Source organism: Sus scrofa, chromosome 5 (assembly GCF_000003025.6).
Source record: "Sus scrofa isolate TJ Tabasco breed Duroc chromosome 5, Sscrofa11.1, whole genome shotgun sequence".
Lineage (NCBI taxonomy): Eukaryota > Metazoa > Chordata > Mammalia > Artiodactyla > Suidae > Sus > Sus scrofa.
The window spans coordinates 81,247,115-81,319,203 of NC_010447.5; the positions used below are offsets into that span (position 1 = coordinate 81,247,115).

Here is a 72,089-nt window from a genome sequence, read left to right on the forward strand (position 1 = left end):
TGTATTTCTCACAAATTCCCAGTGTTGCCGATGCTGCTTCTGCTCCATGGGCCCCACTTGGAAAGCCACCAGATTAAAAGACAAGCCTTCTGATTCCTACACCTTCCTCCTTGCTCACCCAAGCTTGCCTACAAATAAACAGCAGCAGCTCTAACTGGCTTTCTCCTCCAGCTGTTTAAAATTTGTCTTTCTTTAAAATGTAAAATGTAAAGTTTTATTTGAACAGTCAAACCTTCACAATAGAATATCTCCACCTTATTAGAACATTTTTAACAAAAATGGAAAACATTCATTTTTCCTGCTGAGAGAACAATTACTAATCATGGTTTTAAAGATTGTTTAAAGAAAACCTATGGTTTGACAAGTGTACATGGTTTGGTGTTTTTTTGGGGGGAGGGGGGATATTTATTTATTTGTTTGTTTTTTGCCTCTGGATTAAATACAAACCCAGTGACGTATGGAAGTTCCCAGGCCAGGGATAGAATCCAAGGTGTCCTGCAACCTGCCAGAACACTGGATCCTTTAACCCACTGTACTGGGCTTGGGATCCAAACCATGCCTCTTTGGCCACCCAAGCTGCTGCGGAGACACCACCAGGTGCTGCATCGGTAACTCATAAACTGCTGAATATATTGCAGCATTCATATAAATGGCCTCATTTGTTGAAACGAGACATGTAATAAAGGTGTAGTCTAGTTGGAATTGGTATTTTCATGCTTCAAACCCTTCTGTTTACAAAGTGAGGAATCTGGGACATATTTGAAGGATTCTATAGCATCTAGAATGTTTCATTGGAAAAGCAATAGCCTCTTCCAAATCTTCAGTGTGACATTTCAACTCACTTTAAAGCAGGGTCTCTTGACCTCACACTACTGGCACTTGGGCCAGATATTTCTTTGTTGATGAGTTGGCGTTAGGGAATGAGGGGCTGTTGGAGCAGCTGGACGGTGTGGTAACATGCGTTGACCTGATGCTTCCTATATATGCTCCCAAACTCCAATCCAAGGAACTGGGACGAAGTAATACAAATAATGCATTGCTTCTGAATCTGTTTTCTGTTTCTCAAGGCTGGTCTTTACATCACATCTTCACTTTTGTTAAGAGAACACATTTTTGGTGGGTCTTCCAAGTTCTTCACTTTCTTTTTGGTTTGTTTCCCCTGCACCGACAAATACAATATTTATTCAGGTTTACAATTAGAGCTATTACTTTTTTTCTTGAGGTATAATTGATTTAGAGTGTTGTGTTCTTTCCGGTGTACAGCAAAGTGAATCATGTATTACTTTCCTATTCTCTTCCATTATAGGTTATTGTAAAATATCGAGTATGGTTCTCTGTGCTCTACACTAGGACCTTGTTAAATTTATCTATTTTATATAGAGTAGTATGACTATATGGTTAATCCCAAACTCTTAATTTATTCCTCCCCCTTTTTCCCCTTTGGTAATCATGTTTTTCTATGTCTGTGGGTCTATTTCTGTCTTGTACATAAGTTCATTTGTATCATTTTTTAGATATAAGTGATATCACATGGTATTTGTCTTTCTCTGGCTTACTTCATTTAGCATGATAATCTGTAGGTCCAGAGCTGTTACTTTTCCAAACTATGGAAATATGATAGACTATGTAGCAAAACGAAGGTCCTTGAGATTGCACAAGTTCTTCTGAAATTTTTTTCCATTTTATTTTCTAACAAGAATGTTTGCAGAAATTATAATTGCTTATTTACTATCTTTTATCTTGCCAAGCTACTCACGTTTTGGTTTTTTTTTAATTTCTGGTGAATGTTTCAATTTCCTGGTGTGTGCCTTGGACATTGGTAGTAGGAATGTAGGGGAATCTCGAGGCATATCTGTGGAATCAGTGAATGATTTCATTTATGGTCATGTGACATGAGCATCCATAGAACAGCAAAGTAGAAGACATAAAACATGTTGTTGGGACAAACCAGTTTGTGGGATTTCCAATGACATTTTTTGCAAAAAAAAAAAAAAAAAAAAGTAAGATTTATAGTCATTGGCTCCATAAAATCACCCCAAACAAGAGAAAATAGTCACAAAACCAGTTTTACAACACATAAATAATATACACATAAAACCAAAGGGAACAGTGACTTTCTAATGTCTTATTTTCATTTTCTATTGCTTTTGAAGTTGGTTAAAATAAAGGACTGTAAGGTTAGAGAAAGGAAAAGCAAAGATGAAGATACAGGCAAAAAATGGAATAAATAAGATCCCAAACTAGGTTAAATGGGCTTATGCCTAACAATTCAGTGAGCTCTGAGTTTCCTGGCAACCAAAGCGAATAGGATTTTGACAAAAAGCAAGAGCTCCCTGTTGCTGTCTGGTCCTCTCAGCCATCATTGGTGCTGAGAATGTGGGGAACATGAAATTTAAAAATGACCTAGCAGGAGTTCCTGTTGTGGCTCAGGGGTTCGCAAACCCAACTAGCATCCATGAGGATGTGGGTTCAATGCCTAGCCTCGTTCAGTGCGTTAAGGATCTGGTGTTGCCATGAGCTGTGGTGTAGGTTGCAGACGCAGCTAAGATCCTGCGTTGCTGTGGCTGTGGTGTAGGCCAATGGCCTCAGCTCCTATTGGACCCCTAGCCTAGGAACCTCCATATGCCGTGGGTACAGCCCTAAAAAGACCAAAAAAAAAAAAAGAAAAAGAAAAAAATGCCCTAGCAGCCCAGTTGATTTTATCAACTTAAAATCTATTTGCATATTTGCTATAAATTAGTAAAAATTAGTGCTTCCAGTATTCCAGCATTATTTTTTTATAATTTTGTAATTTTATACAGTGTTTGCATTAGTCAGAAACTTTGTATGACTTTTTAAATTTTTGTTTTAATTTTGATGTATTTCAAGTCTCATAGAATAATAACAAAGCTCTTTTTATCCACTACTTAGACTCCGCAAAATATTTTGGCACTTCAGAACTTTTGTTTTAGATAAAATAGATACGAAAGAAATAAATTCCCACACTCAGATATACTTCTTATGCTGAGTTTGCTATATATCCTTCCTGTATTCTTACTACACACATTTTCCATAAACAAAAAGCAATCTTGTTTTGTATAGTCTGAGAATTTACCTAACGGTTACCATACTCCAGGCCCACTTTGGTTAATTGCTTTGTTCATGCAACAGATTTTTTTTTTTAAGTTTTAACCCTGCTGGTACTTAATAAGTCTTTTTCATCGATTTCTCTGCTCTGTGAAATTTCGTGGTGTAGTATATTCATGTATCCTCTATTGAGGGGTATGTATGTTACTCTCATGTGTGTGTGGGAGGCGTCCTTGGGGGAGGGCTTATTTCTGAGTTGTCTGTTCTGTGTCACTGGTCTGTTTCTCCACACCTACAACAATATTATCCAGTTTTATCAATCTGATAAAACTATAAGATAATAACTCTTAATATCTGACTAGACAAATTTCCCCTCTTTTTTTTTTTTTTTTTTTTGTCTTTTTGCCATTTCTTGGGCCGCTCCCGCGGCATATGTAGGTTCCCAGGCTAGGGGTCGAATCGGAGCTGTAGCTGCCAGCCTACGCCAGAGCCACAGCAACGCTAGAGCCTCGTCTGCCACCTACACCACAGCTCAATACCAGATCTTTAATCCACTAAGCAAGGGCAGGGATCGAACCCACAACCTCATGGTTCCCATTCAGATTCGTTAACCACTGCACCACAACGGGAAGTCCAAATTTCCCCTCTTAATTCTTCTTAAACCTGTCTTAATTCTTAATTCTTGACCTTATATACATCCATATAATTTTAGGATAAGTTTTCAGTCAAGTTCATGAAAAACTCTCCCAGTGTTGTACTGTATTTAGAGATTTACTAGATAAACTGACATTTCTATGATATTAAATTTCCCCTAATGACATATATATCTCTCCAAATATTATCTTCCCTTGTAGACTTCAAAAAGTTTTTTAAACTTTTTCCATAGGGTCTTTCACATTTTAAATAACTTATAGTTTCTTAAATAGTTATTCAGATTCATAGATAACTTGTTACATATTATAGAAAAAGTTATTTTTATATTCTGAATATAAATCATTTATCAAATATATATTTGAGAATGTTTTATCTAGGTCTGTATAGCTTATCCACATTTTTAGAACTGGAACTGGTTGCAATCTATGGAATGCTAAGTAAAAGTTAATAACTGATATCCTTGGTTTATTTCTAATTTTGAAGGGAATGCGCCTATCAGTAATTATGATGTTTGCTTTCAGTTTGAGATAGATTCTCTTTATCAGATTAAGAAAGATTATTTAAATTCTTATTTGGAATTTAAAATAATGATCACATTGTATTAACTGTGTTTTTTCAAGTAACCATTTGATTTTTTCTCTTTTAATTTGTTCTTGGGACAAACTACATTAACAATTATTTCTAATATTAAATCATCTTTATCTTCCTATGATAAAGCCTACATCTAAACACATACACACGTACACACACAGTTGTGTTCTGATTTACTAGTATTTCATTTATGATTTTTGCGTATATGTTCACGAAGGAGACATGCCTTTTAAGTTTTCTTTCTAATACTGTTTTATGTGCTTTTGCAGATGCTTTTGCTTTTTAAGACGTTCTTAGCCTCTTGAGATAATTTAGGGAGCTTTCTTTCCTTTGTTTTCTGAAACTGTATATAGCACAATTGGCTGTTCCTATAAGATTTGATAGGTGTCTCCTGTAAAATTATCTTGGCTAGTTCTTTTTTATAACAAGGAAAATTTGAACCTAGATGAAATTTACATAATGATTGTAAATAAATCTCATATCTTCTAGTTTTTCTTTAGTTAATTGTGGCAATTTTTATTTGCCTAGACTACTGTTCATTTTAATACTTTAAAAATTTATTCACATGAAGTTGGTTATTCCTTTACATTTTTAACTATCTTCTCTGCCAGTACTTATTTGTGCCTTTAAGCCTCCTAATTTTGTTTGCTTAGTTCTTTTCCTTTTTAAAATCAGTCATGCTAGAGACTTATTAGTCCTTATAATTTGGTTTAGTTGTTCCTTCTCTTTTCATTAATGTATTTTCACTATTATTTCTTTCCTTCTACTTATTTTAGGTTTACAGTGCTGTTCTTTTCCTAACTTTTTGATTTAAATGTTTAGCTCATTAATTATTCATCTTTTTCCCTTTCTAATTAATGTGTTAAATATTATAAATTTTCCCATGTACTAATTCCATCCCACAATCTTTAAAATGTAGTGCCTTAATTTTCATTTAATTTTAAATGTTTGTAATTTCAATAACACCTTTTTAACCAGTAGATCATTATAAAATACACCTTCTTAATTTCCAAACATATGAGAAGTTTCTAACTAGAATTTTATTGTTATTTTTTATACCCATGTCACAAAGAAAAAATCAGATATGTACTTTGATTCGTTAGTACTTTTTGATAATGACTTTATGACATTGAATGTTGTTAATTTTATCTGTTCATTCTGTGCTAAAAAAGAATACTATTCTCTGATTTTAGAGTGCAAGGTTCCAGATATATATTTAAGATATATATTTAAGAGCTTTTATTTTGTTTTTCAAAATGTTTTGTGACCTTTTATTAGTTACTGTCTTTTTTTTTTTTTTTTTTTTTTTTTTTGTCTTTTGCCTTTTCTAGGGCTGCTCCCGAAGCATATGGAGGTTCCCAGGCTAGGGGTCCAGTCGGAGCCACAGCCACCAGCCTACGCCAGAGCCACAGCAACGCGGAATCCGAGCCGCATCTGCGACCTACACCACAGCTCACAGCAACGCTGGATCCTTAACCCACTGAGCAAGGCCAGCAATCGAACCCGCAACCTCATGGTTCCCAGTTGCTCTCGTTAACCACTGTGCCGTGGCGGGAACTCCTAATTATTTTGTCTTTAACTTATAATTTTCTCAACTGTTAACTTACTTGTGAGTCTGTCATTATCTAATTGCTACTTTATACAGTGTACTCTAGATGGTGTGGTTCTTAGAGGTCAGGATTTCTAATAATGCTTTTTTCCTTTCAATCATGCGGAATCTTTCTTTTTGTAAATATTTTCCTTGTGGATATTTTTTCTTCTGATTGCTTTCAACCTTCATTACCATTTTATTTTAGTAATATCTCTTGGAAACAACTTTGCAGAATATTATAGTTGTATTTAAGCTGAGGACATCTGTCTTTTGACTCTGAAGTTTAACAAGCTCTTATTTATTGTGATTACTAATATATGTAGTGGTTTCTTTTTGTTGTTTAATTTTTAGTTTTATTTATCCCATGCCTTCTTTTTTTGGTGCTTCTTGTTCTCCCATTTTTCCTGCCTCCTTGGGATTTTTCAGCATTTCTTTATTCCCTCTTTCCCCACCATCCATCTTTAGAAATCACATACAGTTGGCCATTGAACAATGCAGGGGTTAGGGACACTCATTCCTGTGTGCTCAAAATTCATCATAAAACTTTCAACTCCCCCCAAACTTTACTGATAGCCTGCTACTGACCAGAAACCTCATTTATAACATAAACAGTCGATTAACACATATTTTATATGTTACACATTTATATACTGTGTTATAGCAATAAAGTAAGCTTGAGAGAAGACAATATTGTTAAGAAAACCATAAGGATGGGAAAATGTATTTACAGTACTGCACTGTATTTAATCAACAATATAAGTTTACATTGTCTGTTTCAAGATGAATCTTCTGCCCATTGGTATTTACACCAGTTGTCCTATACAATATTATACGTATTACTGATTGTAGATAATTATACATATTACTAATGTTAGACATCAAAAATAAAAGATGATATGAAAAGAATTTATATTTATTTGCAGGTACAATGAATCATGCATTCATAACAAAGAAGCAGTGGTTCCATTGCCTTATGGTAGTCTACTAATCCATATGATTGCTTCATGGTAGCCTAGCCTACATGATGAATGCATTTTTTTATGAATGAATTGTTATAAAAAAGTTATGATATGTAGTATTAAGTCATAATCTAGTGTTGGAAATGGTACTTTTTTTTTAAAGCACTTTATTGTGATGATAGGCCAATACACAGTTTTTCCAGTTACCAGAGAGAGAGGGAGGACGCAGGCATATAATACAGAATGTAATTCTTTGAAAGGAAGGTTATAAAACAGTAATAAAACTAACCTTATATTAAAACTAATTTATGTTAACTATCACTCACCTTCTGCCTATAAGGATAGACTTGTGTCTACATATATTTGATGCATTCATAACATACCTAGCTTTTTCTTAATATTTTCAATATTTCTAGGATTCATGGTTCATCTGTAGGTTTTTTCAAATTGTCACAAATCTCCAAAACATTTTCCAACATATTTATTGAAAATAATCCACCCATAAACCCATGATTGAATCCACACTTCAGACCCATGTTGTTCATGGGTCAGCTGTATATTATTTGCATACTTGCAGTGGGAATTCATAATTTTAACTCTGTATTCACAAAGTGTAAGGGGTAACAATATTTCTACATTTCTTCTGAACAAAACAAAAAACTTAAATCACCCATCCTATATAACATTTTTATGTTATTGTTTCAAAAATTTAATTCCATATTGATTTTTATTACTCTTTTTTTTTTTTTAGAAAACAGTCCATGTTTCTTTATATTTTTTCTCATGGTTAGCATTTTATTTTTTCACAGTTTCTTCTTACATCCCACTACTTTTCATTTCTGTTTCCTTCTTATTCAAGTACATCCTTTAGTCATTTTGGTGAGGATGATAAGCTGTCTCAGTCACTACATGTCTGAAATAACCTTATTTCACTCTCACTCTTTTTTTTTTTTTGCAGTTTTTAAAATTTTTTTTTTACTTTTCATTTTGTTTTATTTTTTTAATTGTTATTTCCCCAATACAATTTTTTTTTCTATTGTACAGCATGGTGACCCAGTTACACATACATGTGTACATTCTTTTTTCTCCCATTATCATGCTCCATCATAAGTGACTAGACCTAGTTCCCACTGCTACACAGCAGGATCTCATTGCTAATCCATTCCAAAAGCAATAGTCTGTATCTGTTAACCCCAAGCTCCCCAATCCACCCCACTCCCTCCCCCACCCCCTTGGCAACCACAAGTCTGGTCTCCAAATCCATGATTTTCTTTTCTGTGGGAAGGTTCCTTTGTGCCATATATTAGATTCCAGATATAAGTGATATCATATGGTATTTGTCTTTCTCTTTCTGACTTATTTCACTCAGTATGAGAGACTCACTCTTGAATTTTAGTTAAGCTAGGCATAATTTCATCCTTTTCTCACTTCTATTTTGTTGCTGCGAAGTCTTTTGTCAATCTAGTTATCCTTCCTCAGGAGGGAATACATTTTTGCCCTATGGCTACATTAAAAGACGCTTTCTCAATCCATTATTATTTGTCAGATGTGAATTTATTCCTTTTACCTTTCTTGGTACTAAAATGCTTCTTCAATCTATTAATTCATGTTTTTAATAAATTTTGAAAAAAATCCCGTATCTTTGAATATTTTCTCTCATCCCTCATCACCCTCTATGGTCTGTCCTTCTTGTCACTAACATACCTTTAAAATTTCAAATGTTCTATCTTTACGTGCCTCTATGCAACATTCTATGTAGTTCCCTCATATTTCACACCAGGTCACTACTTTTTTTTTCATATGTCTTATCTGCTGTTAATTTGTCTGTCAATTTTTTAATCTAACTAAGATTACATTTAAAGCAATTCCATTTAGTTTTCCTTCAGATCTAATTGTGTTTCAGTTTTCAGTCTATTTTTTAAATTAAGGTTTTTAATTTCCTATTTTATAATCTCCTTCAGATATAACAGTATCTGAAATTATGGAGATACTTATCCTTTCTTATGTTTGCTGATTCTCTCTTATGGTGCATCATTCCCTCATGTGATTTGTGATTGTTGACTGTGAGTTCATCTTTATCTGTATTTTCTTTTTGAGGGTCTCATGTGCCAGGGTAGAAATGTTTTGGTTTTTTTTTTTTTTTTTTTTTTTTTTTTTGTCTTTTTGTCTGTTGTTGTTGTTGCTATTTCTTGGGCCGCTCCCGCGGCATATGGAGGTTCCCAGGCTAGGGGTCCAATCGGAGCTGTAGCCACCGGCCTACGCCAGAGCCACAGCAACGCGGGATCCAAGCCGCGTCTGCAACCTACACCACAGCTCACGGCAATGCCGGATCGTTAACCCACTGAGCGAGGGCAGGGACCGAACCCGCAACCTCATGGTTCCTAGTCGGATTCGTTAACCACTGCGCCACGACGGGAACTCCTAGAAATGTTTTTACATTCCTTGCAGTAGGTTCATTTGCCCCTGGTTTCTATCTAAGACAAATCCTCACAGTGTTTCTTTGCTTAGGTTACCATCACAGTCAGGAAGGTACATTGCAAGGCCATATCTGCAGATATTTCAAGTTTGGGTTTTGATATTTCATGTGGAAAAAGGGGGCTTTTTGTCTTGCCTAAAGTCCCAAGGAAAGACCAACATTCTTGCTGCTTTCATGACCTTGTAGGTGGGGGTTTCTTCCCTGACTCACTCTCTCTCTCTCTTTTTTTTTTTTTGGTCTTTTTAGGGCCACACCCACAGCATATGGAGGTTCCCAGGCTAGGGGTTGAATCAAAGCTGCAGCTGCTGGCCTACACCACAGCCACAGCAACGCCAGATCCAAGTTGTATCTGCGACCTATGCCGCAGCCCCGGCAATGCCAGGTGCTTAATCCACTGAGCAAAGCCAGGGATTGAACCTACGTTCTCATGGATACTAATCCAGTTCTTAACCTGCTGAGCCACAACGGGAACTCTTTCTCCCTGATTCTTGCATGGTGAGCATCCACAGGGTTAGAACCTTTTGCATGTGCCTCAGCTCCAGCTGCACGTTTAGTCAGGCCCAAGGCCACATCCTCTCTGTGTTCTTTCCGTGTGAACATGAAAACCCCAACTCCTCGCTATTGAGAAATGCATCTGAATCTGACATCCCTTGGACTGGTCTCATGTTCATTTGTTCACTCCTTATTCTGGCTGTTCATTCTGTATCTGGGAGTTTCTTTATTTTGAGCTGATGTGTGATTAATTAAATGATGCTATATTTTATCTGTATATGTGTTTCTTCCAGGAAGGCGCTCTGCACTAGATCTATCTATAATGTTGCCAGAACTGAAAGTGTTCCCATATAACCTCATTTACAGAGATATATTTAAGTATAATTTTTTGCCGCATTTTAGCTGTAACTAATGTAACTTCCTTCTACCTAAGTTTTTTTTTTCATCCAAAAAAAGGGGGTAATTAGTCATACCTACTGCATTTGACCGTCAGACGATTAAATGAAATGATGCATACAAGCTAGAGAGGTCAGTTGGGTTATCAGCATAGTCCAGGTCAAAATGGGAAAGGTCTATATGATCTCTGAGCCTATTGAAATGGAGTTGGTGAGAGCATTGAATAAAGATCGATTAACAGCATAGATCTAATAATAATCAATCGCCCACTAAATGTCAGCCTGGAATGTCCCAGAATGACTTGAAGGATTCAGGGTAGATCTGGATGGCTTTATCCAAACTGGGGGAAACAGAGGGGAGAAAAATCTCATTGGAAACATAATGATGAGTTCAGCTTGAGACAGTTTGGGGATTATTAGCAAAAATGGTCCTAATTATTTCCCTATCCATACTTCTTTGCAGTGAGATGTTTGCAGTTCTTACTACTAAGAAGTGGAATCCACTCCATCCCTCTTCTCACACCCCTTGAATCTGGGTTGGCCCTGAGACCTAGATGGGCCAATACAATGCTGAGGAAGCAATGGTGTGCCAGTGCTAAACCTAGGCATCAAGTGGCTCTGAATACTTCAGTTCTTTCTCTCGGTGCCGTGCAGCCCCTATGCGAGCAAGCAAGCCTAGGCTGGCCTACCGCAGAGTGGAAGATCACATGCAAGGGAGACAAACCATCCTGACTGAGGCCATCCTGGACCAGCCAGCTCCTGCCTTACTAGCCAGCTGACCACAGACATGTGAGTGAGTCCATCCAGTGCTAGAAGAGCCCCGCAGCTGAGTCCAGCCCAGGTTGCCAACCCACAGAATCATGAGCTACATTAGTAGCTAGTGTTTTGAATCACTAAGTTTTGAGGTAATTTATTCTATAGCCAAAGCTAACTTTTGTAGACGTATGAAGTTTGAGATACCTGTGAAATAACCATTTAGGTATGTTCAGTAGGAAGGCTGCATCCTCAACCTGGATCTCAGTAATGTAAATGACGTTCTAGGTAGAGATTTAGGGGTGATCAGCATTGGGACGGTCACTGAGGTCGAAGATGCACACGGGTATATTTCTTTTTCTTTTTTTTTTTTTTTTTTTTTTTTTTTGCTATTTCTTTGGGCCGCTTTACTGTTCACAGGATATTTTTATTTATTTTGTCTTTTTGCTATTTCTTTGGGCCGCTTCCGCAGCATATGGAGGTTCCCAGGCTAGGGGTCTAATCAGAGCCGTAGCCACCGGCCTACACCAGAGCCACAGCAACGCAGGATCCGAGCCATGTCTGCAACCTACACCACAGCTCACGGCAACGCCAGATCGTTAACCCACTGAGCAAGGGCAGGGACCGAACCCGCAACCTCATGGTTCCTAGTCGGATTCGTTAACCACTGCGCCACGACGGGAACTCCGGGTATATTTCTTATTTTCCGAACAAGATGTTCATTTTCTGGTGGTCACGACTACTGTGAAATATGGCTCTTCATTAAGCTCTACTGCTGTCCTTTCTGAGAAGAAGCTATGATGCAGTGAGTAAGTAGGAAAAAAGTGCCTCTGAGAAAGTAATGGATTTTTCTCGAGCTGGTCCGAGGTGTTCTACCACTTAAATCATTCCTCTCAGAATGAAACGTTTGGAAGACGCCGTTTAAATCGGCCCTTTCAGTAGAACAGTTTCTACCTCTCCTTTTCCTAGAAGGCCACTCTCCCCAATGTCTGGTCACATCCACGCAGAGAGATGCAGCTCAGAAATGAGAGGGGACCAGCAGCTGTGTGAGTCAACCCAACTGCAGAGTCTTCCGCCTGTGAGTCATCCTGTGTTGACCCCGTGAGAAGTTGGGCATATGGCTGTTCTCCTTTTACAAATAAAGAAATGGAGATTCCTGAGTTTGAAAAGCTGCTCCGGGTCATTCAGCGAATCAGTTGAAGAGCCAGGGTTCAAACCTGCTTTTCTCACTCCAAGTCTTTTGCACTTCCCACCCCATTAGCACAGCCCGGATGAGGTTCTTTTCACAGTGCAATTGGATTCAGGTCTCACCACACTCGGTGAGGTATTACTAATCATTTTAAAACTTCCTGTGTCCTATAAAGCTTTATTTTTATCCTCCCCTACCCACTGTTATACAGATTATCTTCTCCTGTCTAAAATCCCGTGGCCACCTCTCCACGGGGCCCGAGAAATAGGGCAGGACCAGACTGGGTTATGCTCCCCAGTGAGTCACGCTAACCTATCTTGTCATTAGAAATGGCTCTGCGTCTTTATCTGCCCACAAACTCTAATTAATGATCATTTAACTGTACTGTCAACTCTGCTTAAATTTGAGTGATACCAGTTGTTTCTTCCCTGGGCCAACCAATAGCAAGCGGGGAGGGCACTCATGCATGCCGTTGTCCGGGTGGCTCTGGGCCTATAGCAGCCCAGTTTAATGGGCATTCAGAGCTCATTAGTGAGGAAACACATCGGGAGTGACCGCTCCGGTGCCACACGTTGCAACTAATAGCCCTGCCGAACAGACTCGTTTCTGTTTCTGCTCACTTGTTGTGAAATCCTTTCAATGTCAACAAGTGGTCGTGTCGGCAGGAGCCCGCCATCCTGCCCAGCAGTTTTAGCCGTTGCTCTCCTGAGCCAGACTTGTGTCCTCCTCCATTGTCAGGCCCCACAAAGGAGCCTGAGCAATCACAAAGCCTTCACAGCCATTCATCATCAGCTCACCGATTCCGCAGGCAAGATTGCCCACCAGAGTGTGGGCCAGCCCGTGGGCCTGGCATGTGTGGGTCCGGAGGCGGGACCCTGGGCCTTTGGCCCTCTCTGATGGGGATCTGAACAGCCCGGACATAGGAGGCCGCAAGAGCTCCCTGTAATGTATAGAATTAGACTGAGAAGGTGTGATGAGCATAATGGACAAAATAGCAGGTGTGGTGAGGTTGGGTCATTCTCTAGTCTGGAAAAGCAAATGAATCCTCTGATCAAAGGGGAGATTGCACCAAATAGGTTTATCTACTCAAGGGGTGTAGATCCTTTTATTCCGGAATAACGTGGTCCATCTGCCCAGTACATAGAAGTGGAAGTTGTCTATAAAATGTCATGTAGGGGACATGGCCCAGTGGGTTAAGAATCTGACTGCAGCGACTTGGGTTGCTGCAGAGGCACAGGTTTGATCCCTGGCCCAACACAGTGGGTTAAAAGGATCCAGTGTTGCCCAAACTGTGATATAGGTTGCAGATGTGGCTCGGATTCAGTCCTTGGCCTGGGAACTTCTATATGCCATGAAATTAAAAAAAAAAAAAAAATGCCATGCAAACTTTCTAAGCTTTCATTATTAGGTCTTTAGAAAGATAGGTGATACTCCTATTTGTGCAGTGTTTTGATAACCAAGTGGTTGAGAATTGGCCATATTTGCCTGAAATACACAAGTACTAAAAATGATTCTTCAAATATAGACTCTCATACATTGGGAAAATGCTTTTTTAATTTTTTTAAAAAAAATTTAATTGCAACATTGTTGATTTATAATGTGTTAGTTTCAGGAATACAGTAAAGATTCAGTTTTATATATGGATATAAAACAGAATATATATGTATATCTATTCTTTTTCAGTGGGTGTGTTTGTGTGTGTGTGTATATATATTCATTCTTTTTTTAGATTCTTTTCCATTATAGATTTACATGATAGTAAATGTGGTTCCCTGTTCTATATAGTAGATGTTGTTTATTTTACATATATTAGTGTGTATCTGTTAATCCTACACTCCTAATTTGCTCCTCAACAAATACTTTCTATTTTAACCAAAAGAATAAAATTTCCTCTCCTTGGATATAATTCTTTATTGTTTCAGAGCCCTCCCAATAAAGTGTCTGTTGTGATTCATTTTGTATTTGACAAAGCAGGAAACAAAAAAAGTGATAAAGATCCTGAACTCCCTGGCTCACCCTCCAAGCCCCAGACCTGCCCTTTGTATGCTTTCCGTGTCACCTTCTGTATGTGGTTCTATATATACTACTCTTCTAGTTCAGGTCCTACTGGATTTTTAAAATTATTGGTGTCTGAGTCCCTTGCTAGACTGATATCTAGAAAGCTGTTTCTGCTTCTTGCCCATCTTACTGGATTCAGCCCATATCAACGAATGGGTGCTCAATAATTATTTGTTGAATTAAGTAATTGATGTCACAATGTTGTGAACAAGCAAATGTTTACCTTTGCATTTTCACCCTACAGGTGCCACCAAAAGCAATCAGGCTGTGAAACTTTCCAGAGCGTTCCATCTACCTCACACACTGTGCAAATCGAGGGCTTCAGGATACATAGGTGAAAATCACTTCCTCATCAAAATATTTGCGGTAAGAGAAGCTAGTTTTTTCACATCCATGTTCTAACACATAGGTTGTCACCAAATTTTTCATGTGTTCTCCTAAGACGTCGTTTCACTTTACAGTTATCTGCTTTCACTGTTACCTGTTATCTAGCTGCCAATAACTGAGCCCCTGCTATATGCCAAGACACAGAGTCATGACTTTATAGGCTTTTATTAATGCCATGACTCAGCAGGGAAGCCTGAAGGCTGGGCAGCCCTTCTATATGTTGCTATATCTGCAGCTCTTTGCAAAGGCTGTGTATTCATAAAATATTCTGAAATTTCTTTATGGATGTTCTGATTCAGATGCAAAGACATGCTAAAAAGGAAAGGAATTCTGTTTCCTAATGCGTCACTCGGGTTTTCTTTGTGGTGCTTCTCTCACAGGGCACTTTGAAAAGATCACCGCCTCACATGTGGAGTTTACTTCTGTGGGTGAAGGTGCACAGAGTCAACGTTAAGCACATGACCTTGCTCCTTTTTAAGGTGAGTGATGACATATCAATTTCCAGAGGCAGTGCAAGTGATGAATAAAAACTCAGACTTTGAAGCATTTTCACAATTATTAAAATAAGAAAATAAAGAAACTTACTTCCTTACAGTTTCCTTTTTTAAAAAGGTGGGGTTTCCATATTTGCTTAGTTCTGACCTTTACAAGTGCAGTTTGGTCATACATGTTTTATATAAACTATCCCATTTAATCTTTCTAAGGATGCTATGTAATAAGTTTTACTATCATCCCCATTTTACACAAGAAAAAAAATTGAGGCTTAGAGGAGTTAACCAGTCTACTAAGGTTAGAGAGCTAAAAGGCCACGGAACCTGGATTCAGGCTTCTTTCTAGGGCTTATGTCCTTTTTTAAAAAATAAATTATAATTGAAGGATAGTTTCTCTACAATGCTATATGTTATAGGTGCACAATTTTTAAAGGTTATACTCCATTCATAGTTATTGTAAAATACTGGCTGTATGTCCTGGGTAGTACAGTTCATTTTACACCTAGTAGTTTGTACCTCTTAATCCCTACCCCTGTCTTGCCCCTAACCCTCTCTCTCCCCACGGGTAACCACTAGTTTACTCTCTATATCTGTGTCTGCTTCTTTTTTGTCATACCCACTAGTCTGAAGTGACATCACACAGTATTTGTCTTTCTCTGACTTTCCTTCCCTAACATAAAACATAGGGCTGTGTCCTTGACAAGAGTATATGCCGCCCTCGGTTCCCCTTGAGAAGCAGTGGCTGAAGTTTCAGTTTGTCTTGCATCTTTCGGCTGTCGCACATGGCACAGTCTCTTGCAGTGCCAGAGCTGCTTTGGCAATATTGGTCCCGTGCTCCTAGCAGGAAGTCCCTAGGAAGGCCTTCCAGCATGTAACCTGCCATCTCCTGTCCTTCAAGCCCTGTAAGAACAGCTCTCTGCTGCCCGAGCACCTCTAACATTTTGCAGTAGGACACACGGGTGCTCGTTTTGTTTTTATCGTGCATCCGCTACAGCGTGTCCCAGAGGAAGTGTTAGAGAACTGGGGTTAAGAGCGGATTTTGTGTCCCATCTGCGTGGGTGGGGAATGCAGGGCTTTGCAGGCACATTACTTTGGGGGACTTTAAAAAGGGTAATTGAATTGTTGAAATCAAATTTGGGGGCCCCTGTCACAAATCATTACCTTGTCTTCCCTCCATCTATCTCCTTGTTCTTCAAATTAATGGCACATACCACACACTGACCTCCATTAGCTTAATTTGGTCGAGACATTTTCCAGCCCATATCATCAAAATGAGAGAGGAAATTATGTCGAGACCAGGGGACCATCTGTGGAGAGCAAAATGTTAAAGCAGCAGGAATTTTTCTGCATTTTCTCATTTTTTGGTTTTTGAAACTACGCTGTACAACTCTAGATACTTATAATTACTAACTCAACACATTTCTCAGACTCCTGGCTTTTGCCTTTGGTAAATAAGATTGGCATTTCTATTGTCTAGAATGGCATTCAAAATATTCTTATCCTCAAATCTTAACACATGAGGTACATAAAAAATTAAGAAGGCTTTGACTTCTTAATCAAATGTTTCTCTTAACTGAGAGTACTGAACATAGCTCTCTAGGGCTTGTCTCTCTAGCATCTCACAAAAATTGTTGTGAAATACAGGCATCTCCAAGCACACCCGCTCCAGACAAAATTTTTAATGCACCGATGCATTAATCAGCTCTGTACTCCTTCCTTCTGTAAACTAAGGGGTCTTTCTAAATTCCCTGTTGGGTTAATTATCATCAACATAGCTTTGAGGTTAAGAAATACGATCTATAGGTGAACAGTTACTATATAATTCAGTTTAGCGTGTGCTTTTTGAGTGTGTTCTAGGAATTATTCAGGGCCAAAAGGTCACCTTTGGAGAGGACATTTCTCTCTCTTTTTTTTTTTTTTTTTTTTTTTTTTCTGCTTTTTTAAGGCTGCACCTGCAGCATATGGAGGTTCCCAGGCTAGGGGTCGAATCGGAGCTGTAGCTGCTGCTGGCCTGTGCAATGCAGGATCTGAACCACGTCTGCACCCTAGGTCAGGTCACAGCAATGCTGGATCCTTAACCCACTGGGCAAGGCCAGGGATCGAACCTGCATCCTCACGGATGCTAGTCAGATTCATTTCCACTGTGCCACAAAGGGAACTCCCGAGAGGAAAGTACTCTTGAATAGGGTACAGGTAGAATGATCATTTACCTACCAAAATTGCTATTGCAAGCATTCAAAAGTCCCTCCATAAATTCCAGATAGGCCTAGGGAGGAAGTCCGATGAAGCACATTGGAAAAGGGAGCAGAGACCTGATGGTGACCCTGGTTCTTCCTTCACCAGCAGTGTGACTGTGGCCATGTCCCTCAATTTTGACACATCTTAGCTTCCTCGTGTGTTAAACCAGGCCTTGGACAAGATCTAGGTTTTCTATCCATTTCCCATCAAGGACCTTTTAAATACCTTTCCCTCCAGTTCCTTATGTTTTGAAAGACAGTCTACAAAAGAACATTTATTAATGATTATTTTTTTTCGTTAATGATTTATTTTCTACCAGAAACATCCGTAGTATTGCCAGTTGGACCTGTTCATACCAGGTCATCAAACATGACACCCCAAGTTTATACTAATTCAATGATTGTAGCTGAAATCAATAAAATAATTTTTGTGTGTGTGCATAAACCAAACAGTCTCAAACTTTCTCAGTTCATGGCACCCTCTTAGGGCCTCAATTTTGTTAATGGTTCTTCTAGACCCCAAAAAAATTTTAAAAAAGGAAGAAAGTAGCGGTTCTGTTTATTAAATATTTAGATCCAGACAGCTTAGTAGGTATTTATGCCCTACTAACTTAGTAGCCATTTGGAAAAAAAATACACCTAAACTTTAAAAGGATTTTAAGGAGTTCCCTAGTGACTCAGCAGGTTAAGTATCAGTCATTATCACTTCTGTGGTGTGGGTCATGGCTGTGGCATGGGTTCAGTCCCTGGCCCAGGAACTTCACGTGCCAGAGGTGTGGCCAAAAAAAATTAATTAAAAAATAGGAAGATTTTATTTCATTCTTATAAAACCACAATTATAGGTGTATATGCCTCTTGGGCATCACTACCTTATCAAATCTTGCAATCAGATTTGTAAACAGGTTATTACCAGATAATGATAATTTTTTTTCCGGTTACACATTGATTTTTCACATGGCACTCATTTGCTTTTTACTGTACTACTTACAGAAAACTAACTTTCATGAATAGGACCTTATCGAAAGAAATGTAGCACAATTTCATGTTGAAATTGTGGACTAGCCAGAGCTAAATATTTCCCTTAGGGCTGACAGATTCTGAGTACTGCTGTTTCTCCAGATATAAAAAATGTCCTGCAGTATCCCTCTGCGTTCGCTGAGGGCCTGCCTGCCCCCTCACTCCTGTATTCCTTAACACATTGTTTGGGAATCACAAAACTATGCAATTTTATCGTGGCCAAATACTTCATTTTCAGCAGGCTTTCTTAAAACTAGGAAGAGAGCTAAGTGATGCCATTATGACTTGGAGAGACCACCCCAGGTCGGGAACCACTAAACCGGAGTCTAGAACTGCAGAGTCCTCTTTTTATTAAATTGTTTGGCTGACAACGTCACTGCTTGATTCATATGAGTTCCTATTACGGCTCAGTGGTGACAGACCCTACTAGTGTCCATGAGGATGTGAGTACCAGACGCCATCACGAAGGGCTGTTATTAGGACGGACCATTAGAACCGCCAGCATAGCCATGTATGCTGCTCGCTGGCATGAAGGCTCCACAGCAAGCATGGGCTCAGTTCCCCATGCTTCCTGGGCGTGGCTAAGGATGACATCCCCCGGGTGGAGGCTGTGCAAGCCCTAAAAGGGGTCGATCCTGGTTTCCTTGTCCTGGTGTCCACAAACTCCTCTCCTAGTTCACACTCCCTCTGGTCCTCTCATTTTCCCTTTGACCCAAGATATTCTTACCTACTGGATGTAGACAGAAGGGCTGGAAGTGGTCACAAGTTTCACCAGCTACACTGTTCACACACTGAGTTCTCTTGGAGTCTTGGTGTTTGAACTGAAAGACCCAAGACTGTTTTCTTCAGGGACATCCCTTTACCCTTATATGAATAGTGGTCATCGTAAGACAAAATGCATGTGTAAAAGCAAAATGTGGGAGGAGGCAGCCAAGGGTAGGGTCACACAGTGTCTAGTTTATACAAATAAATTCTGCTGTAAGATGCTGTAGAATTTGAATCTGTAGGCTTTGGTGAGTTCCTAGATGGAGAGGATGTTACAGAAATGGAGGCAGGTTTAACAACTAACGCAGATATGGTCAAGCTGAGATGGATATTTAAAAAAATTTTTTTAATTTATTAAAATTTTAACTTATTAAAAAAAATTTGGGGAGGGGGAGTTTCCGTCGTGGCGCAGTGGTTAACAAATCTGACTAGGAACCATGAGGTTGTGGGTTCGATCCCTGCCCTCACTCAGTGGGTTGACGATCTGGCGTTGCCGCGAGCTGTGGTGTAGGTCGCAGACGCGGCTCGGATCCCGAGTTGCTGTGGCTCTGGTGCAGGCTGGCAGCTACAGCTCCGATTAGACCCCTAGCCTGGAAACATCCATATGCCGTGGGAGCAGCCCAAGAAATGGCAAAAAGACCAAAAAAAAAAAAAATTTTTTTTTGAAGTATAGTTGATTTACAGGTTGAGCCAATTTCTGCTGTACAACAGAGTGACCCAATCATACACATATGTACATTCTTTTTCTCATATTATCTCCCATCGCATTCTATCCTAAGAGACTAGATAGAGTTCCCTGTGCTACACAGTAGGGTCTAATTGCTTGTCCATTCTAAATGCAGTAGTTTGCACATCTGCTCACCCCAAACTCCCAGTCCCTCCCACCCCTGGCATCTGCAAGTCTGTTTTCTTCTTCCCTTTTTTTTTTTTTTTTTTTTTTTTTTGGTCTTTTCTAGGACCGCATCTACGGAATACGGAGGTTCCCAGGCTAGGGGTCAAATTGATTGGAGCTACAGCTGCCGGCCTGCATCACAGCCACAGCAACGCTGGATCTGAGCCGCATCTGCGACCTACACCACAGCTCACGGCAATGCTGGATCATTAACCCACTGAGCGAGGCCAGGGAATCGAACCTGCCACCTCATGGTTCCTAGTCAGATTTGTTAACCACTGAGCCACGACGGGAACTCCTACAAGTCTGTTTTCTATGTCTGTGACTCTGTTTCTGCTTTGTGGGTAGGTTGATTTGTGCTGTATTTTAGATTCCACATGTAAGTGATATCTTTGGGGAAACAGGAAATCAGGTGTTGGGAAGGAATGGCTGCAGAAGTCTCTATTTGAGATTGAAAGTTGGGATTGTCTTTTTAGAAGAGATGACTTAGGAATCGTAGCAAAAATAAAATCACTAAGATGAGGAGAAAGCAAAACTCTAAGAAGGAAAGTAGGAGGAGACCCAGGATATTGATGCGTCACAGTGTCAGGCTGAGTGGTACTGGACAGAGGGGAGAAGGGTTATTCATGCTATAGCAAGGTCAAGTGGTTTAAGGACCGTGGAAAGGATCTGAGTCTCAAACAACCTGGTAATAAGCTTGGCTGCACAGTAATCAAATGTTTCAATATTCAATTATCCCATGATACAACCTTTTTAAAAATTGGCAGCAAAAGCTTGGGAATTGTTCCGTTGGTACTACATGATATTCAATCAGTACCGGCTGGATGGGGGCAGGGGAGGTTGGGTGGAGGGGAGGTAAGAGAATGCATTGCACTGAAGTCACTCAATAAACAGAAAGCATTCTGAGAAAGACTGTCTCAGATGAGTTGTGAATCGTTGTAAAAGATGTATTCTTTTGTTGTTACAGTAATAGAAACAGCAGCTCCGTGTAATTAAGATTTCAGTTAATTTAGATTAGACCCGGTTGTGAATTTCTTCATGGCATACTATCAAAAGGACTGGCAGTCTATGGTGCTTTCAGCTAGGATAGAGTCCCAGAGTCCCAAATTTGAATCCTGTTTTTCTTCCTGCAGATTAACAAAAGAGTGTGCAAAAGGAACTTAAGATTCTTTCCATCTAGTATTAGCTGCCTGGATCTTCAAAGTACCTCCAAGGGCACGTTCCGCCAAAAAGCAGATGGTGGAAAAGCCCTCGTGTTCTTCCTGCTCTGTTGTCCAGTGACTGAGCCGTGTGCCTGACAGGTAACAGAAATCATTTCAGTCCCGTAGCAATCGTCGCAAACAAAAATCCTTTGTGGTTCCCCTTAAGAAATGCGAGGAATCAGAGAAAGGTATTCTCCAACAAAAACAAACCAAACAGAAAAAAAAAAAAAAAATTGCTGTCTTTACACCTTGACCCTTCTCCCCAAGTGTTCTGATCAGTTGCCATCAGAGCAGCTGCCACAAGTACTGTTGATGACATCCGTCCTCTCCGTGCCCTCTTATACCGATGTTCTCTTATATTACGGAATTTGACACACCGCTAGATGAAATACAGAACCCTTCCATAGCCACAGGTTCTGCATCTTCACATGCAACCAGCTGCAGATAGAAAATATTTGTTTAAATTCTAAAAAGTTCCAGAAAGGGAAACTTGAATTTCCAGTGAACTATTTACGTAGCATTTACATTGCCTTAGGCATTATTAATAATCTAGAGACAATTTAACGTATATGAGAAGATGTACATGGGTTATATGCAAATACTATGCCATTTTATGTAAGCAGCTTTAGCATCTGCAGATTTTGGTATCCTCAGGGGTCCTGGAACCAGTCCCCTTCAGACACAGAGGGGTGACTGTACTTTATAAGACACTTTTCCCCCCAGGGAGGGCAGAATTTAGTGTTGTAAGAAAACAACAATTGTGCATTCGATGGTAGGGTTCCTCTAGAGGAAAAAAGTGATTTCAAATGAAAAACATTTTGTTTTCTATATTTTTAAATGAAGGACCACAGATCTCCAGGTTTGGCAAGTGATGCCTGAGTAAAAAGGGTCTGTGCCTTGATCACAGTACTTGTCATTGACAATTGAATGCTCCCAGTTTTTAGATTCAGTATGGACTTGCATTATCTTTCGCTAACATGAGGATTTTTTATTTAGATGGGATTTTACATGTCTTCTGTTTCTTTCTCCTGTTTCTATACGACACCAAAGAGACGATAACTCCCTTATCGCATTGCCATACCAGATACAAAAACAGAAAACGAGGAAAAGAGAGAATGAAATACGCTAGTGTTCTGTTACCCCAAGGAAATGTTTGTTCTTGTATCTTTTTTAAATTTAAGACCAGAGGGGGAGGGAAGAAAAAAAAAAACTTCACAGAGAAGTAAACCTGAGACACTGATTCAAGAGCCAGACAGTTCAATGAACAGGATAATCGGGGTAGTTTTTGACAGGTGCGGCTGCCTGCCTATAGCTGGCATATAATCATTACCATTTTAATAAGGCTCTAATAGGGGGGCTGATCATTCAATGGGGTGTGAGGATCCTAATTCAGCTCCCAATCCCACATGAATGTGCTAGAATTTGCAAGCTTTGTTTTCCTCTTTTGTACCTCTGAATGCCAATAATTACTGGCTATAGATTCAAAAATTCTTAGAACTGGAAGCTAAATTAGCTCTCCTAATACTGCACAAGAATGTCAATACTCATAAAAAAGGAAGCAAGTGGTTTTTTTGTATTCTTTTTTTTTTTTTTTATTACACTTGTAGGCATTGTGGAGACAGCAGTTGAAGTGGGCTGGCTTACAGCATGAATAATGACATTACTGTCCGTCTCACAACGAGCCCTCCCCCTCCCAGGAACAAAAAGTTATCCATGGGTCCCAGGGAAATAAGTCTTCTAAAATCATATATTGCTTTTTAGCTTCCGGCTTTTCCCGTAGTCAAAGAATCCATGCCTTCTCTCTAGCCTGGTTTAGAGACCAGATTTGTAAATATTCTGTAACTCCCAGTTCAACTGTAAGTGTCTCCCAGGAAATAAAAAAAAAAGAAAATCTTAAACCACCCCAAAGCCTATCTCCAAGAGATGCTTCATAGTCCAAGTACTTGGATTACAGGTAGAACTGTAATGATAAGTACTATCAGATTGGATTACAAGGTGCTCGGTGCTTTATTTGATCCTTCAACACCTCTGTGAGGTAGATACTATTTGGGTAGGCACATTTTCAGAGGATGACACTTAGAGTGATGAAATAATCTACCTGGCCATACCTCCAGGAAGTGGTAAAGAAAGGATTCAATTGCCCATATGCCACAATTTCAGTTTGTTTCTTATGGGTGACACTTGTCTGAAACTTCCAGGGCTTGTGCACCGAATTCAGTGGTGAAGGTCCCTCACCCCACATCTCACCCAGTGTGACAAGTGCCACAACCATTCATTTCCCCAGCAGTCAGCAGAAATGTTCCTTCGTGGAGGTGGGAACGTGGGTGAGGTCATACTCTGGCTGACGCCAGGAACTGACTTGCAGGAATTCTTGAATTCCCCTCCTTCATGCATCAGACCACTCTCTCTCCAAACAAGCTGGGGAAGGTGAAATCTTTGGTGGCCGATGAGTCATCTCCAAAGTGTCGTTTGTCTACACTGGTGACTTGCTACATCTCCTTTCTTTGGGAGTCATGCCAGATGCGCTGCCAGCTTCTAACACAGTGTGAGGGGGTGGCTGCGTACCAAAGGCCTTTTAGATAAGGCCGCACACATGCTCCCCTTAAAACAGGCTCTCTTCAGTGTCCGTCACTGACCTGTACCCGTTGTTAAAGTCCAGGAATGCTGACTACCATTGTCAGGTCTTCAGTTGTTAGTTATTTAGCTGATATACTTTATTCATACAAGTTTTAACTAAAAGAGACTTTCTTTTTAAATGATTTTTATTTTTTCCATCATAGCTGGTTTACCGTGTTCTAAGAGACTTTCACCTTTACAATTCGGAGAGCTGAAGCATCCTGACCATTGTCACATAGTGAACGAGTGAACTTGACACCAGAATCCAATTTTCATAATGCTTCAGATTATTTTCATTGTCATTCAAAGGCACTGGGGACCTTTAAAACACACACCCACACACACCTCCACAGATTTCACCCTAACCCGTGTGAATATCACTAGGAAAAGATATTATTAGGCCTAATTCTCCTATGAAAGATTGGTGTCTCACAACTGCATTCCGACGGACCCATATGTATAAGATAAGCCAATCGACATTATGTGTTTCTTTCCTTAGGTGTCCGAATCTGATTTTGTGTCACTCAGTGCAACCCTGCATTAGCTGTGGCTGTCAAAGAAATGACCTCAACATTTAGCACCCGAAGGCAGCAGTGAACATTTTCGGTCTCGGGGTCTGTAGGCCAGGAGCTCAGGAGCAGCTGAGGTGAGTGGTTTTGGCTCAGGGTCTCTCAGGAGATGGTGCTCGAGATGTCAGCCAAGATTGCAGTCACCTGAAGGCTTGCCAGGCGCTAGATTTGTTTGGAGGACTATTTATTTACCCAGCCATCAAGTCCATCCTTCATGGGCTCACCACGTGCATCTCTGCACTGAGCTGCTTGAATGTCCTTATACGTGACGACTGATCCCACAATGCAAGTGATCTAAGAGAGAACAAGGGGGAAGCCATCATATGACCTGGTCTCGTTGTCAGTCAGGCTCCGTCACTTCGGTAATGTCTTGTTGGTTGCATAGGTCAACCCTATTCAACGTAGGAGAGGACTACTCAGGGTAGGAATACAGGAGGAGCGAATCAGCAGGGGCCATCTGGGAGTGGCTGCCACAGACTCCACAGCAGAGCTCCGGACTCAGGTACTGCTCTGGGTGGAAAAAGGCGTCGTTCCCACTCAACTCATGGGGTAGATGTAAGTCTATGCTGAATCAGAGACCTCAGGAGCAAAATCACAGGCTGTCTCACCATTTTTCTGTTAATGTGTGTCTGTCTCATCCAGGGAATATAAAGACCTCTGTTTCTCATTTAGTCATTTATTAATCCTTTCATGTAACAAAAATTTACCGAGGATCTACTACCTGTCGGGCACTGTGATAAGTATTCGGTAACAGCAATAAAAAGCACATCTAGAATGTACCCTCCAGGATTCCACTGCCACCTTTCACAGAAGGGTACCAGTGAAGTACCGTTTCCTCTTGGAAAGTTCTCCTAACATTCTAGGTTTGTGGCTCTTTATTTTGTCCTTAGGGAAAACCTGACTTGTTCGAGGGTCTTACCCCAATTGCCATGCTCTCTAAGGATCAAAGAACGACCAGACCCAGGAAAATGTTAGGCAGATAAGATACATTTCCCAACCAGTGCAGGGAAGAACATTTTGGAAAAGGTCACCTGAACAAGCACAGATCTACAAAAGGTGCAGTATTTACAACTGTTACCGTAGAGATGATACCTGGTCTCCAGTTTTCAGGATCCAGCTCATAACAGTACCTTGGGTATTGAAGTGCATGTTTTACGCTATCGTAAAACTGGACGTGTTAATCATGTCCTTTGAGTAAAAATATTGCACTAATATAAGAAGTGACTGAAATAGGAGTTCCCTGGTGGCCTACCAGGTTGAGGATCTGGCTTTGTCCCTGCCACGGTGTGTGTTCAATCCCTAGCCCGGGACTTTCCCCATGCCTTGGACACAACCAAAAAAAGAAGAAGAAAGAAGTGATGAAAGTACCCATCCCTGACCTGACAGATAATCTTTCTCCCTCTAAATCGCCGAATCTCATTTCACTCCTAAGAAAAAATGGACATGGAAATACTAGTACCTATTTCATAGGATTATATGAGACGCGAATGAAATCATTTGCATATAGCACTTAGCACAGTGCCTGAACCTTGCTGGGTAAGTGCTCAGTTAATAGTAAAATACCCCAGTGTATTATTCTAAACCACTCCCAGATAACTAGCTTTACTTGGGTGGTATTCACTTATTATTATTCTTTTTGACAATTTCGGTAATTAATCAAGAACTCAAATTTCAAACTGTGAACTTTTCCCCAAAAACATTAAAATGCCCCATAGTTAATGGGCTTTAGATATCGTTTCTTCTACATATTTTTCAGTGGTGTTATATGGCTTAGGAACTGGTTATGTGACCCAGTGTAGCTGGTGTTTTTAACAAATTATAGTGTCATTTTGGACTAAAATAAGCATCCTTTTCATCAAAGACATACGTTTCCATCAGTAAAACGGAATAAACATGTTTACTAGTCTTCTGTCATTTAATCCATGACAACATCTTGGAAAGCAGAAATGAACATGCTGATGAAATTACTAGATGCAATAGTCAGTGAAATTAATCTGTGCCGTCCTACTTTTGATAATATCCTTGAGTTTTTCACCTGTCAGAGTTGTCGGTTGTCTGGTGATGGAGCCGAGGGCAGCAACATTTTCTGCCCATGTCCAAGCTTCTGATGGTTTTGTGAGTGTGACCTTTAGAACCAAATGGAGGCCTCCCGTGCTGCCAATTCTGCTGAACCTGACAAAAATGTGATTTCCTGGAGCAAAAGAAAAGGCTTAGAAAGAAGTCTGAGAAGGCTTCTTAGATATCAAATAGCTCTTACGAAACACCGTTTTGATGAAGCAGTGTAAGCGAATCAGAAACATATGTATTAAATTTCCCTCGAGTTATTTGGGGTTTCAAAATCAAGGGATTAAGCCAGTGGCAGGGCGCGCCCTTCAGTTGCGCAGTGCCCTCAGACACCCCCAAAACATGCTGTAGAGGAGAGATTTAGTGGATCCCTCAAAACTGCAGGATATTCTCCACGATCAGCAAGCTCCCAGAACTCACGAAATTGTCTCTTGTCGCCAGCTCTCCAGCCCCATTTCTAGATCAAAGCAGCAGGGTTGGGTACGCAGATACTGGGAGGCTTATCTGTACCGAAGGAATGATCCTTTCCTTGGGTTTGCCATGAATTAGAAATAATCCTCTTTCTTCCATCTTAAACCAGAAAAGAAATATCAGACACATTTTTTTTTTCTTTACTGAGCTCCATTTCTGAAGCTATTGCCCTCAGGAAAATGTGTTAAATGGAGAAGCATTACTAGCTCATCTTTCACTTAGATTGATTGCATAAAGTACCTCTTCAGACTCCCCAGCCCCAAGTCTCTATTTGGCTTGTTATTGGAGGATGTCAGCCGTGGTCTCCAAAGGATGTTAGGGGCATCCTCAAACCATGCTCTTAAACTGTATTCTAACAAACAAACAGATTCCTCGTGTCATAGTTTAAAAGGAGGGAAGGTGGGAGAAGGAATGAGGCGTCCAGAAATCTAACAACAAAAGGCCTGCTTGGAGGTATTGGTGTTCCGTGTGGTGAACAAATTCAGATTAAGTTTAAATCCAGCCAGGTTTGGAGACCATTCTCTTTGGAGCTTGGCGAAATTGGCAAATCAACTATTAAGAAATAGGACTGAAGTGTTTTATCTGTGTTGTCCTTTGTAATTAGGCTGCTGAATAACAGAAGTATTATCACACCAGGGTTAGTGCCAGAGGATTATCCAAAGTTTTACAAATGGGATGCTAAAGTGGCCCGAACAGGTGCACACACAAAGACTAAGGGAGGGGGAAAGTAAGAGAATGAAAGCTGAGGCCTACTACTTTCAGCCACATCATAAAATTAATGGTTTCTGTAAATGAATGGCACGGTTAGATTACCATTGAACTTGTAAAATTAGAGGAAGGAGTCAGATTCTTCATTACACTCCTTTTTCTCTCTCTTTTTTTAATTTGAACGGAGGAGGTCGACCTTAATTGTCGTTTTACCTCAAAAAAAAAAAATCTTTTCATTCGAATAATTTTGCAGCAGGCACAGTGACTCCTCAAAAGAATTGTGCTTTCTGAAATCTTTTTTTTTTTTTTTTTCCCCTCCTGGTCTGCTCATGTGACCTGTGTGCTGGAGAGAAAAGTGAGTTTGATTTCAAGGAGCTCATATTTGAGAAACTGGTGACTTTGAAAAGAAGAAGTAAAAGCAGAACAGCTACTACCTTCAAAACAAGAGTGAAAATGGAAAGCCAAATGGGCTTCATATAGGCAAATTAAGGGTTACTATTTTTTATTACAAGCCTTGCTTAGAATTAGAAGTGAATGTGTAGGAGCTCCTGAATTCTAGACATCCTCACTTAGACTTTATATTAACTTCCCCCAAATGTATCTATTTTCCAATATAATGGTAGTTCCATTCATTTAACATGGAGTTACCTTTTTATCTTTTTTTTTATTATTATTTACTTGCACAAAAGTTCTAAATTATTTAACTTTGGAAATTTGGATGTTCTGAGGCTTCTGTAGAAAAGACGATTCATTTCCATTTCAACCAACTCTTCAGTACTCTCTTACCCAGTTTTCCTGGAGAAATACAGCACACATTTAATATTTGTCAGTCCAGGTAAGCCTGCAGCCCTGACTCTGCTTGCCTAAGAACCTGACAGTACTACCAAATTTCCAGGCCTCCCCAGGGTACCACAAGTATGTCTTTATTTTAGCCAATATAATGTGTATAAAGTATGAAACTCAGCTCCTGACAACTGACAGCGTCTCAATACATACTTTGCTGTTGTCGTTATTGCTGTTGCCATATTGTCAACAAATCCTCAAATACATCTCACCAGATACAGCAGCTGCCAAGAGAAACAGCCTGGTGCTTCCTGTACAACCACAGAATCCAGTGTGTCAGCGTAACCCATGGCCGTGAAACTGTGTCATTGACACCTCCTTCCATAGGTGAAATATACCATCTGAATTTCATCATGCACTAATCAAATGACCTGTCAATCATGTGGAAATTATTGTTTATGTAGCTTTTGGAGAAAAAAATCAAAACTTTTACATACATCTACAACTGAATCTCAAGAGTTTGCTTACTAGTGAAAAATTGGAGACAATTTTTTCCAAGTAAAAACGACCAACTCCACTTGGCATTTACTAAATACTCACTAGATCAGGCCCTCTGCTCGGCACAAATGTCCAACATTACACTGAATTTTCCAACAAAACTTCAATGAAAGTCTTGTTTTTTTCTTTTCCATAGTTGAGGAGGCTGGAAGTTAGAAATGTTAGCTTTGTCAAAAGACAGAACAAGCAGCAAGGTCAGATGAACCAGGACCATTCTTGTAACGAAACAGCTAGTGCAGTTTGTGGTTGTATCACCTATTTCAGTAGATATTTATTAATCAAAATCAAAAGATTCTGCTCATATGTTCCAAAATCTGTAGAAAACCCAACATTGATATATAGAAGTTTTCCCCTCGGTTTTGTATATGAAACTACCAGCTGTAGTTTTACCCATCTCAAGAATGATAGACTTCAAAATCCATACCTGAGATGAAAAAAAATTTAAGTTAAGCAACTGACAGCAACAATTTGAGAATATAGCTAGAATTTTGACTGGATTTCCAGTAAAGAGATGAGCTAGTTTGCCCTTGAATCTCACATTTCTCATAAAAGGGAGTTCTAATTCGTATGGTTACTGATCAAAATAGAAATTTTACTTTGAAATATCACCCTGGGACAACACTGAGCGTGAACCCCAAGAAAGCATATGGACATTGGGGGATTATGATGTGTCAGTATAAGTCTGTCAGTTGTAAGAAACATACCCACTGGGAGGGATGTTGTAGCGGGGAAGGCTGGGCATGTGAGGGGAAAGGCACATGTGGGAAATCTTTTTTTCTTTTTATGATGGCACGTGTGGGATATGGAAGTTCCTGGACCAGGGGTGGAATTGGAGCTGCAGCTGAGGCCTACACCATAGCCACAGCAACACCAGATCCAAGCTGCATCTGTAACCTATGCCACAGCTTGCAGAAACATCAGATCCTTAACCCACTGATGGAACCTGCATCCTCACAGAGACAGTGTCAGGTCCTTAACCCACTGAGCCACAAAGGGAACTCCATGTGTGTAGGAAATTTCTGTACCTTCCTCTCAATTTTTCCGTGAACCTAAAATTGCTCTGAAAAGTGTTAAAAAAAAAAAAAAGGAGTTCCCATCATGGCGCAGTGCTTGACAAATCCAACTGGGAACCATGGGGTTGCGGGTTCGATCCCTGGCCTTGCTCAGGGGGTTAAGGATCTGGCATTGCCGTGGGCTGTGGTGTGGGTTGCGAATGCGGCTCGGATCCTGCGTTGCTGTGGCTCTGGTGTAGGCCGGTGGCTACAGCTCCGATTAGACCCCTAGCCTGGGAACCTCCATGTGCCATAGGAGTGGCCCTAGAAAAGGCAAAAAGACAAAAAAAAAAAAAAAAAAAAAGTTAAAAAAGACAACCCTAATGATGAAACTGGATGCTGGGACTTTGAAGTTGTTTTCACTTCTGTGTCTGCAATTGCTTGTTTGCTTCTCTGGGCTTCACTTCATGTCTCTATCCTCAGTTGGCATGCCCTTTGACCTTGCTGTAAAGCTGTTCCTGAAATGCCCAGTGAATAAGTGTGCCAATCCCATCACAGAAATCTGCTGAGTTCCCCATACTCCCAGCTCGCTGTGTGTCTGCTTCACTGTAGTGCCACTGAATTCACTCAGTTGTAGTATGTTACCAAAAAAGGTCACAATTTACCCCGATCTTTACCTCTTGAATAAAATATGGTGGTGTCGGCTTCATGGCAGTAGTTTTCTAATATTTGTTCTGACTTTAAGCACATGAGATATTTTAAATTGGAAGTAATAACTAATCCTTTAAAAGGATAGGAATGACTTTAAAGATCAGAGGTCAAAGTAGGTGGTCAATAACTATTTGCAGGATGAATGAAGAAATATGTGAATGAAATAAAATGATGTGAGAGAAGAAACTATTAAACAGATTGAAGGTATGTGAGGTTTATACAAGTTGGAGGACTAGGAGAGATAAGATGCTGGAGACAAGAATTCTAGGGTTGGTTAAACCGTGATTTCTGTAAGATAATCATTCATCCTCATTTCCCCAGAGCAGACCTTGTTTACCTGGTTTACATCTACCCTTCTGGTATAATTTTTTTGGGGGGAGGTCTGCACCCATGGCATGAGGAAGTTCCTGGGCCAGGAATTGAACCCTCACCAGAGCAGCAGCCTGAGCCACTACAGTGATAACACTGGACCCTTAACCCACTGTGCCATGAGAGAACTCCCTGGTATAATTGTTCATACCATTCCCTTTCACTCTCTGATGTGCCCTAATTTGAGTGATAAATTCAGTGGTTACTCAATGTATTACCATGTGACATCAGAAAAAATCATTTAAACTTTTCTGGCTTTTTTTTCTCCATGTAAAATAAAATAGTTAAACTAGATAAACTCTGTCTTACCTTCAATTTTGGTACTATCTGTCCCCATTTCTAGAGTATCCACATTCATTCTCCCCTAAATTCCTGCAAATCTGTTCCCACTTCCCACTGGGAACACTAAAAAAAAAAAAAAAAAAAAAAAAACAGTGACAACATTAAAAGAGTTTTCTGTAGACATTCCCTTGTGGTGCAGTGGGTTATGGATACAGTATCATTACTGCTGTGGTTTGGGTCACAATTGTGACATGAGTTTGATCCCTGATCCAGAAACTTCCACATGCCATAGGTGAAGCAAAAAAAAAAAAGAGTTTCTGTAGAAACAAAATTAGATTAGGGAGGGGAAGAAATATCTGTTTGTCTATTTGTGTTAACAATAAGATTGAGGAAGATTTATATTTGAACATAATGCAGAACATACCCAAGTTAGGAAACTATAAGCCAAAAATAAAAATCTTAAAATTATGCAGCAGTGTATGCTATAATTGAACAAAATAGCCTTATGAAACTAAAAAATTAAGAAAATTATTTTTTATTAATGTCAGATTCACTTATTAATGTGATTAAGAATCAGAATGGAACTGGAATTCTCAAAGACAACGTCAGGGAGTTCCCATTGTGGCTCAGTGGTTAATGAATCTGACTAGGAACCATGAGGTTGCAGGTTCGATCCTTGGCCTTGCTCAGTGGATTAAGGATCTGGCATTGCCATGAGCTATGGTATAGGTTGCAGACGTGGCTCGGATGCCGCATTGCTATGGCTCTGGCGTAGGCCAGTGGCTACAGCTCCGGTCAGACCCCTAGCCTGGGAACCTCCATGTGCCACAGAATCGGCCCAAGAAATTAAAAAAAAAAAGATATTAAAAAAAGCAACATCGGGAACTAAAAGGTGATGGAGTAATGCTTACAGAATTTAGGAGAGAAAATTTATTTTCAACCTAAAATTCTATACCCAGACAAACTATCATTTAGTTGTGCATGTAGAATAAAAAGGCTTTCAGAAATGTAGAGTTTTAGCAAATTGTCTCTCATGTATTCTTTCTTAGGAAACTATTGGAGGATATGTCATTAGAAAAAAATACAAATGGTAACCTAAGAAAATAGAAGCTGTGGAAATCCCAGAATAGAAGATCCAATATGAGGAGAGGAAAGAAAACTATGACAGTCATTCCAGGAGGTAGGACCAATAAAAAACAGTTCTGTATCAGGCCTAGAGAAAACATGTTCAGATTAGACTACCTCTGAAGACCCCAGGAGCAATCCATGAGAAGGTAAAACGTATACATTACCTAATGTTTGAATGTATTCAGAAGAAGTTTACAGAACTTGAGGAGATTTTGAAGTTAAATTAGTGGCTCATATATAAATATCATTTGCATAGACATAGTAATTACTCAGTATTTCTATAGCTCATGGAAAATGGGGTATGGGAAGTGTACGTGTGTGTGTGATGGGAAGAGAGATATTCACCGAGTGGGACGTTAATCAATAAATACACCAAACTGAAAAATCAAAATCTAAATATATGATACAGAGAGAGGTGCACCATAGCATAGTGGTTATCCAGGCAGACTCTCGAGTCAGACTTTCTGGGTTTCAATTCCACCACTGCCAAGTAATAACTGTCTAACCATGGGCAATTTGCTTTGCTTATTGCATCTAAGTTTTATCATCTGAAAACTGGGATCATAATTATCTACCTTGTAAGACTGATATGTGACTACACTTCTAACTTGCTGAGAACAATACTTGGCACAAAGCAAGCAGTACAGAAATGTTGGCTGTTGAGATAAAGATGTTAGAGATGTGGAGGTAAATATCAAAAGAGGAAGTTCCTGTTGTGGCTTAGCTACTAGTATCCATGAGGATGTGGGTTCGATCCCTGGCCTTGCTCAGTGGGTCGGGGATCCAGTGAGCAGTGGTGTAGATTTCAGGTCCCACCTTGCTGTGGCTGTGGTGTGGGCCAGCAGCTGTACCTCTGATTCAACCCCTAGCCAGGGAACTTCCATATGCCGCAGGTGTGGCCCTAAAAAGCAATATATATGTGTATATGTGTATATACATGTGTGTGTGTGTATGTATATATATATTCAACTAAAAAAGTAGAAATTGGTTGTGGGAGGAAGAGGTTGATGCAGTAGAAGGAAAAGTGTTGCTTTTCATATCTTCAAGAAATTTAATTGTTTTTTAGTTTATATTCATGGATAATTTTACCAAAAAAAAAAACCACTAAATTTAAAGTGATAGGAATGATATTCTTCCATTTAGCCAAGTTCTGGATAAAGCAGCTTTTGTTCAAATGGCTGCAAATATGATAATAAATAGGATAAGAAGGGTGCACACTTTTTCAGACCACTTGTATTAATTGTGATGCAAGCAATAGAGATGTATTGAGCTAGTTTAAATACAAAGTATTAATTGAAAAGATATTAGGGCGCTTATTGAAGTGATTGGAATGCTGGAGAACTAGGGTTTGAATTGTATCAGTGTGACAGGAAGCTACATAGCCATGACTGTGTTCTGAATCACGTCACATACTGTTAGGTGAGGATTCCATGCTGGTCAGCACTGGACTCTGAATACCTCCCCCAGCTTACACTTAATGCCGGAAGTCATTACTGGCCATGGTTACCACAACTGTCCCTGGAAACAGATGTTCCTGCCATCAGAGTCTTGCCAGAAAGATTTCTCCCCTCCCATGTTGCTTTGTATCATCAACCCCAGTTCAAATCATACTCCCATGCATATGATTAGAGTCAGGAAGAGTTGGGAGACAAATTATCAGGTACTTATGATTTCTGTGGTAGGAGAAGGTATGAAGGTTCTCCTTCCCTGCAGGGGCCATAAGGGAAGTTCCCAATTACAGATCTGGATGAAGAAGACTGTTAATCATCACTTACCTTCACAACCCCTGTCATAGGAGAAGTGCATTATTTACCCCCATTAACTCAGGTTTAACAATGTGACTAACTTTGGCTAGTTAAATATGAGTAACAGTGACATACATCTTCAGGATATGTCAATGACAGTAACTTCAGGACAGCACTAAGAGCCAGCGTATGGTTCTCCCAATTTACTTTTCCAAATATGGAAGCATGCTAAGATGATGTTTCTGCAGCCTACATCCCTGATTGTCTACAGCGAGCAAAGCCTCCTTACCAACCTGTGATCGACATATACATGGGCAAGAAATCAATGTCCTTATTTAAAGCCACCACAATATGGGGAGGAAGTGTTTGTTACTGCAGCTTAACGGATGGTGGTGATTCAGCTGCCTGGCAGTTAAAATCATGGCAAACGCTCACCATAGCCCTTGACTTTGTTGCCAAACATCTTGAAACTTGTTCAGCCATACAAACGTCCTCCTCATCAGTGAGTAACTGTAAGTGTAGCTGCCCTTATGTTATTCCAGAAGACTGTTCTTGGCTGCCCTTCTTTTGTCTTTGGCCTGTACTCTTTCAGAGCTTATCAAGTTTCTGTCTAGTTACTGTCCCTTTTCTCTGTTTCCAGTTCCTGGAACTCAGTCCTAATACTTGATTTTCCCAAACCTTGATGGTGAGTTCTTACAGTGATGGAGCAGTGAACAACACAAACCAAAATTCTAGCCCTTGGGAGCTGACATCCTAGTAGAGAGAAAATGGTAGAGGAGGGATACATGGTAAATACCGTGGAACTAAGGTAACCAAGTTATGGACAAAAGAGAATTCTCTGGGTCGGTGGGAATGGGTAGTTTCAACTTTAGGCAGGGCTGATCAGGGTAGGTCTCATTTGAGCATAGACTTAAAGGATTAATAGAGTGAGCCACATGGCTGCCTAGCAGAAAAATATTCTAGAAAGAAGGAATAGGCTGTGCAAACCCTCTCAAACAAAAGTATATGTAGAATTTTTTAAGCTCACCAAAGTGGTCTTTATGGGAACTCCTGTCTACTAGTATGCATGGGTACCCACTTTCTTTGATATAGTATATTTTTCTTTCTAATTTATGATTGCACAATTTGGGCTTCTGTTTATGCCTTTGGTGATGGCATCCATAGGTTGTTTCTATCCTTGTATAAGAGGAAAGTCTTGATTCTCTTTATGTGACTTTTACATCAGTAAGTTACTTGACCGTAATAATCCCAGAGATTGGTGTGGGACAACTTTTTCTCAGTCAATTACAAATTATTTCATGATCCATTGTACTCCCTTCCTTGGAAGTCATCAGAAATCTAAATTTGGCTTTGTTGCTAATACCCAAAACAACTGCCACATAGATAGTAATCTCTGCTTATAAAGGAAGATGTTTAAGTGCTTGGGTGTGTGATGGTCATTTTATAAAAATTAAAGAAGAGACAACAGTGAGAAGATGTGTTCGCAGATGTCTTTGTGCAACAGGAGGAAGCACACTGGAGCTGACCTCAGTTTTCAAACCAGATATACATTCCTATAGCTGAGTCGTTTGAAGTTCACCCCATGTGGTTTAGTGCGCAGGATAAGATGTCAAATAAAGCATAGTGTAGGATGTCAGTGTCTTTTGGACAAAGCAACTTCTGAATTTCAGTGGGGACAAATTACATTTGTAAGAATAGAAAACACCCACTGCCAGAAACAGGTCCCTTCTTGTCTTTAGATCAAATCTTTTCAAATATGTCGAGATTAAAACAGACCATGCAAACAATACCTATAATCAAATTCTCTTCTCCAATACCTGTCACTCCTAAGGGAATACTTTTAAGTTTTTCACTTCAATGGGCCACCACAGACCCACTGCATGCAGCCATCATACAGTTGATTAAATCTAAATTTTTGTAGTGAGAATAAAAATACTTTTCCATTATATTCGGCTATTAAATCAGACTCCCAGGAGAACTCCCAAGAGATGGAGATAAAAATGAGTTAACATCATGGTCGCCTAGGTAGTAACACCAGACTTGAAGATTAGCAGAAATACCATGTTCCTTTATGGCTTCTAAAATCGTAAGCTTACAGATTTGCAGTGGGGAACAGGAGGTGAAAAGCAATGCAATGCAATGCCAAAAAAAAAAAACAAACAAACAAACAAAAAAAAAAAAGCAAAACCCACGTGAACTTCAGTGATTTGATTCCTGTTAGCTGAACAGCTTCAGGCAGATTCTTAACTTCTCTATGCCACTGTTTTCTCAAACTTGAAAATGGCCATTAATCTATCAATTAAGTCAACATATGTTGAGTACCTAGAAAAAAGCCTCGAACATTGGAAGCAACCGATAACTCTTAGGTTTCTTCCCCCTTTATTTTACAGATGATTAAACAAACGCCCATGTAGCTTGTCAGAGAATTGTCCAAAGCCAGTCATCTAGTTTAAACTCTTTATATATTTTTAACTCAATGAATTTTATACATTTATAGTTGTACAATAATCATCACAACCCAATTTTATAGCATTTCCATCCCTAACCCCCAGCCCATCCCCCTGACCCCCCAACCTGCCTCCTTTGGGAACCATAAGTTTTTCAAAGTCTGTGAGTCAGTATCTGTTCCACAAAGAAGTTCATTGTGTCCTTTTTTAAGATTCTCAAAAAAAAAAAAAAAAAGATTCTAAACTCTTAATTAATTATCCCTTTAATATTATGTAACTTGTATCATCAACTTTTTCTTGATCTTTTATTGTCATCAAATTAAATTTTGGAGTTCCTGTCATGGTGCAGCTGAAACGAATCTGACTAGGAACCACGAGGTTGCAGGTTTGATCCCTGGCCTCGCTCAGTGGGTTAAGGATCCAGCATTGCCGTGACCTATGGTGTAGGTCACAGACACGGCTCAGATATGGCATTGCTGTGGCTGTGGTGTAGGCCGACAGCTACAGCTCTGATTTGACCCCTAACCTGGGAATCTCCATATGCCCCTGGTGCGGCCCTAAAAAGCCAAAAAAAAAAAAAAAAAAAAAAAAAGAAAAGAATTTAGATCCCTAACACTACTTCAGGGATTAAGATGCACATGGTCCAGTTGCATCCCATCCATGATGCCAGTGATGCACCCCCCCCACCCCCTGCCCCAGGGAGCCTCATTTCATCCTCACCATATTTTAGTGGCTCCCAAGTAAGGAGAGTTGTTCTTTTATGTCCTAAATGGATCCCATGGCAGGAGGAATCTCTCCAGGGATTCTCTTGACTTCCTGTGGGCCTTAGCCCAGAAAGCCTCTAGTCTAGGATGCCAGTCAGTCTCCCCCTTTGTCACTACCTGCTATGCGGCTAGCCAGGATTAATGCAGCAGAGTGGGGAAGAGCCCAGGATCTAGCTTAGCTGCCTGGGTTCTAATCCAGTTCCAACGTGTTCTTAATGGGTGACCTTGGGCAAGTTACTTAACTTTCCTGTGCTTTGGTTTCTCCATTGTAAACTGAGTCCTTCTGTGCACATTTTCTAGAAGAGTAACACAGTAAGTAGAGTGTTTTTGCTGTTCCTAATATTATCAGGCTTCCTCCCAAATGTGAATCTATCCTGACTTTATAATCTCCAGTCCCAAAATATTTGTACCTTTTTTTCCTCTGTGGGCTGGCATGTTACAATGCTTAGTGGATGTTTGCCACACCAAGGACTCCAACTAGCAATTTAAATTCAATGCCTCCAGATTTGTAGAGCATGTTAATTACATCTTCAATTATTTTTGAAAGAAGGAGGGCATAAGTAAACAGGCAAATAAATTTCTTCATATCAATCCTAATAATTTGATATCAAATTGAACATACTTAGAGCAAATGGAACTAGAACAAAGTGCCAAGATCTTCATGAACACATGTTATATGCAGGTGTAATTTTAAGTTTCTCAATCAAGAAACTCGATTTCAAGTTAATTGGCTGATATGAATAATGGTCCATCATAGGCTCTGGGGTCAGACGGCTTGGATTTGAATCCCAGTTCCACCACTTACTGTCTGTATGACTTTGGGAGATGTTATTCATCTTTTAACCTTAGTTTCCTTATCTATAAAATGTGGATAATAATCATACCTAATGATCAAGTTGGTGTACAATTAAATGGACTAGGAGTTCCCTTGTAGCTCAGTGGAAGAGAATCTCACTAGTATCCATGAGGATGTGGGTTCAATACCTGGCCTTGCTCAGTGGGTTAAGGATCCAGTGTTGCTGTGAGCTGTGGTATAGGTCACAGATGACACTTGGATCTGGCTTTGCTGTGGCTGTGGTGTAGGCCAGCAGCTGTAGCTCTGATTAGACCCCTAGTCTGGGAATGTCTACATGCCACAAGTGTGGCCCTAAAAAGCAAAAAAAAAAAAAAAATTAAATAGATTAGCATTTATAAAGCACCTAGCACAGACACTGATGTATTGGAGCGCTATATACACATTTCTCTAATCACATAAATGTTACACATCATTAGAATGGCACAGAGTGCTGAGCATAGGCTAGAATGATTCCAGTGAATGATTTTACTATGTAATTCTCACTGAGCTATCTTTTACATCATCCATCAAGACCAAAAGAGATTTCACCCATTTGCTGGAGTCGCTGAATAAGCCCCTTTTGTGACTTCGTAGAAAAGGCCCTAAACTCAGTTGTAGTATAGATATGAGAAAGCATTCTCTGCCCTTAGAATAAGCACTTCACTGGGCTTCATAAGCTTAAAGGTACACAGTGGGCTTGAGTGGTCACTGTAGCAGTGACGGTCCTTGTTCCCCTGCCTCTTGCTTTCATTTGATAACACAGAACATTAACTCCCTATAAATCACCCCACAAGTATTCTAGAGAATTCCAGTGCAAACTCTTACTTGTGTTTGAGAAGTTCACTTGATATTGATATGTGTTTTAATTACATTGACTTCTTGAAGATAACTTTGTAAATTACATAGATGTCTCAAAGCATTTCAAACCCCACCTGTCCCAGACCAAACTCAATTCCGTCCCTCCCCTTTGCACCGCACTCGCTCCCCTTGTGTTCTCTTTGCTCCCGCACCCAAAATGTGGGATCCTGTTCAACATCTTACACCTTCTCATTATCCCCTACCCACATCGTGCTTGAAATCCTGTGAATTATCCTTCTAAAATGTCCTGTAACGTTCTTCCTCTCTCACAAGCACTGCTCTGATCAGCCCTTCCACTGTTCATCAATAAGATGACACTGGGACCATTCTTACGTGCCTTGTTGGGTACTAAAAAATGCATTCGTTGGAATAGTTAGAGGGCCTGTGAGATTAGTAAAAGGTAACAATTGGTGCAGAACATGATACAGATCAAATTTTGATTAAATTGGAATATAACCTCTTGTTTTATTGGGCTTTGGCTTTGATAGATAATTGGGTCAGTAGCATCACTACACTGACCCTGACAACCATGATCATTTTCTTGGAAAGTATCATCTGTCAGGCAGTGCTGCTGTTTGTAGGTACTTACCTTGTTTTAGAACAAACTCTTGATCCACACAAAATTCTAACCCGCTCAATTAATAAGCTCCCAAGCTTAGAACAGGTTAAGATGATTGCATTAGGAGATAAGAGTAGGGAAAAAAGAAGAGGAAAAAAGAAGAGCAAAAGTGGCAGTTGACAGCAAGGAAGAGAGAGAATTGTTGCAAAAAGTAAACACAGAAACGAAAAACAGTGCAATGCTGTGGCTCTTTACCTTGGGGGAAATTTTGCTATAGAAAAAATAATGTTTCAACTCTTTGAATATCATAGTTCTCCATAATAGCTTGGTTCTCAAGCATTCCAGCTAAATTTACTCTGTATTTTCGATCTTTGTCTGTTCATTGTATAAAGTACTACGTCCTACTTGCCATAAAGCTACCTGCGTCCAAGTTTGGGGATGTCTTTACATTAGTTTTAGATTTCTAAGTGTACATGTTTTCTAAGTTTATGGATATCAGTGTGTTTTCTTTTAGCTCTTCTCATCCCAGAAAAGAATCTAAATCATATTAATTATAGCTAATCCAGAAACCATTCTATGACTTACGCATTTTGGTTTTCCTTAACTGGACTTATTCCATCTGTCAGATGTCTATCTAGCACACAATCCAGAAGTGTGCCCTGTCTCTGCCCAAGGACAGAGTGAAGTTCTCTGTCTTGTATTTAATGCTCTCTGTGGGAAGCCTTACCTGTTCCCATCTGACAACACTCCCCTTGCACCACCTGATTCAGGAAGCTGTTTGTTTGCGTGTACTCTCTACTCCATGGTAAGCTTTTCTGGGGAAAAAAGTTCTGTATTTAACCCAAGTATTTTTACAGGCACTTAAACGACAAATATTTGTAAAGCAATAGATGTTGTAACTGTTGGAGCTGCTGTCTTCAAGAACTAGTAAATTTCTTCCTGACCTAGGGTTCTATGCTTCTCAGCGCTTTGGAAACTTTCTATGGGACTATTACTTTTAGCTCCCAGCTCCTCATCCTTTCGTTTCACTCAGATTATCGCTCTCTAAGTGCATTTCTTACCTTGTGTTTACCTACAGAGAAGCTCCTTTATCTCAATTCTTTGTCATGAGGCTCTAGGCAGGTTTCAGACTGGCAGGGGATGTGCTATAGAGGGAAGGCATAGACTACCGTGCTGGCTCTCTGGGTTCAAATCCTGCTTGAGCAGAACTGGCTATGTAACCTTAGGCAAATATCCTGACCTCTGGTTCCCCTACTTTTCTCATCTCCAAAACATGGCCATGATGGAGAACCATCCATGAAAGAAATGCACTGTGACATAGAGTAAAGAGAAGAAAAATACAACTGGATGTCCATACAACGCTGCCCAAAGGGGCTCAAGCAGGAATAGAAGGTGAGGAAGTGGAGAAAGCAGGTGCACCTTCACTTATGAAAAGCTTGGAAGAAAAAGAGAAGCTAGAAAGAAGGTGGTTTCTTAGGACACTTGAGCATGCCTCTAGGCTGAGAATGAGAAGGGGAAGGATTCTGATGGAGCCAGGTCTCAGAAGGGCAGGAAGAAATGGGGTCAAGGGGTCACGTTCTCTGAAGTGCCCATCACTGATGAGTGGGCCTCCTTGTGCAACACCCACAGTCGGAAGCTAGCCCACTCACACTAAAATGCTGACGGCGTTTTATGATTGGTTTTGGCTCTTCTCCTTTGTAGTCGAACATAAGTATCTCTAAAAGAAGAGTATTTATATGTTATATGGCAAGACCTTGGTCCTGAAAGCGAGCAAAGGGGGTTGGGAAAAATAAAGGGAGCAGGAAAAATGACCAGATCTCTGGGGACAGCGTGCTGGGATGTTTGCCACTTTCCCTCCTGAGGTCATGTCTCTAGAGCCCAAGCCTGTCCTGGCCTGAACAGGGAAGAGGAGGGATTTGGATCCTCATCTCCATAAAGCTCATAGTCTCTCTCTCCTTCCAAGCTTGAACTCTGATGTAACCAAGGTGGGGGCGCGGTAAAGGGGATGCAGGCGTCTTTGGGAAAAGCATCATCCGACCACCACCTCCTCAGAGCCTTTTCCAACTAGAAATATGATTAGGGTCAAACTTACGTGCTGATAATTCACTAGAACTAAGCTATCATTAATTGTTTATCTGGCCCCTTTTAGCATAAACCTGCTGGATTGTTTTGTTTTGTTTTGTTTTCCTCAAATTTGGTGACCTCATCCTATCCGTGGTCATTACGGGACACTTTGTTTTATCTCCTTTCCAGAAAAATCATCCTTCTCAAACCTCAAACCTGGGCTATTTGTCATATGTAAATAGTAATGCCATTTATCGTATTTTTGAAAGCTGCAAGAATTCACATAAATTGATTTTCTGGAGGCTTGAAGCGCACTCGTAAGAGATTCAAAAGTTACGTTTTTGTAAAATTTGACCGTTGTGATGAAAACCTTCGTAAGATATATTTTCTTTCCTTGATGTCTAACATAACCGGACCTCTGATCTTTCCTTAGTGGCAAGGTTTGTCTTCTCTGGGTCTCTACAAGGATACCCAGGAGCTGGTGAGGTATCTAGGCCTGCTTGCCCTGGCACTAAATGGCCTCAGGTGGCCATGCTTTTTGAACCCTCGTGGCGATTCTGTATAGGATTTATCTCTTATATACAGCCATGAGAACACAATAAAAATGTTTATTCTCATTTTAAACATAATTAAAATTACTCGGTCATCTGGGTTTCTAGCCTGCAGCAGATAAGAGGCTATAGCTGTCCCAGGGCCTGTTTCTGGCAACGATCCCATCTAAATCTCAGTTCAAAATCCATATGGACTAAATACAAGGCACCGTGATAAACACAGCAGTAAAGGTCGCAGTGTCTGAGAATTGTGTAGCATTTTATAGAAATACAGCCTATTTCTTCATTCATAATACTCTTTGGTCCACACAAAAACCCAGTGAGAAATAAAAAAATAACATTTATTGAACATCTGCTGTGCACTAGGCAAAGCGTTAAGCTTGTTATCTTCATCATTTCATTTATTCATTCAGCAAATTTTCACCGATTAGCTCCTCTGTGCCAGGCCCTCGTCTAAGTACAGAGAAAACAACAGGGAATAAAATGTCCTCCCCTCGTGTAGCTCATATTTTAGTGGAGTGACAAACAGCAACCAACCAGCCAAAGAGATAGATACACAGAGCATCTGAGGGAAGAAGGGCTTTGGAGAAAAATAAAGCCGGGAAGGAGGAAGTGCCAGGAGAGGAGGGAAGGAAGCATTTTAAGCAGAGTAGTTGGGAGGGACTCACTGAGAAGGTGACATGTGAGAAAAGAACCGAAGGAGACCAGAGAATTTTCCAAAGAGATTACCTAGGGAAAAAGCATTCTGGACAGAGGAAATAGTAAGTGCAAAGGCCCTGAGGTGGGAGTGAGATTTTCATATCCCAGGAGCAGCAAAGACCAATGTGACTAAAGCAGAGTGAGCAAGGAAAGAATAGTAGGAAGTGAGGTCCTAGATGGTAAAGGGCCATTGCAAGGAAGTTGGCTTTTATTATGAAAAATAAGGGAAAAACATTGGAACGTTTTTGAGCAGAGAGTGATGAGAACTGGCTATAGTTAAATAGGATCATACCAACTGCTGTGATGAGAGCAGCAGTAGGGAGATGAGAATGAGTAGGATTCATATTACTTTGAAGATACAGAATCACAGAATCAAGAGGATTTATTGATGGATGGGACAGGAACGTTGAGAGAAAAAAATAGTCAAGGACCACTCCAAGTTTTCTGGCCTGATCAGTTAAAAAAATGGCATTGCTATTCGTGAAAACAGCAAAGATAATGAGAGGAACAGATTTGAGGGGAGGTGATTTTTGTTTTGGCGGTGTTCACTTTGAGTCAGTGGGTGTGTGCATGTGAAGTTTTTATTTTATCAGATCTGGAGCAGGTAAGGATTGGCTCAAGGGTGGGAAGGGAAAAGTTACCTTTCTTTTTCCTTTAAGATAGTTGCTTACTAGGAGAGGTTATGTGAAAATACAAGAACATAATGAGGTAGAGAAGAGAGAACGTGACAGTTCATTTCAAGTTGCCCCACACTTCCAGATAAAATATTTGGCATGCCTTAGGAGCATATTATAACTCCTGCAAATATGTCACAAAAGGGCAACTGCTCTGCTTACTAGCACCCATTGCAGACATCATTAATCAACCACAGCACTCTTTTCTACTGATCCCAGATACAGTCTCAGTCTAGCAGTCCTAGGTTTAATTCTTCTCAGGTCGATCAGTTAGTTCTTGAAATGAAAGCCGTTGTGGAATCTGCCCCTTCACTCACCCCACCTTGAAAACTAAGCAGCTGTGATAAGAGTCAGCTACAAAATGGAGTTGTCATGGACACAGAGCCAGGCTTCTCCATAAAGGTGGCATTGGCAGTGAGAAGGTGGACATGGCTATAAACAGAACTGGGTGACAGCTTTTTTCCTCCATAGCTTCACATTCTGCTCAATCCAGGGGAGAGGGGCAGAGAGACTGGAAAGCTCTTAAAACGCCAATTGGAACACTCTCTTTCATTATTTTCTTGAAGTTTTATCCCTGCTTTAGGAAGACCTGAAACCACATCTCAGATGGGACTTGAGCCCACAGTCTTCCAACTAAAACCATACAACTTGTCTGAGGACTTAGTGAAGCTCAGGTTCTTTATGTCTTGGCACAGAAGGAGTTCAGTGAGAGTCAAAGTAGTAGGAAAAAGTAGATTTACTAAGACAGAAGGATACAAGCAGGCAGGCAAAGGGCTCTGCCCTGCGAACTATGTGGGCTACATTTTTATAATCCAAGGAAAATTGGCGAGAGGAAAAGACCACCGTCTTCCTCTTGCTTTACAAGATGTTGCAGGAAAACGAGGCACGAGTGGACGATCGTGTCCCAGGTCTCAGGCGAGTTCTTGAGAGGGGCAGCTTAGTGAGGGTCCTTGGCTTCGTGCAGGAAAGAATTCAAGAGCGAGCCCCAGGACCGTGAAAGCAGGTTTACTGAGAGAGACACACCTTCCATAGGCAGACTGTGGTCGTCGGGCAGGGGAGAAGGGCCCCAGGGCGTAGGTAATCTTGGAATGTGAGAGCAGATCTGAAGTATGGGGTGGTTCATTTTTCATGGGCTGGGTGATTTCATAGGCGAATAAGCGAGAAGATCATTCCAAATATTGAGGGAAGGAGTAGGGACTTCCAGGAATTAAGCCTCTGCCCACTTTTTGCCCTTTTATGGTCAGAACTGTCGTGGCACCTGTGGGCGTGTCATCTAGCATGCTCATGTATGACAATGAACGTATTAGGAAGCTCAAGGTCTATGGAAGTCGAATCTTCCACCATCTTGGGTTTAATAGGTTCTAAACAGTTTTTGTCTTATCCTCAATGGCTATGTCATGCTTTTAGTGGTTGTGCCCTGCCTCCTTCCCTCCTGTCTCAGATCCACTTTAAGAGGCTTTGGGTCTGTGCCATTAATCCTTGGACATGTAGCAAACTGCAGTTAGAGGAGGCGAGAAATTCTTCCGAACAGCTCCAGGAGGGCTTCCCAGAAGAAGGACATTCTGAGAATTTTCCCTGGGTAGACAAATGCGAGAGGAAAAGGCTAGGCGAGGAGGAGGCACGTGAGAATATGTGCAAGGATGAGGTGACAGCAAGAAAGCCTCAAGGAAAGGTGGACCCATCACCGAAAGAGAACTGTGAGATGTGTTGTATGGGGAGTGCTATGGACTGAAATCGCTAGAGCGAAACTAGAAGCTAAATTGTCGTCAGATTATTTTAAAAATAATGATCCAGCTGGATCTAGCTTGCAACAGGATACTGTAACCTGTTGAGAGCTGAAGGATGGCAAGAGCCTGTTTTATTTTCTTGTAATACAAATATCCACTCACTTGAAGTCTTACTATGACTTCAAAGTGCTTCATTGATATGACTCATTCCACAATGACCCTGCGAGGTAGGTAGTTATTATCCCTATTCCATAGATGAGGAAACCGAAGCATCAAAAGGTGATCTGATCCATGTAACCCAGTCGGTGATTGAAATCAAGATTTATGGTTGGGGAGTTCCCGTCGTGGCTCAGTGGTTAACGAATCCGACTAGGAACCATGAGGTGGCAGGTTTGATCCCTGGCCTCACTCAGTGAGTTAAGGATCTGACGTTGCTGTGAGCTGTGGTGTAGGTGTGATGAGGCTTGGATCCTGCCTTGCTGTGGCTATGGTGTAGGCCGGCAGCTGTACCTCCAATTTGACCCGTAGTCTGGGTACCTCCATATACCTCAAGTGCAGCCCTAAAAAAAAAAAAAAAAAAAAAAAAGATTTATGTTTGGGTCATCCAGCTTTATAAGTTCCTTGGGATAAGACCCATATGGGATTTATTATTTTAAGCACCGTCCCCCAAAAAGTTTATAATGAGACCTGGCATACCTCAAACAAGCAAATACAATCTTTGCTGATATCAGCCGGCGACCTCTCTGTTTTATCTTCACACATATAGTCATCCTCCTAAGGCGATCTCACAATAGCTTTGGAGTACTGTTTTACCTTAGGGATCAGTTATGCCAATCTTAGCAAATTTTGACCAAGTGGTGAGGGCATGCCAGGCACAGCATTAATCTCTTAAGCTGCATGAACTCAGTCATCAAAACAGGCTTTTGCAGGAACTACCTGCCTACAGCTGAAGCCCAGAAAGGTTCCATAACATACCAGGGTCACACAGTAAGTTGCAGGTCCGGGATCTCCTCCAAAGCCTGGCTGCCTCAAGCACCGACTCCCACCAGTTCCCCCCACTGCCTCCTCGCAGAGATGCTTCTGCCTCTGTAGGCACCGATGACAGCTTGCTTCTCAGTGGGTCCCCACAGCAGAGGATAGATTTGCTAGGCTTTGGCTGGGCTATTTTGTGCCGTGACCAAGGGCACACGTTTTGTTAGACATTCAGCCTGAATAAGGGGCTCAGGCCTTTAGTCTGTGGCTGTGGAACAGAGAAAAGCTAACTGACCCAGAAGGGGATTGAACTTGTGACCTAGATTTCAGAGCACCAGGCTCTAACCACTGGGCTGCAGACCAGCACCTCCAGAGGGCTGTTTATGCGAGTCCTGCCTTGCATCTTAAAATTGGGCCACTTCTCCTCCAGGCCCCCTCCTCGTTGCTGAAGATTAAGAAACTGAGGTTCATGCAAGAGCAGGGTGAGAAGAAAATAAATCGCGATTTAAATTCATGCCTCTGGATGCGTAGCTTAGCCCACTGAACCCCTCTCTCTTCATCTCTGCCACCTCCACTCTGTGATTTATTTCAGGCGATGGCCCTCTGTGTATGTGTAAAAATCCCCTGAATGCTTTCCCCTGAGGGCAGTCAATGCCTCTCTCTGAAGTTTAGCGCCAATGCTGATGTGTGCAAAGGGATGAAAAACGTACATTTTCAAGTCTCCCCAAAGCTTCAAGCCCAAAGGGAAAAAAAAAAAAAAGAAAAAGAAAAAAAGTTGTCCATTCCCCTTTTTCAGCCCTCGCACTTCAAATGCTAATGAAAAGTGTGTTGTCTTGGGCCTTGAATAGGTCTAAAATGCTCCGGTTTGGAACTATTTGCATACCCTCCTGAATAGGGAGGCAGCCAGCAGACAGGATTAGCGCTACACATCAACTCCTCCGAAAAGGAGCTGACAGCATTGCAGAAAATTGAGTGTCTGCAAAAGCCTGACTGTAAGGTGAAGGGGAGAAGTATCTTCTCCAGATACTCATCCTTTCCTTCTTTCTCCCTCCAAAAGAAAATAAATAAATAAAAAATAAGGGAAAAAATACATGGAATATACCCCCCCAAAAGTCTCTTAAAGGAATTTGCAAAAAAGAGGGAAAAAAATCTTAACCTGTCACTCAAAAGCCACTTGCATGTTTTAATTGTGCAATTCACCACATGCACAGTTTTTAAATGGCTGGAATTGTTTTGCATTTTTGATGCTTGTTTTCCATCCTGTACCACTCTTCTTTTAAATGTCTACATAGCTTTCTAAAAATTTTTGATTGGTTGCTTAATATTTCTTTGTTGTATAATAATTTTCTCTCTCTCTCAGTTACAATAAGTATCTTCCACGCTTACAGATTTTTGAGTCTGTTGTGTGATAATAAATCCCTCCGTGGTTTTTTTCAGCCCCAAATGGTGTGGATATTTTTTTGATGTTGGTCCTATGTCTTCTATATTTTTCTTTATAGCTTTTTGTATGGTTTGTCATCTGTGAAATACCAATTTAGAATGGTATCAAAAGTATGAATTTTCCAGTTTCCCCTCAGACATGCAATTTTTATGAATGTTCATTTTTAATGGCTGTTTAGGTTTCTAAAATCTTAACTTTTTAATATGATCTAGCACTTCTAAGTAGATATCTTTTACTATCAATTTTTAAATTCCTGTTTATTTGATCGCTAGCAAAGATTTTTAAAAATTTTGTTTCCTATTCATACCTTTTCCCAGATGAACTACCTGTTCTTTAGTAAGTGGGATATGGATTTCTTTTATAAACTTGAGTCATCGCAAATTTTAACATGAGCCCTTCAGCTGCACATGTATTATTCCAGTCTGTTGCTATTGTATCATAGTTTTGTTCTTTTTTATTATAAAAGTACTTTCGAATCTTTATATTTCCCCACCAATCAGTTTGGTGGGGTTGATCCCATAAATGTTTTATATGAAACAATGAGCTGCCGTCCAGAAGAAGGCAGTGAATCAGCTTATCCTGAAGCCGAAGGTGGAGGAAGTAGAGAGGGTGTGAGACAGCCCCGAGGAGAGACTTAGATGGAGCACACCTCCAAGCTCCGCATCTTGTATTCTGTGACTGACGTGCCCTTCTCTGTCCTGTAGAACTCAGTGGTCACCAGCCCATTGATTGATTCCAGGAAGTCTGGTTTAGGCTCTCAAGGAATCTTGCATTCTAGACGAGGATGCCAAGGCCTCATTTCTCCACCATCTTTTTGCCCTCATAATTTACTCAGTACAGAAGCAATTAACCATATTGCACTAGAGAACTATTTCTTTATCGCAGTGAATCACAGGTTAAAGATCCTTCTGCTCTTTAATGCTTAGAGTGAAAGCTCATAGCCTGCATGAGAAAGTATTCATGTTATGACCACCTTTGCTATTAGAGCTTTAGGAGTGAATCAAGAAAACACTTAACTCTTCAAGGCAGGTTAATTAGGCATCTCCCGTCTCCTTTTTTGAGTTTATAGAGTTGAATTTTCTCACCGGGAAGCTCGGATGATACAATTTCTTCCTTTTGAAAATGACTGACCTATAAGGTTGCTTTAAAGTAACATTATGCACTCTTGAGACACTATGGGGAGTTTTGAAATCTCTGTCCCAAGAGATCTTTAAAAGCAAGATGGCTACATACAAGTTCGTTGATAGGTAGGTACAAATTTTTCTTAAAAAAAAAGAAAAAAAGAAAAAAAATACTTAAAAGCTTTCTAAAACTATAATCTTTTGGCTGTATGTACATCATAAACTTTATCCCCCCTAATAGTTTTATTTATTTTGAAAGCTTTCTTAAGCAGCTTTTTGGTTTCCTCGTTAACTTTGAGCCAAGAAGGAGAAAAATGCTGTTTTTTTTAAAGCCCTGTCTACCTACTTACCTATCTTTCCTCTACCTGGTCTGCAAAATGTGTGCTCATCAGGGCACGTTCATTGAGCACTTAACATGTACAGTGTTTGCTCCCACATACTTTCAAGGACACAATTAGATGTCTTTTGCTCTCAAGGAAATGAACAGATGAATCACAATAAATGGTAGTCTTGGTGACATACTTACTAAGTTAGCAGCAAAGGCAAGAGATTCTGAGCAGCGCTGCTCATTTGCGGCACGCAGGCTGAGGCCAGTCCCCAAAATATTTGTTCTGGTCTGAGATGATATAAATACAGAAACTGAGGATAAGCATTTAGAAACTTTTTAGAAATTTGACACAGTGATTTTATGCTTATTGAGTCTCATGTTTCTGGCCTTGTATTGTGTATGTCTGTTTTTTCAAATTCCATTATTCTGGTAATTTTTAAATTGTATTTTTCAAAAACATAGTAGATGAATAGTAATTTGAAAAAGAGCCTAATCCTCCACCCTGAGCAACACTGAGAGCATTTCATATGTATGTATATAAATACATATGGTGTAAGTAAACACATATATAATGTATGTAAATACATATGTAGTGTATGTGGACATATATAGTTTATGTAAACTATAAACTTATGTATACTGCGTGTGTGTGTATAGCTAAGCATTCTGTCAGCAGGAGATTAGAGAAAGACTTCATAGGAGTTCCCTGGTGGCTTAGTGAGTTAAGGATCCAGTGTTGTCATTTCAGCGGCTCAGGTCCCTGCTGTGGCACAGGTTCAGTCGCTGGCCCAGAAACTTCCACATGCCACAGGCGTGGCCAAAAAAACAAAGAAATACCCCACGGAAGAGAATGCATGTGGATTCTCCTTGGCCCTCAGTTATTGTCCAAAAAAGTTCTTCCTTTGACATCCTGCCTCTTCTCGTTTATTTCAAAAGAAATCTTCCCCCACCTTTATGTGTTTAGAGGCTGTCATCTCTGGAGTTATTGAATATCACCATTCAGTCTGAGGGTGTAGGACCAAAGAATGGAAGTCGTATTTCCTGCTAAAACACAAGAATTTTACAAAAACCCTAAGGGGGAAAAAAAAACTAGAGGACGTTTAGAATGAAAATTTAAAAGATAATACTGTCCAAGTTTGTTATATCATTTTCTGAACTTATTTAAAAAAAAAAAAACACCCAAAGGGCAAATTCCCATTTCCGTATTTGCCTGACAATCTCCCTATAAAGCTAAAGTAAAATGATTAAAAGTCATTTATAAGATATGACATATATATTATAAATTTTACAAATATGTTAAATATTATAAATATATATATATTGTATATAGTTATATATGTTACATAATATATTGTTATATATTGTTATTTGTAATATATAACAACATATTTGTAAAATGTCTTATAAATAAAATGTCTAATAAATATATATTTATTTTATTGTATTACACGTATCACATTATTTTGTGACATATATGTGGTAAAATATAATTAGTTATATAATTTTATAGATTATTAGTATTGATACCAGCATAGATTTATGGAATTTTAGAAAGAGATCTTCACATTTCTGCCAGGCATTTTGCAAGGTGGAAATACTGTGAATAGCTATGTAGACAGGGGAAAGGCTTCTGAGCTTAAATAAGTGTTGGTAACTTTGAGTTAAAAAAACGTTACTGCTACTAGATTTCTCAGAGCCTTGATATTTTCTGAATAAGGGGTCTCTGAATTTTTGTTCTGCATCAAGGCCCACAGATTATGTAGCTGGCGTTGCTGGAAAGGCTTAACTAGGAAGGGAACTTTTGCCCAGAAACTCGAAGGAGGTAGGCGAGAACCGAGGCTCTGGGAGGAATGGCATTCTGGGCAGAGAGAAAAGCAAGCACCCGCCCAGAGCGGCAGTGCGCCCTGTGCTTTCTAGGCACGGCAAGGAGGATGAGAAAAATGAGCAAGGGGGAGGAAAGTAGCTGAGGTGGCAGCGGCGCAGGTGGGGGGAGAGGGCTGGGGGCTCGTATAGGGCCCTGGAGGCCATCGTGAAGATTTTCAGCTTTTCTCTGAGTGGAATGAAAACCTCTAAGAGGAAGGATCTGAGCAGAGGAGTGATGTGAGCTGACATAACTTCCTAACAGCATCACCTTTGCTTCAAGATTGAGGAGAGATTCCAGCAGGGGTGTGAAGGTGGGAAATGAGTGGGAGAAGATTAAGGCCAAAGTGGGAGGCCACTTGGGAAGCACTGGCCATAACACAAGCAAAAATGATGGAGGCTTGGACTAAAGGGGCATCAGTGAAAGTGGTGCCAAGTGACTAAAGTGGCATCAGTGAAAGTGGTGCCAAGTGGCCTGATACTGGATATATTGTGGAAGAAGTACAATGGATGCTGAAAGGTCGGCCACAGAATGTCAGAGAGGTGGTCGAGGTCGAGATGGCTGTAAGAGCTTTGGCTTAAACAGAAGGAATGGAATTTTCAATAAATGTGAGAGGGAAAACTGTGGAGGGAGTGGGCTTTAGGGAAGAGGGTCCCTTCTGGACCTTTAAAAATACAGAGTAAGCATTAGGGCCTAGGGGAGCTATTACGGCTACAAAACATAAATTTAAAAGTAATCAATTTATGAATGGTATTTAAAGTCAAGGATTTGGATGAGATTCCAAAGGAGAAGCAGTTGATAAAGAGAAATAGGACACAGGTCTAAGCCTTGAGTCATTCTAAAGTAAAGTGACCAGTGAAATGAGAAAATACTTCCAAAGGAGGATAAGAATTTTCAAGAATACCTTGGACCAGCATCTTTTGTATCCTCATCATCATCATTCTTTTTTTTTGTTTTTGTTTTTGTTTTTAATTTTATGTCTGCACCGACGACAATGTGGTATTTTGATATAGGATATAAGCGTAAAGGAAGCTTAAATTCTATCAAGAACTTTCCATGGAAATTTCCTCCTTCCTCCTTACCTCCTTCACTCCTTCCTTCCCTTCCTTCTTTCATTTCTCCACTTGTTTCTTCCTTCATCCCTCCCATCCCTCCTCCCTCCCTTCTTTCCTTCCTTCCTTCCTCTCTTGCAGAGGGATGGCTCGAATTCAGATCTAAAGCAGCTCTGAATAGGGTTATTAAGAACTGCAAAATATCTCCCTTCAGGGTTTACACGAACAGAAGTAACTCCACCAGATGTAGCAGATGGTGAATTTTCTTGTGTTCTTTTGTTTAGTCACCTTTCAGTGCGAATTGTGCAAGAAGCCTTCACTTCCATGTGACTATAGACCCCTGCTCTGGTCCCTACTGCGTTATCTTGAAAATCTATTTACATGATCTATACTACACCATTGGCACCTCAAGGGTTGGGACTAACCCTTTCAACAATTGGTTGAAAGAACTTGCTTCTGTTGCTTACCAGCTCTATGACATAGACAAATTGTTTAACCTTCCCGAGTCTCAGTTTCCACATTTCCAAAACAGAGGTAATAAAACCTCTTCCTTGGATTATTAAAAGGATTAAATACGCAGCACTTAGTACATGTTGTATATAATGCTTTTCCTTCTTTCTGGAACACTAATCTCCAGATATCAGCAAGACAGATTCCCTTTGCTCCTTCAAGAATCTGTGGGACAGCATTTTTTTTTTTCAAAGATTATCCTGTCTCTTTGACCGTCCCATTTAAATTGCAATTCCCTCTGCCCCATCCTACCCTCCCAATTCCCTTATTCTGATTTTGCTTTTTTCTAGCACATATCACCTTATAACATACTATATAATTTACTTTTTCATTATATGCTACTTATTAAGCTAGAAATTTGATATTCTGGAAATAAGAAAATTCCAGTTTAAAACAGCTTGTGTCTGGTTACCTGTTTGACCACTTGCTGAAGTGTGACTTTAGCATGTAATGCCCGAAGCTGGCTTCATTTGAAATTAGTCCTTGAGCACTAAAGCATCTAAATATATGTTCCTGAAAAGCTAGAGGAGTACTTCCCAAGAGGTTTGTGTGAAGGATTATTTGCAAATGTTTGTCTCAAACATTCTAGGTAGCCTTCCACTTTTGGTCATGGCTAGGTAGCTCCTACATGACAAACCTTCCTGGAAATAACAGCATAATGTCTGGAAAGATATAGAAACAATTACCTGAAGGCATTACCAAAACGGGCAGAATTTGTGGGTACATTGACATGAGGAAAAAGGAAATGACACTGGATGAGTTACCTATTTTTATAACAAACAACAGTATTATTAGCCTGAAATGCTGGAGGACAGATTTCAGAGCAATTACAGGAAAAAGGGAGAATCCCTGGATGAATAGAACAGAGAGACAGAGCCATAAACTCTCTGTATAAACTTTGATCAAGTCTCTGGCTGATCTCTGTACATGCATAGTTCCTAACTGTTCATCCAAAGCTAAAGGAACTGAACTAACATTTCAGCTGATGCCCACTGCAGGGAGACAAAATTTTGCAGCTGATTCAGCCAAGTTAACTGATAAAACAAATGAACAAAAATCAATACTCCTCAGAAGACTATAACACTATTAAGAGTCTAGACAATGTATCATTTACAATTTCCACTGTAGAACCCAAAATTATTTGACATTTAAATAAACAGGAGAATGTGACTCATAGTGAAGAGAAGAGATAATCCATGGAAACGGACTCTGAGATAACAGATTTTGGAATTATTAGACAGTAATTTTAAATCAGCTATTATCCTCATAATCTAAAGGACAGAAAATATCAGCCAAAAATAGAAACTATAAAATTCAAATGGAAATTTTATAACTAAAAAAATGTAACATGCAACAAAAGTCATGGATACTAAAAAAATGTAACATGCAATAAAAGTCATTTAACAATTATCAGATTGGAAATGAAAAACAATTTCAAGATAAATAAAATATTTCAACCTAAAAAACAGTGATTAAAAAGACTTCTAATATGAACAAAGGCTCAGAGAGCTGTGAGACAATATCAAAAGGTTTTTTGTTTATTTGTTTATGTGGAAGTTCCTGGACCAGATATACAACCTGCACTACATCAGTAACCAGAGCCACATCCATGACAATGCCAGATCCTTAATCCATTGAGCCACCAGAGAACTCCCCAAAAGGTTTTAAATACATGTAATTGAATACTTAGAAGGAAAGGAGAGCTAGAATAGGACAAAAAATATTGTGAAGAAATAGTGGCCAAATTTTTTCCAAATTTGGTGAAAGACATAAATTTACATATTGAAGAAATTCAACCAATACCTTGCAAGGTAAATTTTAAGTATATATATATGGATATCATAGGCAAATTTATGAAAACCCAAAATAAAGAGACTATCTTGGAGGAAGCCAGATGAAAGTGACACATATCTACAGAGGAATGATGATTGGAATTAGCATTGACTTCTCATCAGAAATAATGGAAACCAGAAGATAATAAAAGAACATCTTCAAAGCACTTGGAAAAAAAGCCAATCCAGAATTTTATATCTACTAAAAGTACCCTTCAAACATTAAAGACATTTTCAGATAAAAGAAAACTAAAAGAATGTGTTGGTGGCATACCTATGCTATAAGAAATGCAAGAGAAAATTCTTCAGACTAAATGAAAAGGATGTCCGATAGAAACATTAAATTTGGGGAATAATGAAGAGAAATTAAAATGGTAAATATGAGAATAACTGTAAAATACTCTTCCATTTACATTCTTTAAAAATTTATGTGTCTGACCCCCAAATTATAACATTGAAATATGCGGTTAGTAGCATATGCTCTATATTAAAGAGTTAGCAACGTAACTATACCATAAAGTGTGTAGGAAGGATACAGTTATCTTTATAGTTGTATACCTCTTGCATGAAGATACAACATTAACTCACAGTAGACTGTGAAATGTTAAGGATGTCTGTTGTAATTCATAGTAAACACTGAAAAGTAATGCAAAGAAGTATAAGTCATATCTTAAAAAAAAATCACTGCCAAGACTAGTGTTAAGGAGATTTTTCCCTGTGTTTTCTTCTAGGTGTTTTATGGTTTCAGGTCTTACATTTAAGCCTTTAATTCACTTTGAGTTATTTTTGTGAGCAATATAAGGACCCAGTTTTTCTCATTTTCATGTGTATGTCTAGTTTTCCCGGCACCAACTATTGAAGAGACTATCCTTTCTCTATGAGTATTCTTGAGTCTCTTTTTAAATATTAGTTGCTGTATATGCATAGGTTTATTTCTTTGCACTCAATTCTGTTCCATGGTCTGTGTGTCTGTTTTTATGCCAGTACCACATTGTTTTGATTACTCTACCTTTGTAATATAGTTTGAAGTCAGGAAGTGTGATGCCTTTCGTTTTATTCTTTCTCAGAATTGTTTTGTCTATTGATGGCCTTTGTGGTTCCATATGAATTTTATAATTATTTTTTTCTATTTCTGTAAAAAATACCATTGGAATTTTGATAAAAATTGCATTGAATCTATGACTATGGGTAGTGTGGATATTTTAACGATATTAATTCTTCTCATCCAGCTCCATGAACATGGGGTATCTTTCTACTTATTTGTGCCTTTTTTCAGTTTCTTTCCTCAATTTCTTATAATTTTTAGTGTACAGGTCTTTCACCTTCTTAGTTCAATTTATTCCTAAGTATCTTATTGTTTTTGATGCTGTTTTAAGTGGGATTCTTTTCTCTATTCCTTTTTTAAATTTGCTCATTGTTAGTGTACTGAAACACCTCTGCTTTTTCTATGTTGATGTCTGTACCTTTGAATGACCAAATAACTCTTCCAGTCTTTATGGACTGGTTCTGGCAGGTGAGGTCCTTCTGTCAGTTCCCTGGGCTAGTGGGAGTACCTCCAGAATTACAGTCATGCTGAATTGGAGCTAGTTCAGATGCTGCCACTACGTCTACAGTGGGGTCTGCCCTCACCAGGCTTGTTACCCAGGGCTAGGGTGGGCATAGATCCTTTCTGGTCTCGGGTGGATGGGATGTCTCCAGTACTTTGTTCAGTAGAATGATGGAGGGATAAGTGTCCGCTTCGGAACCCAGTTGGTTCCTAAATCACTGGACCTATTACCAGGTGCGCAGATAGGTGTGGCTCGTGCCAGGTCCTGGGAAGGCTCCTGCCTAGTCATTGAATGTGTCCCCTGGGTGGGCAGGACTGGCTCTGGACTGTGGCTGAGGAGGGCCAGAACCAAGGCATAGGTGTGTGTCAGGTTGCACAGACAAAACTGAGGTCTGTAGACCTGGCTCTGGAGGTGTGGCTGGTTTTCCACCAGTTCCCTGAGTTGGGGGGATTGTTCCCTGACTGTGGCTTCAGGGGCTGGAGCTAAGTATAGGGCTTTTCACAGACAGGTGTGTCCTTTGCAAGGTCCCTAGCCAGCAGGACTGCTTGTGGACTATGGCTGGGATGGTTTGAAGCTCCATTATGGGGGACCTTTCAGAATCTACAGTCTGACTTAGTTTGGTGGGTTTGGCTCCCGAGATTCCTGGACTATAGCTCTAAGGGCTAGACCTGATTAATGGTCCATTTCAGGTGCACTCCTGGGACCACGTTCTGTATACTTATCACCCAGTGCATAGGTGGATATGACTTCTCTTTGGTGTACGGTGCTGGTGACAGGACCAAGCCAATGGACTGTGGCTGAGTCCTCAGGGTTATGAAGATGTTTCCAGGTCCGTAGCTAGGACCACAGTTGGTGAGTCAGCCACCTGGATGCTAGTTTATGTCCTCAAATGCCTCTCTTCCATCTTAGATTATACCAGGGCTTCATAGTCTCCTACCTGGATTACAAAGCTCTCACAGAGGCACTTTTTTCCATCAATGGATGCCAAAGTGTTGTTCTTCAGAGGAATAGAAGAGAGGACACCTTATTTGGCCATCTTGCTTTCGTCACTCCCTGCAACCTTGGTTTTCTGATCTAATCTCTTCTATGGTATATTAGCTATGTATATTTCTCCAAAGAAGCAGAAACAACATAGAAGATAGACAGACAGACAGACAGACAGACAGAAAGATAGATAGACAGACAGAGAGACACAAACATACATTCATACATACATGCATACATCGATACATAAATACATAGATACATAGGTAGATACATAGATAGAAATTTATTATGAGGAATTGGCTCACACAATTATGGAAAATGGCAAGTCCAAATCTTCAGTGTAAGCCAGTAGGCTCAAGGCATAAGCCATCTGATGGAGAATTCCTTCTTGTTACAGGAAGCTGGTCTTTGTGTTCTATTCAGTCCTTCAACTGATTGTATAAGGTCCACCCACATTATGGAGGGCAATCTGCTTACTTAAAATTTCTAATTTAAATGTTCATCTTATCTAAGAACACCTCCAAGTTGACACATAAAACTAAAATCATTATATAAAAAAGAAAATGAGGGCAGTAAGACTGACTCTTCCTTGTAAAAATACAAATAAAAAAATTAAAAAAAAATTAACCATCACATATGGCCACCCACATCATCACTGTTTTCAAGAATCTTGGTGACACCTGTAACAATATTTGCATTATTCTAAAGTCAGGTGGCAGTGTAAGGGAAGAGACTCTGGGGTCAGGCAGTGCTGAGGTGAGATCCTCACTCTGTGGGACTCGAGGCAATTTATTAAGCTCTCTGAAACTCGTTTGCTTCATGATTAAAATAAAAATGTCCCTGAGACACATAGTTGCTAAAAAGATTAAAATATTATGCACCTCCCAGAATGCCTGGTACATAGAATACATTTAAATAAATACTAAATCCTTTTCTCTCTTATTCCTAACCTCTGTAGTTTTCATATGCCAAAGTTATTATCTTTAGATGCTTGTTCTTTTTCTTATTTAGGGATTCTTTAGCTGCAAATTAATAAAAACTTATTGAAATTAGCTCAACTAAAGAGAAAAGCATGGGAAGTGAGGAGTACTATAATGTTAGAAATGGTGCTCTTACATATGTCCTTTTTTTTTACTTTTTTAATTAAAGTATAGCTGATATACAAGGGTGTGCCAGTTTCTGCTGTACAGCAATGTGACCCAGTCATACATATACATACATTCCTCTTCTCATATTATCTTCCATCATGTTCTATCCCAAGAGATTGGATATAGTTCCCTGTGCTGTATATATAGTAGGATCTCATTGCTTATCTATTCTAAATGTAATCATTTGCATCTACTAACATATTTCTTTAAAAGGGTAACTAGATTCAGCTGAGCCTCATCAGCATGGCTCTGGGGCCTGGGGCTCTGCCTCGGTAGAGTCTGCCCCACTCATTTCTCCATAGAGTCGCTTCCTCTCATTCCTGCTTCACTCATCACTTCTGTTCCTCCTTCAATTTGGTTTGCATCTACTTTTGGTCAGAACTGACTCTGTTCCAGCTTGGCATGACCTTAGTTTTTTCCAGAGTGAAATTTGATTGGTTGTAGGCCACCCAATAGACTTCCCAACACCCAAGCAAGTATCCATCCTCATCCAATCAGAGAGTATGTCATACTACAAGCGTGATACCTTAGTTTTGCCTGCCAGGGTAGAGAGTGATGGAAAAGAGACTTCCAGAGGTAAAAGCACCCCCAAAGCATGTTGACCATTGCTCCCTCATTTTCCAACTATCAAATACCGGCAGTTATTTTAATTTCAGGGGGATAGGAACTCTTTACACTCTCAAGAGGTTTTCTTCTCCTTTTGCTTCTTCCAGAGAAGAAAATTCTGTTTTCCCAAGAGAACCATATTTAATATCCCCGAGCTGAGATAACTCCGGTGTATTGACCCTCTTTTTACTAACACATTTTTTAAAATAGTGTTTGAGCTGACATTCTCCCTAGAGACAGAGCCTTATGGGCTTCTTTTCTTACTTATTGCCATGCCACTTAATTTAATTATGTCATCTTGTCATTGCTATACGTAATCTCAGGGGCCCTGGGAAATTGGGCCGTGCTGAAAGCTTTGCATTCCAAGTATCTCACTCTCTTCTTATCGAATCATAACTCTTCGCACTGATGCTGTTTATATAAAACAACCTCCCAAGATGATTATGGCCACATGGACAAAATCAAACGGAGATTTAAGATAATATCTGATCAATTTTATCAATTTTGACAGTTGGTTCAGATAATTGGAGCAGGAGGGAAAAAAATCGCTTTTACTCAAAGGTTTGTCTTTGGGTCTAAGTCGTTCGTGTCACAGCATTATATCCTCTCTTTGCTTGATGGATACACTTCTGTTTTCTCGAGCCACAGAGCTTCATCTAGGTGGCTTAGTAAAATTTCAGCTTTAGTGAAATTTCCACCATTTTTCCTGGGAAGAAAATTTCCATGGATAAAATTATTCATTTTAGAGGATACAAGGCCAAAATTGAATCTGGCATTTTACTGTATGAGACCAAAGTTTGCATTCGAAAAGATCTACATAAATATGCAAATACGTTTTTGGTTTTTCTGTGTAACTTCATGAAGCTTGGCAACCTCCTCCCCAAGCCTTTAAGTAATATGCTTGGGTTCGAGATAGGTTAATTCAATGAGAGCTTTACTTTCTTTTCTGAAGGCATCTAAAGCATCGCTCAGAGTGGTCAAATGTTGGCGTGTTATCGACACTGCCATAAAACAGTGTAATCTCACTCATTTATCAGTTTTTGCTCAGGAGGACCTAAAGCTGAGCTCATTTAGAAACGGAATTATCTCTGGCCCTCAGAGCCAGATGGCAAGTTCCTGTGAAGGTGGGGGAATATTGCTTCTAGGCATTATTGGAAAGTAATCTCCACACCTGCCATAGCCCGTGGAGCAGACTGATAAAAACAGATCCTGCTGCATTCCTCCCACCAACACACAGCCCCAAACAAACACTCTGCAGCCAGAACCAAATTCCACGTGAAATGTGGAAGCAATCGCCCCCTGTGCTTACCGGTCCCGTTTGACCCAAACTCTCTCAAATACTAACTCTAAATTTTCAAAAAGGAAAATTGGGTTAGCTATCACTTTCCTTCCAGGTGCTGAAGTAAGTCTTTTCTTCTTTTTGTCATTATGAAACGGCATGGTCAAAGACAGAGAAGAATGGGAAACACTCATGGGCGCGTTTACCAGAGTATTATTAAAGAGAAGGAATTATTTTGCTTCAAAGGTGGAGATTTACAATACCTGTATAATGTTTCTAAAGGGGATAATGAAAGGTTTGGCCAGAGTTCTACTTCTTAGACTTATGGGGGGTTTTGACTCGTAAGCGTATGTTAAAGCGCATGCACACATAATATATATCTGTAATATATATGGATTCCATGTGTTCTGCCTGCCTCTTGGAGTTATCAAGAGAGTGATACATTCATTTTATCACTTACTAACTCTGGTTGAAGGGATGCAAAAATGCAGAAGACATGGTCTAGTTTTTAGAGGAATCCAGATAGTAACTTACATTGTTTAAGCAAGTTGTCATTGTACCGGTATGGTTTCATAATTATGGGCCTTTTATTTTCGTCCGGACCTTCTAGCTATATAGGTGCTTTTGAAAATTTTGGAGCAGGATGATGTATAGCGAAGTCATATGCTATGCTGGCATTTTTCTTAGTTCTGTTAGACTTTTAACATTTTCAATAGGAATGCGTCTTACTCTTTTCCTTTGGCCGTATTAAATGAACAAGAAAAAAAGTGCTGGAGGCTTTAGAGAATAAGGGCTTTAGAACCATGTTCTTGATTGACTCTTGTTTTCACCAGTAAGTCACTGAGTGACCTTGGGAAAAATCACATAAACTCTTTAATCTCTATTGTCCCCATCTATTAAATGGGGATAACAATCCTTGATTCTCAACATTTTTATGAGTTATATGTGAGTCTGCATTTAAAAAGCACCCAAGGGAGCAAGTGGTTCTATAAATAGCAAAAAATAAGTGGTACTGGTTTTATTCTATAGAAAATCTGGTCATTAAATATGACAAATTGACTGAAGGACTCAGACAGATTGATACTTTCCAGGCCCAACTCTAGAGAATCGTCCCAAGGAGGTCTTAAATTTTTTTTTAAATTGCAGACGAATTTCCTAGGAGATTTTTGTCATATTAAGTAAGTCTAGAAAGTCATCGTATGACAACTTTCTCAGTCTGCCAGGGGAAAACAAATGTTAAGTCTAACAAGGGGTAAGGACTTCATGCTGCCTTTTTTTCCTTCCAAGAGGGATAGCTCTTAATCAGAGTGCATTCTCCATTCAAAATAATCTGTGAAGACTGGCATGAAAATGCAGATTCCTAATTGAACAAAGACAATTATTTCCAGACAGAAGTACAGTCGTGAATAGCTCTGTGCTCCAATTACCCTCAGAGTTTTATTTCAAATGGGAGGCAGAAATCACAGATGAGTTAGCCTTAATTGGGAGGAATGGCTGAAATTGTACTTTTAATACCCTACTGTAACATCGTCTATGTAGGTCATCTTTTTTCATGTATATGTAACAGTGCCCTGTTTATGTGCATTTGGGACAGCAAGCATAGTGGGATAGCCTTTTTTCAAGGAAAGGTAAACACATCCAGAAGTTAATCAGAGCCATGAAACTGGGTGGCTTTTAAATAAAGACACGGAAAAGTACATTCTTTTTTATAACTATGTGTGAAATCATACACTAATGTGAAAACCTAATTCAAAATAGTATTAGTTTAAGCAAGATTTTCCTTGGTCCTGACCATTCCCTTTATAATATATCCACTTAAAAACCATCAGAGGTATGAATGCATTGCTCCCTAAATTGGTGCAAGCTGAATAGATTTTTAAAAGATTGGAGAAGAGACAAATAAGAAAGGATAAATGATGTCTGTGCTTCTCAAACAACCAGCAAACACCAGAGGAGGGCCTGCCGTGGTTGCTTGGAGGTGATGTTGGGTTGGCAGAGATGAGGGTGTAGAGGCTTCTCAGGTTCCTCTTTCACTCCAACTGGGGACTCTGGAGTCAGACACATGAAGCCTTGTCACCAACCACCGTATATCATTAGCATTTGTGTAGACCTCTCCGTTTTCAGAGGGATTCACACACTGTGTTCCATACGATCCTCATTCCTCCAAGCTAGGTGTGTGGATATTGTCATCTCTTTTTAACCAATGAAGAAACTGAGGCCCAGATCCTTGCTTAGGGGGACAGAGTGAATGAGTGCAAGCTGAGATGAGGCCCCAGCCTTTGATTAATGATAACTAACACAGTGTGCCACGTGTCATTGGAAAAATCGTAAATGACTTTCATGCCTTAGCATGAAGACCATAACCTGCCACTGTCTTTCAGGGCATAGATACAGTAATAAAAACACCTGTGCTGTCTGTCGTCTTGTAGTCATTAGCTTTCATAACTAGCAAGATATATATTGTTAGCTCCATCCTCCAGATGTGGAAACTGGGTCACAAAGGATAAGTGACTTTTTCTGAAGTCCAACAATTAGTTAAGCACGGGAGCTAGACCCAAACCAGCCTCACTGACTCCAAATCCTGTGCTTTTTCCTTTCACCAGGAGAGATCTGGGTTTTCACCTGCACCCCTTCTGCTGCTATTCACACAATGTATTCATTTGTTCAACCAAAATCACAGCAATGGACAAAATAGACCCAAATCCCTGCCCCTATAGAGCTTGCATTCTTAAAAAAAGAAAAGAAAAGAAAAAAAGACAATACACAAACTAAGTAAAAAGATACTGTATCTTTGGATGTAAGTGCTATGGAGAAAAGTATAGCTAGAAAGGATTTTCTGGAGGCAGAGAAGTTGCAATTTTAGATGGAGTTTTCTATGGAGGACTCACTGAAAAGTGGCATTTCAGCAAAGCCCTGAGGGAGGGGAGAAAGTGAATCTGCATTTCAGGCAGAGGGAGGAGCAAGTTCTCTCAAGCTTAATGTTTGCCTGGTTTGGTCCAGGAATAGCACAGGAGCGAATGTGGCTGGAGCTGGATGAGCAAGGATGAAGGAATACAGAAGGAGTAGCAGAGGGTCAAACAGAGGAGGCTCAGGCCAGTTGAGGGCCTTTCTCAGTGAAATGGGAGCTGCTCAAAGGACATTATCATCTGACTTATGTCAGAAGGATAGCTCTAGATCTGTGCTAAGAATAGGTTGAGCAGGGCCCAAGACGGAGGCAGAAATATCCATTAGGAGGCAGATAATAACAACAACAATTATAGTATTATTACAATAGATAAAGATAATTGATATTGGCTTCAGCAAGGCAGATGGGGAGAAATGGTCAGAAAGATGAGAAATAGGGCTGGCTCGACCTTGGTTGCTAAGTATCTCTGAGACACTGAGAGGAAGGGGAAATTGCTCCCAGGAGTGGTAGGCTCAGGTTCAAGAAAGAACCTGCTGGGGAGTGGGCTTGGCTGATGCCTTCCTCTGCTGCACACTGGATACCCCAAAGTCACGCTTATGGAGGCCACTGTCCCTAGCTGCCGCCAGCTGGTTCTATCGGATCAGGGCTTCAAGCCATCTTCCTGCCCAAGCCTCCTTCCTCCTCTCTCTCCCTTCACAGATGACACACCCGCATTGTGGTCTGAAGGTCTTCCCAGTCCGAAGTTCTTCTCCCCTTTATCCTTCATCAGCACTTCCCCTCAGTACATCTTTCGCATTTCAATTCTATTTTGGCACCTCCTTCTTGGAGGACCCACCCTGACACACCTGGCCTCTCTTATCTGCCTTGGGCTTTAGCAGTGCTGTCTTTCTCTTGGCTGAGATTCTTGGAGCCCCATTGGCATATCCAGTTGTTTGTTCTAGCCAATAGCAAAAAAGATCCTACTACTAAGAAAAATAAACATAAAATGAGCTCTTACCATGTGTCAGAAATTGAGCTGAGTGCTTTACATGGAGTCAGTCTTTTTTTTATCTTTACTGCAACCCAATGAGCAATATACTATTTTATTTTATTTTTGTGTGTGTATATATTTTTATTTTTTTTGTAATGGAATATACTATTTTATGTATGAGGAAACTGAGTCTTAGAAAGGTTAATGAATTTACCCAAATTCAAATAGCTGGCAACGAAGGAGTTGCCACTGAACTTGGGTAGGTTGGGTACAGGATCTAAACTCTTACTACTGTATCAATCTCCAGACAGAGTCCGTGCCCCAGTGACCTCATGCTTCTTGGTTAATTGATTCCAGTCTGCTGACATCATCATAAGATTTTGACTGAGCCTATCCAAGAGGCTCAGCAGGAAGCTAGTACCTTAGTACCCTGGTACTCTAGTACCCTAGTACCATCCTCTAGTTAGACTTTCCACAAACTTCCCAAGTCATACAATTCCACCTATCTAGAAGAGAGCTGTTCTCACTTCTCTGCAAATACTGATCTGACGTGTGGTTAGTGTCTTCGTATCATATTTCATAATTTGTCTTTTATTAATTTTAAGTGATAGCTATTTCATAAACTATCATGGTATTAAAAAAAAAAAGAGCCTTGACTTGGCATCCAAAGACCTGATTTCTAATCCCAACTCCAACACTAAGGCAGTTCAAGATGTGTTCTGTTGCTAGTCACAAAATCCTATCTAAACTAGCCAAGGCAGGAGTTCCCACTGTGGCTCAGTGTGTTATGAACCTGACTAGTATCCATGAGGATGCATGTTTAATCCCTGCCTTGCTCAGTGGGTTAAGTATCTGGCATTGCTGTGAGCTGTAGTGTAGGTCACAGATGCAGCTCAGATCTGGGTTGCTGGGCTGTGGCTGTGGCTGTGGCCAACAGCTACAGCTCCAATTCAACCCCTAGGCTGGGAATTTCCATATGCCTCATGTTCAGCCTAAAAAGAAAATAATAATAAATAAGCTAGCCAAGGCAAAGGAGGAATTTATTTATATCCAAACTGGTAAGTCCAAAGGGTAGCCCTAATTTCAGACATGACTATGTCCAGGAATTCAAATAACAGCAATAGGATTCTGTCTCACTGCATCTGTCACTTCTGTCTGCCACTATTTGGGCTTTGTTCTTGGTCGGCCCATTATATTCCACATTAAAGATGGTCCTTCCCAACCCCATGCTACATTTTAAGAAGACAAACTCTCTTTCTCTTTGTATTCATATAAATCCCTAAATAAGGACTTGATTGGCCTTATTTGGAACAGGTGCTTGACCATGAGCCAATCATAGGGTCTAGGGTGATGACATATTCTGATGTACCTCTCCCATGGGGAACATGGGCCAAGTGATTAATCATATATAAGCAGGAGACATTGATTCTTGCAGTTAAAAAAAAAAAAAATGCTGGGAGTTCTCTTCGTGGCTCAGCAGTTAACAAACCCAACTAGGATCCATGAGAATGCAGGTTCGATCTCTAGCCTTGTTCAGTAGGTTACGGATCCAGTGTTGCTGTGATATGTGCTGTAGGTCACAGATGTGGCTTAGATCCCACGTTTCTGTGACTGTGGCATAGGCCAGCAGCTATAGCTCTGATTTGACCCCTGGCCAGGGAACCTCCATATGCCATGGGTATGGCCCTAAAAAGCAAAAAAAAAAAAAAAAAAAAAAATTGCTGGACAACAATCATCAAACGTCTTCCAAATACAAAACATACATGTACCCCTCCCCAGGGCAGGCAACCCAAAGCCTCATCTATCTGCTACATCCAGCTCAAAGTCCCAAACTCCTGGGTCATATGCAGTTGTCTTCATCAAGTCCAGCTGTAGGTCCTTGTGCTCCAGACAATTAAAACAAAAACAAAAATGAAAAAATCAGTTATCTGACCCCGTTCATCTCCTCTCACTCGTACATACATATAGGATACACCCAGTATACAACAGTGAAACAAGGATGGGCTATTTGCAACAAATGTCTCTATTCAAGACAGAAAAATGAACTAGCAGCCTCTAGTCTTAAGCAGTGACAAAATCCTTGACCTCATAGTGGAGGGAATTCCTTGATTTGATCTTAGATGTGGTTTAGGAACTATTTGCTTTTAGTCAGTTATAAGGGCCAAAGTTCCTTGCTAAACATGATTTTTAAAGCCTGCTCTATTTATTCATTTTCTTACCTTCTACCTCTTTCTTCCTCCCAATTTAGTGTTGGTTCACTGGAAGTTATCTCAAGCAATAGCCATGGTTAGGGAAGCAACACAATCTGAGTTCTGCTATAAATCCAAGTCCTTCTAGTTAACTGAGAAATCTCTGGGGTCTTTGTTATTTAACATGTTTTTTTATTTCCTGCCATTTAGGGTCTGGAAGTAAATAACTCTTTTCTATGGGGGTCCCTATTTCTGGACCCTCTCTCTGTTCCCTTTCTTTACTTTTTTTTTTTTAATTTTTGCCTGAGTGCTTTCTTAGAGTCCTTGGAATATACTCAAAACTAATCAACACACACTAACATCTGGCTCTTTCAATTTCTTCACCCAGAGATACAAGCTCCAAAGGTATTTCTTCTGCCTTCCAATTGCTGCAGGCAACAGTTTTGTCAAGCATTTTCTTTTAGCACCAGGGATCTCTGGCAGCTCTGTTTTCTCACCGTCTGAAAACTAAATGCTAAGCCATTGCCATATATTTTAGATTTTAATTATAACATTGCATCATTTCAGTTAGTAGTAAGGCAAGCTACACTGGTCTGACAAATACATCTAAAAATAAATGATGACTCAAACACTATAGAGGTTTGTTTCTCATTTATATACCAGTCCAGGGTCAGCATCTTAGTTCTTGGGTGGCTCTCTGCCATGTGGTCATTCAGGGACCTGGGTTCTTTAGATTATTTAAATCTCACAGACCTGCCATTCCTTAAAGCTCTGATATCATCTTCATTCAGTCAAGAGAATGAGAAAATAGAGTATGGAGGGACCTCTCCACTTCTTAAAAGTTTTGGTTCAAAAATGGCATACATTCCTTCCCCTCACATTCCATTGATTAGAATTTAGTCACTAGGATCCATTTAACGGCAAGAGTCTAGCCATTAGACCAAGAAGAAAAAGAAGCAGACTGTTGGTAGAAAGCTAGGACTCTCTCTGTCATGCTACGAAAAAGTGTGTCTACAGGGAGACAGTGTTTTTAATGCTGCCAGTTGAAGCTTAGGTATCAATAAGTTGAGAGATGACTTACTCTGTGACTTGGATGGTTGGCTTTAATGAGAGTTTCCATGAAATTAACTAGATACAAGCTCAATTGTCAGAGGTTGAGAAATGAGTGGGAGGTGAAGCAATGGAGGCAGCAAATATACTCAACCATTTTGAGACCCTTGGATGTTAAGGGGGAAACTGGGAAAGGTGGAATTGGGGGCAAAGAATTTTTTTTTTTTTTTTTTTTGTCTTTTTGCTATTTCTTGGGCTGCTCCCTGGGCATATGGAGATTCCCAGGCTAGGGGTCTAATCGGAGCCGTAGCCACCGGCCTATGCCAGAGCCACAGCAACGCAGGATCCGAGCCGCATCTGCAACCTACACCACAGCTCACGGCAATGCCAGATGTTAACCCACTGAGCAAGGGCAGGGATCGAACCCGCAACCTCATGGTTCCTAGTCGGATTCGTTAACCACTGCGCCACGACGGGAATTCTGGGGGCAAAGAATTTTAACATTTTTTTTAAGTCGAAAAGACCCAAGTATGCATAAATATTGATGGGAGAGATACCAACAGTGAGGAGGTATTTGTAATTCAGCAGAAAAAAAAAAAGATGGAATAATGAATGGGTAAGGATCCTGGAAGAGGTAGCAACAGCTTTATAGAGTAAGAGTTGTCATACTTGGTTATTCTTATTCTCATTCTTACTCTTGCTTTAATTTATATGTATCTTTCTTGTGGTTCTGGGCACAAAGTACAAAGTATCTTCCTTTGTCAGATGAGAAAAGGATGAAAATAATGGTCATTCTCACCTTACAAGTGTATGCAACAAACTTGTCCTTGGTGCCTTCTGCTAAAATATGAAAAATAATACTGGTACTTTTTAGAAGAATACCTTTATTGAGAATTCTGCTGCATGCAAGGTAAAGGTAAAGATCTAAGTATTATCTCATAGACCCTTCCAATAACTACACAAGGAAGCTATTATGAACTCTAATTTTTACACTGTAGGGAACTTAGGCTTGAGTAAGTTAGATATAGAATCAGTCATCAATCAGTACAGGAAACAGAACCCTCTCTAGTTATTTTAAGCAGAAGGAGATTTCATGCAAGGATCTGGCTACTTAGTAAAGCATTGTGAGAGTTGAAGTCAAATTTAAGCTGGGATTCCGGGATTGATTCCCAGAAAACTGGTGCCAAGGAAGTGCCCATCTTTGCCACATCTTCTAGAATTGTTGATTCAAGAACATAACAATCATTTTGATAAAGTAAGAAACTTCCTCTGCCACCACTGCATAAATATCCTAGAAGCTGAATAGATATTAGAATGTTGCTTTGGGAAAAAGAAAATGTCCCTAGGACTTTGGTTGCCAAAAGCTAGCAACAAAAGCTAGAACACAACCCTAGTCCTGACTTACTTTCACATTCCAAATCTCACATAAGTGCATCTAACTGATGAGATTTAACTTGTATCCAAAAAGAAGCTCCAATACAGTGTTTAGCAGCTTTCCAACCTCTATAGTATCAGGAAGTATGAGGCATGGAGCTGAAATGGATGCTGAGGACCAATTCACCACAAACACCAGAGATGGTTACCAAGAACCTAGGATTAAAACAAAATGTTTCTATTACTTTGATGCTGTCCCTAGATAAGTCTATGGAAGAGTCTCCCAATCTGGGATTGTACAAGATTGTTTTTCTGGATGTTAATAGTTGTGTCATAAAAACACACCTGGGGGAGTTCCCGTGGTGGCGCAGCAGAAACAAATCCAACTAGGAACCATGAGGTTGCGGGTTCGATTCCTGGCCTTGCACAGTGGGTCAAGGATCCGGCATTGCTGTGAGCTGTGGTGTAGGTCGCAGATGTGGTTTGGATCCCGCATTGCTGTGGCTGTGGAGTAGGCTGGCGGCTACAGCTCTGATTAGACCCCTAGCCTAGGAAGTTTCATATGCCGCAGAGGTGGCCCTAAGAAGACAAAAGAAAAAACAAAAAACAAAACACACACACACACACACACACACACACACACACACACACCTGGGAAGTCAGTTTATACTCAGTAAAACATGTTTCTTTAGGACTTCTCAGAACTTTTAATATATATGTAGGTTATTTATTGCCACAGTAAGGCTAAGTAACTCATCAGCTTGATGGCTTAAAAGCCAATTGTTAGTGCTCCTAAGTCTGCCAGTTAACTGAATAGTGCTAAAGATCTTGGCTGGGCTTGCTCACATGTCTGGGATGGGCTGGCTGCTGACTGCTCTAGCATCACCTCCTCCATGATGGCAACAACAATCATGTGTTACATCTTCTGTCGGGCTAGCTGGAAGAGAAAGGCAAGGAGCGCAGGAGGGAGTAGAAAAGCATAGCCCATGAAGGCTGCTAGCATCCAGTTGTCCAAAGTGAGGCACAGAGCCAAAACAAAGGCTGGATCAAGGGACAATGGAACATATTCTACCTTTTGATGGAGGGTACCTTCAAAGTTCAAAGGACATGGATATGGAGACAAAGGACATTAATGCAGTCACTCTTCCACAGTATACTAATATGCACGATGATTCTTCAGGAGAGGGATAATATAGAAAACATTTTCCAAACTTACTTGACTAGGGAATATCCTATTACTGAACATCTCAGGGGATACCAGTTTTGAAAAAACAAAGTTATTGCAAAGTTAACTTGTACATATGTATTTATAATCATATGCCTTTCCCCAAACATATGTCTATATTTTCAGGGAAACAGGAAAAACTGTTCCCCTTAAACAATTTACATGATATTTGTTTGGGTTTAGAGAATAGAGTGCTGAGAAACTACTCTATCTGCTACCCACACAGGGCAGATTTTCTGGGTGGAGGATAGGTATAGCAAAGGGTTAAATGAAAAGAGCAGAGGAGTTCCCTTATAGTGAAGTGGGTTAAGGATCTGGTATTGTCACTGCAGACGCTTGGATCACTGCTGTGGCATGGGTTTGATCCCCTGGCCCAGGAACTTCCACATGCCGTGGGAACAGCCCCCTCCCTCCCCCATTTAGGCCAGGAAATAAAGTATATCTAGTATAGGGACATGTTATGAATTGAATTGTGTTCCCCCAAAAAAGATCTGTTGGGGTTCTGATTCCCAGTACCTCATCATGTGACCCTTGGAGATAGGGTCATCACAGAGGTAATCAAGAAAAGTGAGGTCATTAGAGTGTGTCCAACTCCAATATGATGTTCTCATAAGAAGAGGAAATCTAGGCACAGACAGATACATGGATAGAATGCCAGGTGAACATGAAGATTGCCATTTACAAGCCAAGGAGAAGACCTGGAACAGCTTCTCCTCTCATAGCCGTCAGAAGAACCAGCCCTTCTGACACCTTGATTTTGAACTTGTAGCCTCCAGATCTGCGACAATAAACTGTTGTTTAAGCAACCCAGTGTGTGGTACTTTGTTATGACAGCCCCAGCAAATGAATACAGGGCCTTTGTTGTTTCTGCCTGCCTATCAACCATTCCTCCTATGGGTTTTTGTGTGTGTGTGTTGGTGGGGGAAGGCGTTTCCTCCTCTGTTCCTCTTTGTTCATATGGTTCTTCTGGAGCTGATTCAATCTGTAACAAGTAGCAGTGACCAGGTCTTAAATCAATCAATGTATCCCATCCCCTGACCATAGTGATTAGTCAGTGAAAACAGGCCAGATTTTTTGCTGAAATCTTTTTCAGGAGTTTGTGTGCTGAGAGAATGTAGGCCTGGAGCTAGTGGTTATTGGCATGAGAGAATAAATTTCACGAGAGAATAACTTTCCTGAGAGTGATGCCACTACAGAGAGAACCCAGTCTGAGATCTGGGGAGAAAGAGAGTTGCAGCCACATACAGTTTGAGCACTTGGATACAACTCTTCCTGGAACTGCCCACTCCTCTGCTTTTCCTTTACATCCAGCAGCTTCTTTTTTATTGGGATTTCATTTGAGTTTCTTTCCAGGTCATTGGGTGAAATGGTACAGCCAGTTATTCCTACTTGCTTCCAACTGCCTTGACTTTCTCCAGCCACATTTTTCCCTGTTTCCGAACCCCATCCTGAGTTCTCCACCCGGGAGCTTCTCCCCTTTACACTCCTGGAGAAACTCCAGTACAGAATGAGAGTTCGGTAGCATTTACACACCTTTCATCTTCCTTAGTCTACATGAAACTTGAAAGAAAAGGTAATCCTAATCCGATCTTTTGCAAACTCCCCTCTTGCCTATGTCTCCCTTTTAAACACACCATCAACCTCAGTTAGAGAAAGTGTTGCTTTAAAGTATCATGGACATTTTAGGGCGTTCCCATGGCCCAGTGGTTAACGAAATCCGACAAGGAATCATGAGGTTGCAGGTTCGATCCCTGACCTCGCGCAGTGGGTTGAGGATCCGGCGTTGCCATGAGCTATGGTGTAGGTCACAGACACGGCTCAGATCTGGCATTGCTGTGGCTCTGGTGTAGGCCGTTTAGACCCCTAGCCTGGGAACCTCCATATGCCGTGGGAGCATTATACATCTTTTCTTTCTTTCTTTTTTTTTTTTTTTTTTTTGGCCTTTTTGCCTTTTCTAGGGCCACTCCCTCGGCATATGGAGGTTCCCAGGCTAGGGGTCTAAACAAACGGAACTGCAGCTGCCGACCTACACCGGAAACACAGCAATGCAGGATCCGAGCCACATCTGCGAACTACACCACAGCTCATGGCAACGCCGGATCCTTAACCCACTGAGCGAGGCCAGGGATCGAACCCAAAACCTCATGGTTCCTTGTCGGATTCGCTAACCACTGAGCCACGACAGGAACTCCTATCAAGGACATTTTGAAGGAAGAATGTGAGAAAAATCTGGGTCTTGGTAAATTGTACTACTCATTGCTAGGTAGCATCAAGTGATTAATTAAAATTGAGAATGATATACC

The 72,089-nt window shown here is 40.2% G+C and overlaps 1 long non-coding RNA gene across 1 annotated transcript; it reads left to right on the plus strand.

Annotated features, from left to right (window-relative positions):
• Positions 14,463-33,188, plus strand: LOC106510400. Its single transcript, XR_001308846.2, has 5 exons — positions 14,463-14,590; positions 14,992-15,090; positions 21,147-21,314; positions 24,331-24,477; positions 32,388-33,188. It is a non-coding gene; the product is annotated as an uncharacterized LOC106510400 (long non-coding RNA).